At 33.8% G+C, this 71,706-nt stretch overlaps 7 protein-coding genes and 1 non-coding gene across 10 annotated transcripts; 4 read left to right on the forward strand and 4 right to left on the reverse strand.

The window, feature by feature from the left end:
- Positions 1–2,302: 2,302 nt before the first annotated feature.
- Positions 2,303–2,908, reverse strand: LOC145621674 (putative nucleoredoxin 1). The gene has a single exon (XM_081676359.1). The coding sequence runs from the start codon at positions 2,906–2,908 to the stop codon at positions 2,303–2,305; it is 606 nt and encodes a 201-aa protein (XP_081532485.1).
- A 1,068-nt stretch (positions 2,909–3,976) lies between these two features.
- LOC145609759 (uncharacterized) lies at positions 3,977–12,377 on the reverse strand. Its single transcript, XM_081665233.1, has 12 exons — positions 10,285–12,377; positions 10,045–10,179; positions 9,776–9,920; positions 8,703–8,987; positions 8,005–8,251; positions 7,512–7,678; positions 7,310–7,420; positions 7,143–7,194; positions 6,911–7,020; positions 6,544–6,672; positions 5,808–5,897; positions 3,977–4,823 (listed from the first exon to the last, which is right to left on the reverse strand). Exons 1-12 carry the CDS (start codon positions 11,643–11,645, stop codon positions 4,302–4,304), a joined length of 3,354 nt encoding a protein of 1,117 aa, XP_081521359.1. The 5' UTR covers positions 11,646–12,377; the 3' UTR covers positions 3,977–4,301.
- A 2,085-nt stretch (positions 12,378–14,462) lies between these two features.
- Positions 14,463–19,451, reverse strand: LOC145623605 (uncharacterized). Its single transcript, XM_081676495.1, has 6 exons — positions 19,293–19,451; positions 19,052–19,103; positions 16,065–18,441; positions 15,639–15,959; positions 15,453–15,552; positions 14,463–15,359 (listed from the first exon to the last, which is right to left on the reverse strand). The coding sequence occupies exons 3-6, from the start codon at positions 18,428–18,430 to the stop codon at positions 14,655–14,657; spliced, it is 3,492 nt and encodes a 1,163-aa protein (XP_081532621.1). The 5' UTR covers positions 18,431–18,441; positions 19,052–19,103; positions 19,293–19,451; the 3' UTR covers positions 14,463–14,654.
- Positions 19,452–19,648: 197 nt separating this feature from the next.
- LOC145623622 (uncharacterized) lies at positions 19,649–25,032 on the forward strand. Of its 2 annotated transcripts, XM_081676496.1 has the most exons (8): positions 19,649–19,706; positions 20,044–20,871; positions 22,319–22,399; positions 22,845–22,919; positions 23,393–23,437; positions 23,521–23,610; positions 24,018–24,119; positions 24,666–25,032. In XM_081676496.1, the coding sequence occupies exons 2-8, from the start codon at positions 20,149–20,151 to the stop codon at positions 24,846–24,848; spliced, it is 1,299 nt and encodes a 432-aa protein (XP_081532622.1). In that variant the 5' UTR covers positions 19,649–19,706; positions 20,044–20,148; the 3' UTR covers positions 24,849–25,032. The 2 variants fall into 2 exon arrangements, with proteins under 2 accessions (XP_081532622.1, XP_081532623.1); XM_081676497.1 differs by lacking the exon at positions 24,666–25,032 and having other exon boundaries at positions 23,521–23,585.
- Positions 25,033–25,105: 73 nt separating this feature from the next.
- Positions 25,106–25,179, reverse strand: TRNAI-AAU (transfer RNA isoleucine (anticodon AAU)). Its single transcript has one exon. It is a non-coding gene; the product is annotated as a tRNA-Ile (tRNA).
- An 11-nt stretch (positions 25,180–25,190) lies between these two features.
- Positions 25,191–26,646, forward strand: LOC145609775 (uncharacterized). The gene is made up of 3 exons (XM_081665234.1): positions 25,191–26,005; positions 26,112–26,189; positions 26,285–26,646. Exons 1-3 carry the CDS (start codon positions 25,547–25,549, stop codon positions 26,513–26,515), a joined length of 768 nt encoding a protein of 255 aa, XP_081521360.1. The 5' UTR covers positions 25,191–25,546; the 3' UTR covers positions 26,516–26,646.
- A 5,815-nt stretch (positions 26,647–32,461) lies between these two features.
- LOC145623657 (phospholipid-transporting ATPase 1-like) lies at positions 32,462–44,860 on the forward strand. Of its 2 annotated transcripts, XM_081676501.1 has the most exons (10): positions 32,462–33,068; positions 33,437–33,648; positions 33,746–35,448; positions 37,343–37,697; positions 38,875–39,661; positions 40,047–40,170; positions 40,569–40,788; positions 41,744–42,202; positions 42,300–42,601; positions 44,350–44,860. In XM_081676501.1, the coding sequence occupies exons 3-9, from the start codon at positions 34,023–34,025 to the stop codon at positions 42,493–42,495; spliced, it is 3,567 nt and encodes a 1,188-aa protein (XP_081532627.1). In that variant the 5' UTR covers positions 32,462–33,068; positions 33,437–33,648; positions 33,746–34,022; the 3' UTR covers positions 42,496–42,601; positions 44,350–44,860. The 2 variants fall into 2 exon arrangements, with proteins under 2 accessions (XP_081532627.1, XP_081532628.1); XM_081676502.1 differs by having other exon boundaries at positions 32,462–33,648.
- Positions 44,861–57,786: 12,926 nt separating this feature from the next.
- Positions 57,787–60,375, forward strand: LOC145623648 (putative WRKY transcription factor 30). Its single transcript, XM_081676498.1, has 3 exons — positions 57,787–58,289; positions 58,748–58,852; positions 59,616–60,375. The coding sequence occupies exons 1-3, from the start codon at positions 57,910–57,912 to the stop codon at positions 60,175–60,177; spliced, it is 1,047 nt and encodes a 348-aa protein (XP_081532624.1). The 5' UTR covers positions 57,787–57,909; the 3' UTR covers positions 60,178–60,375.
- The last annotated feature ends 11,331 nt before the right edge of the window (positions 60,376–71,706 follow it).

The following is a 71,706-nucleotide window of genomic DNA, read 5'->3' on the forward strand; positions in this document are numbered from 1 at the left end:
CTCTTGAACCATCTTCGAGGTACTCTCCCCACAGACGGCGCCAAATGTTTTGGGTGTTTTTGTCCCTCGGGAGAGTTACAACACGAAGACTGATCCTGGATGAGCTGAACCTGCAAAACAAACGGAGACACCTGTTGGGTGGTGCTCCGCCTCCGACGCACAAGTTAATAACTTGAAACGGAATAAAGAGAACGGAAATTTAGGTGGGTATCTGCTCGGATTCCAAGCTCAGGTGTTTCTCTGATGTAAGAGAATGCAGTTGTAATAAATGGAAAAAGTTGCCCTCGAAATGAGGGACATCGCCCTATTTATAGGGTCATTTGGAATTGCCCCTGATTAGGTCACTGAACCCTAATCATTGGTGGGCTGCGCCGTATTCCGGCTTTCTCGGGATTTGGGCCTGAAGGCCGCCTTTTCCCCTTTATCTCTGGAATGACACGTGTCAAACAGGGATTGGTCCATTTTGGACCAATCTGAGGCTGACACGTGTCACCCTCTGATTGGACCACGTGGCAGGGTAAAAATACCCTAAACAAGTTGCTCCCAGGATTCCTTGATTTCTTTCAAGAGCTTTATCCTGAAGTGACGGCTCAGATATTGATGACCCTTTTTCTTGAATTGACATGACCTAGTTAATCCTAAAACTAACTTTTATACATGACAATAATGCCTATAATCAGCTTGTTTTATACCTTATCTCTACCTAGTCTATTCTTCTAGATTGACAAAAGTAGAAATTTTCCCTAATGGTTTCTGGAAATTTTTTTAATGATGCCTTAAATCAAGTAGCAATTGCCATTCTAAAAGATATGAGATCAAGGAGAGGATGAGATTGAAGTTGCTTTAAGTAAGGCAATGCCCTTTGATCTTATTGAAACAAAGAACATCACAAATTGACCCTGAAAATTGTCTAGCATGATAAAAAAAAACTCCGAGACAAACATCAATGATAATAGAGAAGATATGAAGACGAACAACTCCGCTTAGATAACTTACCATCCAAAAACTGAATCCTTCACCCCCAATAACTGCATTTGGCTAGTATACAGTAGAAAAACTAAGGAGCTATTTGTCTCAAAATTCCAGAAAGCAAGAAGTTTTGCTTCATATACCAAATGTATGCGAAACCAGGGGAAGAGGGTAAAAAAAGGTACATCACAGAACAAAGCTGCTACTTAAATCAAAGCTTTAAAACTATTGCATGAACTTGTCATTATATATTGATATGACAACCTAAAAAAACAACCAGTTTTAGGGGGTATCATTTTTACCCTTCACTTGTTGCTAAATTACTTAAAGTAAAATATTATACCCTTTGATAAGTGTCATGATGGGGCTAGATTTTCTAAGATGTCTAATATACAACAGGGTGTACCATGCATAGGATGCACCCCAAAATCATTTTTAGCTCGTGTCGGTGTATGAAAAACCCATGTATAAAATATGAAATGCTCAAACTTAGCTTGTAGCTTGTGAAACCAGCATATGATAAAAAAAAAAAAAAAAAAAAAAAAAAAAAAAAAAAAAAAAAAAAAAAACTCTAAGAAGGATGTTCTATCATTAAATTAATACACAAATCACTTATCATTCCTACTTTATCATGCAACCAATACACCTTAAACTACCAGAACACATCCCTCCTAAGGAGTATTATATTGGAACAGAGGCATACAATAGCAACAACTTTAAAAAGCACTTTTAGTATATATATCCTAGTCTGGGGACAAATTACTGGATGGTTGGATGTAACTCTGGAATATAAAAGATCTAAATTTTCAGTTATGTATGTCTTCAAAACTGACTGTCCTCACACTATTGTGTTAATCTATCTTTTCTATCCCATAACTTATACAAGTTAACTATACAACCAGCAGCTGTAGTGTGGTGTTTACTTTTATCAAGGACCTCAAAAGATATGTCACAACACTAAAATATTGAGTAATTATATTGGATAGAAAATAGCATAATATATTTCATATCTTTTCTATTCTTCACTCTTTCGTCTTCCTTTTATTCAATTTAATATTCCCACTTTCCCAGCCTTTGTTGTCTCTAACCTTCAATAATGGACAAAGGCATATGATTAAGCCACAACAATATCTAATTCCCAATTGCATATGATGTCAAAGAGAGATTGTGATGAAATGAAAAATAGCCCATCAATAAAGAAACCATTGGGACATCACTCAATTAGAAGATGAGATAAAGAGATGTTCTATAATACTGACAATATTATCTAGTCTTTACCCTTAACTCTCCTCCACACCTCTTCACATTAATCTCCAAGAAATAGTGTAGATGGCTACTGATATAACCCTGAAACTTTTCTATAGTGATCTAAAGTTTTCCATCTCGGTTCTTCATCTGCTTTAAGTTCCTGCAGCTTCTCATCAGTGAAGGGAAAGGCATCGGCTCCATAATCATGCACAAACCTATTTCCATGAAGTAGAATGTTCTTCTTCATATCCGTACCCTTCTTATCCAAAATCAGGCATTGAAGATAATCGAGTTGAAGGTAGTTGCATATAAAATCTCGACGCTTCAAGTCCTCAAACGGTATTACAAAACAAGAAGGGGGGAAAGCCGACAAGAAATGATCGAAAACCTGCTTGTAATCAGCTAGTTTCTTCATCTTTACAACCACTACCATCTCAAAATCCACACCCAAAGCATAAAGTTCGAAATATGTATTTAGTAGAGACTGAACCCCCACTGAATCCCAATCTCTACGGAAGAAAGGAGCATGAAAACAACAAATCATCAAGTATTTGTCCTGAATCGCCTTGCCAATTTCCACTTGCTGACCGTCTTTTCGAACAAGGTAACCAAGCTCATTTGAACCAGCGGACAAGAGCATCTTAACATCCAAACTCTGGCCAATCTGAATAGGAGATAACTGAGAAACCATGGCATTGATATCATGAGAGTATTCGGGTTTGACACATTCAAAAATCGATCCTAGCTATAGGTCATGTCACTGGTGGAAGGCAAGAGTTGACAGGCCACATATTTTTCAACAGCCTTTGATAAGAATGTAAGGCGTCGAATGAGGTATTGTGCACAAGTTCCTTGAGATGAGCTACTAAAAGAGACATGAAATTGGGTTCTCCAACGAGCATTGTTTTATGAGCAACGTCGAGAAAGAGGCATATATATGTGCGACGGTGATAGTCGTGGAATGGTACGACAACGGAGGACATAGGAAAGTGACGGAGTGGGTAAGTGAAAGTATAAGCAAACAAAGAGAAGGTATTGTTTACCCTTGAGATCATTCAAAGCAACTTCGCCAGACATTCGATAGAGATGATCAATCTCATTCATACAACTCAACAACGGTTCAACCCTGCCTTCCCATGCCCCTGATGCTGTCTCATCACCATCCATCTCTCTTCTTTGTAAACAAACAAACAAACAAATATCCAATCAATTTAACCTGTATGTTTTAATATGAACATGGATATCAAAGTATTTTCAAATCAATCAAACCAAATTTCACTGAAATTTATTTGGAATACAAACTCTAACCTCAGATTGTTCGGTTGCTTTTTCTTTGCCTAAGTTTTCAGAGAATTTGTACCCCAAATTGAACTTCACAATGACATTTCTGCAAATCAAACATAGCAATCATCGATCAATTAACTATACTAAAAGCAAACCAAATAGTGAGTGATGAGAATGTACGTGTAAAAAACACTACCTATAATTTCGAGTTCTATTTATTGTCGACTAAAAATACTTGTCGAAAATTGGAATATTGAGAAAGGGGAAGGAATAGAAATTGCTACGTCTTGAAACCTTTATGAGTAAGAAATTAAGAATATTAGCGGACAATGATGCTAGATGATTACGGGGGACATTATTTACATATGTTTAGTGAAAAATGTACGTGTAAAAAACACTACGTATCGTTTCAAGTTCAAGTTGGGGTCATTGAACAACTCCGTCTAATGATTTCTTAAGTTCACGAATAAATCAGTGTGTATATTAGTACCATAAATTAACAATTATGTATATTCCGTACATAAGTTGATACGTCCTCTACATTCTTTCTAAGTGAGAGGTTGGAGGACATGTAACGTCCTTCATAATTAATATACTATCTCCATTTCGTATTACTCGCAACTTTGGGTATTATTGGTGAAATATAAAATATTCCAAAGTTGTAACTAATACGAAACGAAGGAAGTATAAAACTAATATTCCAAAGTTGTAACTAATATGAAACGGAGGTAGTACAAAACTAATCACTTTATAGACTGAAGTACATTTTGTGACAACTTTCTGGCCAATCAAAATAAACTTTAACAACTCTGAGATGAGTCCACCTGGTGCCACAAAAATTCAGCATAGGCTATGTCCTCTTCTACCCCTGATACCAGACAATTCACTGTTGCAACTTCATCGTCTTCATTGGGAACCTCTTCTACCACGTCTTCTACAGCAGTAAGGTCAATTGCTCTTCCCTCCTTGGCAAGTTCGGTTAAGGCCTCACTCATTGCACGCTTCGTTGCCGGCCTATCCCTTGGCCCATATCTTGGGGCAGGTTCCACAAAAGGCAAACAAATATCATCTAAATTTGGGGCGTTATCTTGACTAGTGACCTTAATCTTTGGTGGAGGAAAGACAAATATGATACCAAGTTCATAGTTGCAAACATGAAGACTAGAAACTGAAGGTTGTTCTTCACTTCTTCCACTTTTTAAGTTGCTAGACGGGCTTGAAATTGGTCGTCCCCAAGCAGCAGCACTCATGTTATGTGACCCACAATAAATCCAGCCAAATGAAGATCCATCTTTATTTAATTTGAATCGCCTCCTCGCTACCTGCTTGCAAAATTACTAGTGTTACATTTAAACCATTTTCAGTCCGCATTAAGGGGCGTCAGATTAGAAAATCTTTAATGATTTTTTCAGGTACTACAAAGACATTACATCTTCATGTGATGTTGTTGTATGTTCCAGTCTGATCACTAAAAATTAGAGCCTTGGCATATATCAAATTCAAGACAGAGCTAGGCATAGGAGGGACTTGTTCTCTCTTGCAACCAATAAACAAACTATGGCATATAGAAAATTTTTACATTGACAATCCAAAAGGAATCCCCCTGTTAAATTTCTCCTCCAAGAGCAACAACAACGGTATGAACAGCCAAACAGCATCATTTGTACTCTCTTCTCATCCTAATCTATCACTGCCCTCAATCCCAGTTAAAGTATACTCTACCCCTGCCCCTAAAATTCTTATATCTCCAGCATTAATATGTTCATGCTGCCCACCTTACTTTGGTGTCTAACTGTTCTAGCCTCCAGATTCCAGAGTCAATCACCACTGAGCATCCATCCTTATCTGACCAATCCTCCCTCACTACACCAAATCAAATAACTCTAGTTCCATAGAGTTCTGTTAGTTGTAAATTGAGGCTGTTCAAACTGACCATTACTTTGTCCATTCACAGGCTCACAGCTACTCCTGACTTCTTTTTACACGGAAGATGGGAATAAAAAAAGGGGGGAGGGTGCTGTACAGAGTCATTTCCAAAATAAAATGGTGAAGGCAGATATATTTTGACCGGCATATAAAAGGAATTAAGGATGCTGTACAGAGTCATTTCCAAAATAAGAATGAAAACAACACTGACCAAATGGGGAATCAAAATTAAATAATGGTTCAGTATTCTGGTCTCTGGATGCCCTCTCTTCCCTTATTTTCCTTCTATTTATAGCATTTTTCCTTCTTATATTCTGTCTCTCTTCACTAAGGTTCATGCTCAAGCTACTATTAACAGACTAATGAGAAAGTGTTTTTACCTTGACATGCATAGGATACCCAACTCTTTCACCGGGTTGAGGAATGGCATCATGGAGTATGTTCACCGTCTTCAATCTTTGCCATGTTTTCTGGACAAAATGAAATTTGAAAAGCCCCATTATACGAAAACCTTGGTATATAGCATCCTTTTTGATGTTGTGAGTGGAGCAAGAAAAAACTCCTTAACTCTATATCACATGAACATTCTAATGAGAAAAAAATACATATAAGAAAAACAAAAGGCAAATCCATATTATTTCTTATTTTTCTATTTGGGCAAAAGTCAGAAAGGAACAAGGGATCATACGAAATTTATATGAATTCACAAGCAGCTCAGACTTTACAGACTTGATGATGACAAGAAGAAAATAAGCTATGCACTTTCGATGATAATATGAAATAGTTTCAAACCCTAGTGTTTCTTTAATCACTGAAACAAAGCACTCTGGTTTTTACCAAACCAAATTTGGCGTGTACTGAAACAAAAGCACTCTAGTTCGCAAGGGATGGAGGAGGAAGATTTTTGTCAATGACTACACGGAATAATCACTTTTGGTTCATGTAGCTGGCCCCACTTATGGGATTAAAGCTTTGATTGAGTGTATTGACCCACTTGCAATAAACTAATAATTGGAAATGCCTAGTCAGATTTTGTAGTTACTTCAAACATGCTTAATCAAAATCCAATACACGTTAATGAAGAAAAAAACAGAAGAAAAGTCGCATGTTTCATACCTCTGAAAAGCAAAGGAGGTGTTTTGAAGGTAGTATTCCGCAGTGTGCACTCTTCACTCTGTCAATGGTTGGGAAAATTACTCGTATGGATGGGTTCTTCAATTCATGGGTAGTATTCCAACGACCCCACTGCCAAGGTTATCATAACAAAGCTAAGATATGAACAAGGATTAAAAAAACAGTAGAGATTGCTAGTTTGATACTATAACTATACACACATTATTCTTAAAGTGCTAACATTGGACTGAAAAGCTTAAATGGGGGAGGTGGCTTAAAAACCAAAAGAGGCCTTTCACTTCCAACAGCTAAGTGTATAAAGCAGCATTTCAATTGAACTACCAAGTCCAAAATAGAAAAGATATTTCACCTCTGGATCAGATTCTTCTGAGTCATAAAAATTTTGGGATCTCTTACCAGCAGCTGCGGAAAATGCTGCTAGAAACTGTGCACTGACTGAGGTTCCTATAGACGAAGAACCTGAAAAGTATATAGGAGTCGCCAACAAAATAAATAAATAACAGAATACTTTTAAAATTCACAATAAATTTTGATTCTTACAATCATTCATGAAAAGTTCTAAGGAAATTCTCAAAGCTTACCGTAAATGAAATCAGATTCCAAAGGTTCAGGCCACTTATATCGATGTAGCACCTGAAATGGGCAGCATCTTAGTCAACAAAGGTACGAGAAAATAACAAAATCCATTAGCAGCAACATTAAGCACAAGGAAAGCACAGTTTTTCATTCAAATTCTTTAAAATATTACCTCTTCCAATCGCCTCAGTCCAGTACATCTCTGAAGGGAGGCAACAAGAGAACAAAATGCAACAGCATGTTCAGGATTCACTGTCTTTGGCAAGTCTAAAAAGTTGGGCCCCTGTAGGAGTCAATACGTTTTAAATGACCAGTCCAAAGCTATACATGCAAATATAACCAAAAGATTTTTGATTAACATTAAAATACCATGCCTGAGATACATGAAGAATCAGTTGCACTTTTAGGCTGTTTTCTCCAAAAGCAGCTGCAAGAGCTTCCCTGGAACACAAATGTCCACAAAATCTAAAAAATCCAGAATCCCATAATGGGGAAACCCACTTTGCCACTGCTCGGGGAAGGAATCCGAGTTGTACACAATCTAGGGAAAGAAACAAGAAGAGAATTCATTAGACAACAACAACATATGTTAATAACCTAATGAAATAAGCAATAACACCGTCCTTGAAACAGCGTACTATTAATACATAAACTTTGTTCCAGATTTCCAGATAATATATTATCATCCAAACTCTTGCTCAAACAAAACTGGAAAGAGATATTAATCAAACATATTGACCATATTAAGAGGAAACCCAATCATGCAGATACTTAGCATCTATTGAACTCAATGGAGCCAAGCAGAGACATAGAACTTCACATACATGAGTGCACTCACATTATTAGATTTAAAAGTATGTATCTAACCTCCTTTAGATAGCTCCGTGGAGTTAGAAACAACAACACTCACGGCATTGGGATCCGCAGGTACATTTTTTTCTCTTCTTAGTAGAATCTCTGACACCCCACATACAGTAGAATTGTCAAGATAAGAAGCCAGTTTCCTAAGCTGTATACCATTTGTGTCAACTGCTGTCCGGAAAAGATGACTTAAACCAACAACAGAAGCTTCAACAGAGCCAAGCAACATTTCACTGCATTTAAATTTACAGTACTGCCACAAGAGAAAAATCAAATCAGACTGTCTTATAAAGCACAAACCAGATACGTGAATAAATTAGAAAAGCTGAAAAGGGATCCAACATGAAGCCTGATCGTATACTCATCAAAGCATCAAGCCTGGTTCCAAATATTTCATTACAAATCATTGATCAAGACAAAATTGGAATCATTCTCCAGCAATACAATATGAATAAGATAAGGTAGTATGTAGTATGGAGGGACTATGAGTTGAATCTGACTATTAATATATTGAATCAATATAAAATTAACTAATCAAAATGTAGAAAGTCTACATCTTATCATTGATGCATCTTGACTACATAAAATCAGTCAAATGGTCATTGACTCATTGGGTAATAGTAACAGACTGACAGTGAACACAAACATCAAACCTCATAAGTAGAAACTGTGTGGACACATATTGTAGTTTGAGATGAACTTACTGGTGAAGCTGCAGACAGGGATTTATAAGAATGAATTCCGGGAACTGAAGCAACTAGATAGCCGTTAGCCCCAGAAAAGTCATACTTGGTCAACTCAACAATCCAGTGGGCTTCACTAGGAACATCATTTACAAGAGTTGCCATGAATCCTGCCAACTGAGCAGAAAAATCGGAGCTCAGATCATTATCCGTACTTCGGTTAAGCCGATTGAAAAGGGATGTGCATTCAGGGGATTTTTTGTGTGGGAAGTCTTGCCACCAAATGGTGTTGGTTACACTCTGCCACTGCAGATTCAAAAAGAAAAAGGTATTAAATGAGATTGCAAATACAAGAGCATAAAAAAAATTATAAATTAAGCTAACCACATACTTCCTCCATTTTTTGATAGTTGCAACACACACTTATTCACGGTATTTAAGAAAAGTGGGATTTACATGATTTAATACACTTTGAAATGGGATGAGAGGTTGTTAGGCGTTAATATAGTGGGCCATGAGCTTTAAAGAAGGGAAAGAGTACACCTTTCCCCTAAAATAACTTTCCAATTATAGTGTGTTGCAAGTATTGTGACATTTTCATTTTACTGAAGTGTTGAAAGTATTAAAAAATGGAGTAAGTATGTAGAAGGTGGGAAAAACTGAAAGAATTACAGAAGAAAGAGCTGACAGGGTAGCAGAATTCAATCTGTAATCATCAATTGCTTTACAATTTAAATTGGAACCAGATTTTTGCACAACAATTGAAGTTTCTTGCATAGTGGTGTGTGCAGGCTGCAGGTGTCTAAAATCTGAAAAGCTGTCCTGAGTAGACTGATATTAAAATAGAACTTATAGACTTCAAGTGCTAGGTAGGACATCAGCAGAATTGGTAAACATAATTATACAATGAAACAAGCTCTGATCTTGTTATAATTATCTTAAGTGTTGTTTCCTACTGAAATGAAAAAAGTCTTGAGGTTAGTTAGCCTTAACCAGTGTATACTATTTGATTATGAAGTGAAATCCCAAGGGGTTGTTTAATATGCAATGGCTTCTAAAAGGAAAACAAAATTATATATAAACTTAGTGATTACCTGCTTAGCAACCAGATTGGCAGACGTAATTATGACACGCATACTATCCTCTCTTTGCAAAACCAGCAACTTTGGATGATGACAACCAACGCCCCGATTCTTCCGATCCTTACCAAAGGCTATTACTTCAGGAAAAGGAGGGTAACTATCACAACAAAGAGCCAATACAGTACGTTGACAAATGTACAACATCAAGCAAGCACTTCAGGCTATTAACAAATATTCTCGTAACACTTATTAGAAAAAAAATTTGAAGGAGGTCAACTCACACTACAACTAGATTGGGGAAGTTAGGGTATGGCGCACAAGATCTCTCACTGGGGTCCCCGCTCCAGCATTTCTCAGTATTATGGCATGCCACCGTAACTGGCAGATGTGAAGGAATATCACAATATGACAAAAACCTGCCAGTAATGTAATATTAGACTAGTAATTAGTAAATCACAATATACAGCTATGACAAAGAGAGAAGACTAGCTCCACAGAAAAAGAAGAGCAAGACACTTTACCATTCAATATCACTTGTAAAGGTTGCAATAAACATTCTCAGTATGCTATCAATAGGGTGCAGGATTTCTGGTAAGGAAACAACTTTATTTTGTCTAGATGAACCCTGATGCACGCAATTAAGGTCATTTAAGTAAAAATTCTTCCCGGGTGGTGAAGGAATCTTCTCCTGGCATTCAGTCTTCCTCATAGCTTCACAAAGAGGAGAATTTCTCCCATTTATGCAGATAGGTTCTGAAGAATTATCAGTATTACCAGTACACATGTTTGGATATGAAGTGTGAGCTTTTAACATCGACGATACTAAATTCTCACTCAAAACTGTAGTATCTAAAGTTGACGGTTTCATTGTATCCCTCAAACCTCTTATGTCCTTCACAACAAGAGTCTCAACAGGATGTTGCTTCCCAACTACCACATTCGAAACACTCCTCGTCATGGTTTTGATATTATTATTTGGCTCAATGCCTTTGAATCTATTTCCCTCAATGACGCAATCAAATGACCCGCCAACAGAATAGCAGGAATCTATACATCGTCTAATATAAGATACAGGATCATCACTATGTACAATTTGATTGCAACAAGCAGAAAGAGTCTTTGCTCGTCTGACAACTTCATCACACTCAAAACTCAAGGACTTCAAATCTCTCACTCCCAAGGTGGCAAAAACCCTCTTGTTCACCTTACCCGGCAACAAGGGTCTAATTAACCTCGGCCTCTCAACCCGAAATTCATTAAAACCCGGTGTCACAAGCTCCTCTTGAAAAACAATCCTCCGAACCATAAACCCAATCCAAGAATTCAAGCCACCACAAACACCAATTGTGTTTCCACAAACAAGCATAACCTCATCTCCAACACACAACTCCACAGCCACACCCTCATTAATCTTAACACCATTAACAAACACTCCATTCAAAGAAGCCTTAAAACTATATATACAATTACAAAAAGAAAATTCTTTTTGCTCCATTATATTATTATCCTTAACAATTAATCTATCCCTAAATTGGTTAACAATACAAAATTTATCATTATTGCTACAATTACAAGTAGAAGAAGAAAAAACACCATTAAAGAGGTACAATTTCTTAACCAAAGAATCAAATAAAATCTGACAATGTTGCTTACTTACACGGGAATCATTGAATATGAAATGGGCGACCCGATTACTCCGCCCAATTGTGTAAGGCTTATCGGGTTCAAGCATTGAGGAGAGAGACTCGAAACCCCCAGAAATACTATCATCAATTTTGTGACCTAATTGAATTAGGTCAATCCAAACAGCAGAAATCTTCTTCTTTTTGCTTGAAAAATTGACATCGCCTCTGAAATTGATTCTCTTCTTGTTGGAATTCATTTGATTATTGAATTACAGAAAACCTAATCTAAAAAATTATTGAAGAAAAAGTAATGTTTGTGAAGTGAAAGTAAAAATTAATCAAAAAATGTAAGAAATTTAAATAAGAAAAATCAGGAATAGAGGATCACTGTTTATTCCCAGTTCATCTCTGAAATTTGGGAAATTTATGAAAAGGAAGATGAACAAAAATGGCCAAACAATTTTGGAGGGAAAAATGAAAACGAGACTATAAGAGGAGCCGGTATATAAGCTTCCCTAATACGCAAACAATTGTATTTTGACCGTAATTTCTAGCATAAGACTCTACACGGTACTCCAGTTTTATAAAACTACAGGAGTACCATACACTTATGTTATTTTTTTTTGCTAATTTCGAGTTTAATTTGATCTATCAAAAACTAAAATGGTCCCTAAAACCTTAATCGAAGATTTTTCGACATGTAAATTAATGTAAAAGTTGAATTAGGTTGCAATTTACAATTTTTACGAACTTTTAGGCTGCAATTTGGAAAAAAAAAAAATTTAAATGGCTGCAACTTGCAAAATACGAACTTTAAATGGCTGCAATTTGCAAATTTTTCTTTAATATATTTGCTTAGCTCCGTAATTGGAGTTGTCCATTCCACATTTCCACTTCACAATAGTTAAGATAGCCAATAATGCACTAATCAACACATTAAATAACAACCATCCGAGGTTCAAATTGCCCGAATCATGAAAGAGAGATGGAATTCCCACATCATCTACTTAATTATTACTATTATAACGATCTTTACCAACCAAAGTGTCACATATTATAGCCAACATTCTGGAAATGTTCTGTTAGGCGTTTGCAAAATGTTTACCATCAGCTACAACACGAGATAATTTCTACTACGTAAAAAGTATCCCACACTAATATCAGCTCAAAAAGCATGTGTTCCGCCCTTGATTGTCTACACGACAAGCTAATGAAGTCAAAATAGAGGGTCAGGAAAGGTACAAGACTCAATCAATCGGTAATGCAATGCAAATGATATATGCATCTTTTCTGGAAAACACAATTCAAATAATTTGCTATACCATGCATAAATGCAAAGAATTCTCTATAAGATCATTTATATACTGCGCATAAAAGCAAAAAAAATCTCTATAGAATAGTTGTTGAATCTCTAGGGAAATTATGCGACGAACAAGTGAAGATTCTCTCATACGATTTGTGATAATGTGCTGCATGCTCATATCCATATTATGCTTACTAATGCTAGTACTGCAATAGCAGATTAAAAGGACAGATTTTGGTACCCTATGGTCTTTAGTTTCTTGCCTGTACCTTCTACGACAACACTTGAGGTGAGGCCAACAGCTTTGGGGAGTAAAATACGCCTCGATGTCCTGACCTTGCAGAAATTCAGCGTGCTTCCTGGCAGGGAAGAAAAACGTAGGTGGTTCAAGTTTCTAGACTTCTGGTACAGAAACTACATGCAGAACTGAACCTTCTTTGCCACAACATAAAGCTGTAAATGATATAAGCAGTAAGAAAAAGCCCAGAACACCCTGTGAAACTATCTAATTTAACAAAGACAGTGGTCTTGGTAACAATAAACCAATAGAAAGAGCAAAGCCAACAAAAACTCATAATGCAGCTGCTGAACATGTTAAAGGGCTACAGTAATTCTGAAGAAAGAACCAAGAATATCAAAATTAGCCTATATTTCATAAGAGCTGATATATTAGATAAGTACTTCTATTGGTCAAAATGCAGCAGCAACTACACAATAAGATTGTCTTGTGAAGACTGAAGAGCATGAGCTGCAAAGGCCATTACATCTAAACAAGCGCTACACAACAAAGCTAATGGGAACCATAACAACAAAAGAGTCCCCTACTTCCAATTCAACAATAGCCTAATTTTAAAAGGTAATACCGAATTCGATCTCAATAGACTTCCTATGGTCGAACAGTTTCTAGTCAGCAGGAACTGAAAAGTAAACAGGGACCTCATTCTCAGATGCAGGGATAACAACCAAAATTATGCAGGGCTTGCTTTTCTTTGGAGGAAGTGGACAGAAGTCAATCCTAATTTACCAACCAAAGTAAATCATAAATCAAAAGTATCATAATCAAATTTTAAAGACCAGCCACCACAAAATTACCCAGCAAAAGCAATAAATTTTCCAACCAAAATCATCTAATGATCCTAATTTAACCTTAGATTTGTCTCCCTAAATTCCCGATGGCACCAAATCAAGATCAATCAAATCAAACCAAAGAAACCCAAAACAGAATTAAACACAGGTAATCAAGGAATCAAACTTAGGAATAGAATTTCAAATGAAAAAAAAATCGAGAGGAGCAGATTCAAAGTATTCACAAGGACATATCATGGTTTTGGAACATCTGGAAAGAAACGTGCAAAAATTAGCAGAAACTATAAAGAACAGATGAGTGATTACAATACTAAAAATAAAGACTCTGGGCATGATATACAGAATTACAGATATTACATAGAATATGTCAAACAAAAAGTATTAATATGATGAAGGGATAATTCTTTTGATACATGCAACATCTCAGAACCCAAAACCATCGCTGCTAAAAATTACGGAGTAGAAGGGAAAAACAAACCTGGGGTCCACCTTGGGATAGCAGGTCTTCAACTCACTTCACCTCTTTTTAAGACAGTATCTTTTCCAAAGTAGAGACTCAAGGGGCAGCTTTCCGTTGAAACAGAAACTTTTCTGCATTGTCCCATGTTGGAATTTTCTGAACCTTTACAGTCATTTAATCAAGAAATAGTTCACATGAAAGGGACAAAACTAGGACACAATGGACTCAACTTTGTCCAATACAAGTTCTGCATCCTACTAATTTCTCTCGTCATTTTAAAACAGCATGAGACACAGTGAAGAAACAAGGTTTTCAAGATCATTAATCATGCCAACATACAAAAAAATCAATACATCCTATTTCAAGATCACTAATCATGTCAAAATACAAATTAAGTAATCCAAATCAACACTAAATTCAACAAAACAAATCAGACTCATCATCCTCATCATCATCATCAGCAGCACCGCTGTCATCACTTGAATCACAACTAGACTCGTCGTCATCAGCCTCTTCTTCAGCATCCACTAGCATTCCCTCAACACCATCATCCTCGTCTTGCGAAATACCTTCTTCACCATTATATTCAGGAATCTCATCTGGAGCACATAGAGCTGGTGGAACCTCAATAGTTGCCTCCTGAAAAATGTCTGAGTCAACCTGAGCATCAATCACTGACTTCGCCTTTGTCTTAAACACAGCCCACCATTGAGCACAATCCTTCTTAAGGCTGGGATAAGGTGCAAAGTACACTTGCCTTACTTGGTATGGCAACACAAAAGGATTACAGTTTGGGTTTTTCTTCACATGGTTGACCTCAACAAGCTTGTACTGCTCATGAATATTAATATCCTCCATCCAACTGCACTTGAACAATATTGTCTTATACACTCCAAGATTTCCGGTGTAAACAAGTTCAATCACATCATCCAAAATGCCGAACTCTGATCCATCTTGATGGGACACACAAACTCCATAATTCATGGTCGACTTGTGTTTGCCATACTCATATGTTTGAAAACTGAAACCATTAACAGAAAATTGACTCCATGTCTGAGCTTGTTTGCATGGACCCATCGCCAAAGCACGCATCACATCACTGGTTGTCATTGATCGAAGTACCTAATTTGAAATAGCCAATCAATGGTAACGAATGTGAATACATATAAATTAAAATTATAATAACAATTCAAGAATATTTTGAACTTCACTCACCTGTGACTTGAACCACTCAGAAAACTCAGCTTCGCATTTTTCCCAAACGTCCTCCAATACTACACCCGGTCGAGTACGAACAATGTGCTCCTCAAACCTCCTATATAATTCCAAATTTATCACGTCGTAGTAAGTCTCTGAAAGGCCATATAGATCTCAAACAATGATATGTATTTAGGTACTTACTTCTCGTAGTCACCTAAGATGCCACAGTTTGCTAACACATACATATGTGCATGTTGATACTCAACGTTTTCCAAGAAACGACGACTGCCTTCATTAGGTGCATGACCATAAACCTTAAACAATTCTGGGACATCTTTTTCTTGCAAGTGTCTTTCAACTTTTGAATTCACATTCTTTCCTAAGTCCTGTGCTTTTGTGTCCACTTCTGACTGAAAGTAATGTGAACAAAAGTTTGCAATCTCCTCGTTTAAGTAAGCATTGCATATTGAACTTTTGACACGAGCCTTGTTTCCGACCTTGCGTTTCAGATGGTTAAAAAACCTAGCAAAAAGGTAAATAGTGCCTGAGAAATTTAATGGACCACTTTGAATATGGAAACTAGAATGTAAGGACATTTTAACAATTTAAAACTGAAGTTCCTATTACCTTTCAAATGGGTACATCCACCGATATTGTACAGGACCACCCATCTTGGCCTCGTATGGCAAATGCAACGGTAAGTGTTCCATAGAGTCAAAAAATGCAGGGGGAAAAATCACTTCAAGCTTGCAAAGGATCTCAGCAATGTTGTGTTCCAAGCGCTCCATGTCACTCACTTTGATGGTAGAGGAACACAGGTCTCGAAAGAATTGACTGATCTCTGTAATTGGTTTCCAAACATGCTCTGGGAGCAATTCCTTCAAAGCGACCGGAAGTAGCCTCTCCATAAAGACATGGCAATCATGACTTTTCATGCCGCGAAGCTTACAAGTCTGTAGATCAACAAATCTGGTCAAGTTTGAAGCATATCCATCTGGAAATCGCAGATTTTGAACCCACTCGCACAACGCCTTCTTTTGTGCCTTGTCAAGTGTAAAAGGTGCTTTTGGCATGCTTTCTTTACCTCTGTCATCTACCGTGAGCTCTAGTTGTGTTCGTTTGCAAACACGTGCCATGTCTTTTCTAGCAGCCACCGTGTCCGAGGTATGTTTTTTCACATCCATCACAGTGTTAATCAATTGATTAAAAAAGTTTTTTTCAATGTGCATAACATCTAGGTTGTGACGAATTAGCAAATTCTTCCAGTACGGAAGCTCCCAAAGTATGCTTTGTTTAAACCAACCCTTTTTTGCCTTTTTTATCCTTTTAAGAGCTTCCGGCCCATCAATAGCTTTTGGCATGTCCTTCACACAACGCCACAACTCTTCTCCGGACATGATGTGCGGAGGGGAGTGCTTTTCAACTCTATTCTTACAAAATGCTATTTTATTGTTTCGAAAGGGGTGGTTAGGAGAGAGAAATTGACGATGACAGTCAAACCAAGAAACTTTGCCTCCATGGTCAAGCCAAAAGGCTTTGCTTTTGTCCAAACAGTATGGACATGCCTTTTTCCCCAAAGTAGACCATCCAGATAGTATTCCAAAATCACTAATGGTCCATAAGATGGCTGCCCGGAGATTAAAATTTTGTTTCCTTGAGATGTCATAAGTAGTGGCGCCATTCTCCCACAACTGTTTCAGCTCTTCAACTAGCGGTTGCATGTACACATCTAAGTTTCTTTTCAATTTTTTCGAACCAGGTACAAGCAAAGAAAGGAACATGAAAGGCTTTTTCATACACAATGACGGAGGCAAGTTGTATGGGGTTAGAGTGACAGGCACATATTGCCCTCCAAATTTACCATGTGGTGCAAATCCATTGGTGCACATACCAAGTCGAACATTACGAGGCTCGGAGGCGAAATCAGGAAAAGATCTATCCAAGTGCTTCCAAGATTCACTGTCCCTAGGATGAACCATTTGGTTTTGGACTCGGGGTTTCTTGGCATGCCATGTCATGTCCTTTGAAATGCTCTTAGTTGCAAACAACCTTTGCAACCTTGGTGTGATTGGAAAATATATTAAAACTTTTGAGGGAACCAAGGCACCCTTAGAAGTCTTCTTGTATCTATCACTATCACACAATCTACATTTGTCTAAGTGGGCATCACCTCTCCAAAAAAGCATACAACCCTTAGGGCATGCATGTATCTCCTCATGAGGAAGTTCCAACCCCTTAATAACTTTCTTTGTTTCGAGGAAAGTCCTACCTATGTTGTTGCTGTCCGGAATCGCTTCACTTAGCGATGAAGCAAATCCATCAACACACTTGTGTGGCAAGTTGTATTCACATTTCAGTCTTGTTATTTTAGATGCCATCTCCAACACAGACATGGTACTCCCATCATAAAGTGGTTGCTCTGCTGCCTTCACAAGGTCAAAAAACTGCTTTGCTTCCACATTTGGCTCTTCTTCCACGACACTTGAGTTTCCTTTAGCCAACAGTTCCTGGTTATTCTTATTAACATTAACAACCAGTTTCTGAGAAGAAGAATTCCCAACCTGTTTTTGAGAAGAAGAATTCCCAACCAGTTTCATAGTAGAAGAATTCCCAACCAGGTTCTGAGAAGAAGAATTCACAACCAGGTTCTGAGAAGAAGAATTCCCAACCAGTTTCTGACAAGAAGAATTCCCAACCATTTTCTGACAAGAAGAATTCCCCTGGTCTAGATCTGAAAAACCTTCCCCATGGCAATACCAATCATAGTAGTTAGGAATAAATCCCTTCTTGTGTAAGTGATCTTTGACTGTCTTCGGATCGTAGATACGTAAGTTCTTACATTTAGAACAAGGGCATCTAACTTCATCTATGTTTGAGCCCTCAGGATTTTGTCTGCAATGCTCCATGAAGTCTTCAACCCCTTTCAAGAATCCGGGCTTAAGATTACGCCCACTCAGCCTATCATACATCCAGCTGCGCTCCCTCCGTTTCATGATAACAAATTCTACGCATCACACAAACGATGTCATAAAACACTGTGTGACCGCACTTAAGGAATTCATGTAAGAAATAAACCCAACTAAAGTGACTCTGTGTTTAAGTAATGATATTACACCACTTGTGGCATTGTGGCAACACAGTGAGAGTAATCTGATTATATAATCAGGCTTATTGGGTGAGCAGGAATGAATAACAAATTTAAAATCTAGCATATATAAAACCATTCAATGCAATTACTATTGACTCAAGATGCTCCTACAACGAGTTAAATGTTTCCCATACATTACTATTCAACACAGAATTAAAATACAACTTAATACAATACTACATAATTAACACCCACGTAATTGCAAAACTTAGTCTACTAACACAACTTAGTATAATAACACACATTGTATCTAACACTTAGAATAAATATTAACACAACCTAACCAATTCAAAAGTATAACATAACTTAATTTGTCAACAAACAACCAAATTTTAACACACTACTCCATAACATAAACAAGTAGGAAAAAATCAATTACACAACTACCATGAACATACAAATTACTGCATTTCACATTTCATTGAACAAAATCTGAAAAAATAAAATAAAATTGGAGATTACTTACCTCTAATTAACCTGGATTATTGGCTCCAACCAAGAAATATAATTGCAAAAATCTACCAAAAAAAAAAAGGGTTAGTGAGTTTGGAAAATGCTTGATACAAAAAACTCGAAAAACAGTTGAATTACTACATTAGAAAATCAAAAAATATAGGGTTAGGGTTTAAAAAAATTTGGGTAAATTTACTTAAAAAAAAAAAAAAAAATAATTAAAAATTGTATAGAAAAAGATAAGGATTACATACCATGAGTGAAGAAGGACAGAATCCGGCGGATGAAGACGGCGGAGACGGCGGTTTGGACGGCGACGGCGGTGAATATCTACTTTCTCTCTCCTATCAATTCTTCCCTTTCATTTTTTTTTTTTTTCAGAAGTAAAGTTTGGCTACTGAAGAATTTGCTGAGTCAGTAATTTTTAGTCGCATTTCAGCGATAGTTTCAAAACTGTCGTAAAATCGGTCGTTATTATTTCTGAAAATTAAAAATAAATTGAAAATGCAAAACTTATTAAGCCGTCGCTAATAAGTTTTACCGACGGGACTTTATCAGTCGGTAAAATCCGTTGCTTTTTTTTTTTTTTTTTTTTTTTTTTTTTTGCTGTAAATATACTTTGTCTTCCATCAATTACTTTTGCAACGCTGCAACATTCACTGACTTCGGTATTTTCTCTCTCCTCCCTAATCTCCTATACCTCAATATAAGTTCATTAACCATATTAATTTCCAATTTGTTTTTGGAGTTTATAATTACTCGATTAATATTGTAATGTCCCTTTTTTAATTTATGTATAAGTATACTATTATTGCAATGGTTTTCCAAATTGATGGTTATATAATACAAATTGATGTTAGTTTTGTGTTGTTAGTGGGATTTGATTTCAATTTCATGTATTCTGTGACAATTTATTTTTTCATACTGTAATTGGTACTTTAATTTTTTAGTATAAGTTTGTTCAATTATTGAATGTTTGCTCCTTTGCTTCTTGTTGTTGGCCAGGATTGAGGGTTCAACATGGAGTTGAATTGAAATTGTAAGTCAAAGTTAAAGAATTTTGCATTATATTTCAACTTCCATCTTCACATATTGTCCTGAAGTTTAGTCATGTGTGACTGTGTTCAGTCAGCTGCTATTATAGCAAACCGATTTAGCGGCATTCGATTTCAAATATTAGGTCAAGCTCAATGTGGATGGAATAGCAAGCCAGTGTTTTTGGCACCAGAAATATTAACTGGGTACAAAGATTGTTCTGTTATTAATAAACTGTCAAACAGAAAATGCAGGAGACATGAGAAGGTTATTATGGATAGAAGAGTTGTGACAAATTTGGGTGTGTTTGGTTTAAATGCATTTGATTCTGGTTCTGACTTGAGGCTGAAAGAGGGAGGGGATGAGGATTTTGAATTGGGTTTGCGAAATGGTGAAGAAAAGCTTAAAGACTTAGATTTGTTTGGTGAAGATGAAGCTTCTGATAATATGGGGAATTATGATAGCTTGAACAGTGAGAAAAATCAGAATAGTGAGCTTGGGCAGTTGAATTTCGACGAACTTTTACAGGAGGAAGGTGAAGGGAGAGTTTCTAAAGCTGCAGATTTAATGTCTATTAAAGATGATGGGAAGAATGAGGATTTGGAGTTGAGATTTGACCAATTTGAGGAGCTTCAACAGTCCAACTCAAAGCCAAAACACAAGCTAGAGAGGAAGGTGGAATCTAGGAGTAGAAAGCAGTTGGCAAAGAGATCAAGCATTCTTGCAAAGCAAGTGATAGGGATTGAATCCGCTTGCAGTTTGGGATTTGTTTCACAGCTGTGGGTTGACACTGCAACTGTATGCTCATACTATCCTTTACCTCATGTATTTTAAATCTGAGTACATTCTCCATTTATATATTCAGTATAACTTACATGCACCTTTTGCTTTCTTGAAAGATTGATTAGTATCATCTTGCTGCGAAGATTCGCAAGAACTGTCTCTATTATGCACATTCTTCAATTAAATTGCATTACTTGTGTCAGCTGTGTCACATAAACACTTATTTGATACCTCAAATGGATACTTAGGTTAGATTTGATCCATGAAATATGCAGTAAGAGAGATCATTGGAAGACTGCAAAGAATGTGAGTAACTTAGAATTAACAACAATACATCATAATTTCTTAAATATGCAGTGTGTTTGGCTTTGGTTGAAGAGTTTTGGTGAGGGGAGAGTGAGGAGTTCATTACTCTATATTCACTTGTTTGGATGAAGAGTTGATGGAGGGAAGAGGATTAGAGAGATCTATTTTCTTTCCCGGTCTAATTAATTAAATTTTTCTAATGTTTTTAGCAGGAAAATGCAAGTCCCCTCTTTCTCCCCTCCCATCCCTTTTCCTTCCCTCTCTTCCCCTCACCTCCTCTTCCAGCCTTCTCTCTTTGATTGTTAACCAAAAACTTTCTTAGTAAAGCTAAACTAGCACTTTCCATTCTCATAGTGTCAGTCATGGTTCTTTTTTTTTTTTTACACTACACAATTAGTGGTTAAGCCTCATTAGTGGTTCTCTTTGCACTTTGGTCTGTTCTTTGACTAGTATTTTGCAAGGAATCAATATTTAGGGGAGGGTATGTTAGGAGGGATTTTCTATGAATAGGCCTCATTAGAAAGAAGAAGGATATGTTGAATATTGTGTGGTTTGGGAGAGTGAGCCTCTCGAAAGCTCATATTTAGAGAGAATCCACCTCTTGAAAATGGAATTATCATCCAATTTATTGTAATTCTCATCTTATCAATATAATCATCTTCTTATTAATTTTCTGCCATTGTTAGAGCTGTTAGCTATGTCAGTTCCTAGCATATTTTTTCCTCCAGAGATTTCATGCTCGATGACTGTTATCTTTAAAATGTTGGTCGTTGATACTTAAATAATATTGAATAAGGTGCTTGTTTAAATTTCAGGTTTTTTCTTTATAAGGAAGTGGTGCGGTACAAGTCAATAAGATATGATGAATTTATCATCTTAAGCTAAATGACCAAGCAATTATTTGTTTAGCATATAAGTATACTCTGTTTGTTTTATTGACTATGGATTTTATCAATGGGGTGCCACTCCTGTATCTTGACTTTGTGTATGAATCGAAAGTCTGAATTCAGTTCTAGCAGATTTTATTCGGTATTTCTGTGACTAAATACACAAATTTTCTTTTTTTTTTTTTTTTTTTTTTTTTTTGTTTTTTGTTTTATGACATGTACTTTGGCCTGTTATAATCCCCTTTGCTCTTGTTGCTTATGTTTTTCAGTGGGCAGTAATGGAGGTTGAAGTCAGGCCAAACTTGCTTTCTTCAGAATCAGTAAAATTTCTTCTTGAAGATATTAAAAAGGTATATAGCTTTACTCTTTTGTAAGTTTTGGCTTTAATATGTCTAGCTAAAATAGCATACAAATTTGAACAATTCAGCTGCCTATTGTTGCATGCACCTATACCACCATAACAGTTCTCTTTTTTCGTCTGCCCACTTCAGATTGTGTAATTTATTCACGTTTATAGCTGGACTTATGCTTGGATCATGATCGTGGTTTTGGTTTATTGTTACATTGGTGGGAGACAAATTGTGTGGCTGACCACAAGTATTGTCATGCTGAATAGACTTCAATTATGTCTCCCTTGTTATGAGATTCACCTATTTCACCCACAGGCCATTTTGTACCATGTTTATGACATTAATGGAAGTAATTGTTGAAGCAACACAAGTAATACTTTTTTTTATTAATTGTAATAGTAATTGTGCTCTTGTCATTTAAGTATGAATTTTTAAATGTCTACAGGTTGGTGATGTGGTGCTTGTACAGGAGGAAAACTATATACAAAATGAATTTAGTACAGTTGGACTGGAAACCTTGGTATGTTCTGTGATTTCTCTTCCAACTACATTTGAAGTGTAAACTAGCTGGTAATTATAGTAAAAAAGGTAGATGCGGCTGACAAACAATGATGTTATGGTCAAAAACATGCCCTGCAATACATGGAAGTGTGGTCATATAAAAAGCTGCTCCTAAATTCATGAACTCACACATTGAGTACATGTGGTGGATAGATTAGAGCTAAAGTGACTAATTTATTGTTAACTTGTGGGGTTCATACACAGTATTTGTAGGAATATACCATTTACTCTTCATAAAAAACTTTGCTGTGAGAATACTGCTTGCTAATACAATATTACGGCAAAATAACTTTTTGCAGAATATAAGTTTGATCTGTTGCATAAATATATTTGTGTGATTTGGTAGGACTGTGGGAGGTTTGTTACTTATACATTTGAATTCTTGTAATATTCGTATCCAGTTATGAGATCTGACTTTTGCCTTTCTGTTAGGTAGGGTACAGTGTTGTAACACCTAGACAAAGAAATTTGGGAAAGGTGAGTGTGTCTGATCCATGCTTGATTTAGAGGACAAATTTACTCATGATTCAATTGCAATTAATTTCTGCTCATTCTTGTAGGTTCGTGGCTACACTTTCAACATCAACTCTGGTACTGTGGAGTCTCTTGAGCTCGATGCATTCGGGTATTCAGTTATTCCTTCAAGTCTGGTAGGTCATTTGTGCTTCTATAGTCATAGTTTGAACTTGCACACCATTGGTTAGTATAGGCTTAATTGGAACTTGACAAATCCGGCTTTGATTATTAGACAAGGCCTACCACACTTATGAACATGCACTTCAATAATGAAGAGACAAAAAAGCTGACAAACCCCTTGAATATCATTTTATGGGTGACAATGACTTTTTATGACATATGGTTGATCAATTATCATCTCTTCCTTTCATTGATTTGCATAAAGGTTTCCATTTTTGAGCGAGAGTGAGGGACCACATTTAATGTCTACCATTTATTATGTAAAATGGAACTTTCATAAGCTTTTGTTATGATTTTCTTATATAAATCAAATATAGTCTATCCTATTTAATGTGTTATTGACTCATCTTGATGATTTCAGGTAAGTACTTATGCCTTGTTCAGTGATGATGTACTTGAGGTAGTCTCAGATCTCATCATAGTGCATGAAGCAGCAGTCTCACGCATCCAAAGGTTGACCAAGGTAATGACTCTTTGAGTTTTTCTTAATGCAATGAACAAAATTATAATCATTCATTTGAGGAGTTGGTAACGTTATTCAGATCACTGCATTGCCTCAACTTTTAGGCTCATGTCCAACATATTAGGGTTCAAGGCTGTGATATGTCTTGCCTAGGATTCAGGTTCAATTCGCCGTCCATTATTTTAGGCTGTGAAGCGGCAAATTAGCAATGCTCATTGATAATTGGCTAGTTGTTTTGATGGAGAAAATTACTGCAGCAAACTTTATTCAAACCTTTAGGATTTTTTATTACTCCTCCCGCCCCTTTTTCTTTCTAGGGATGATAGAGAATGCTCCCTATCTGTTCCAGAACACTCTACAGTACTAATGCTAATAAGTAATATCAGTAAATCACATGTGCATAAACAAAAGACGCTATAGTTTAGAATTGAAGGAATAATTTCCCTGGAAAGCTCTTCCTAAACTTTTAAACTGCGATCAAAAGTGAATATGCATAGTTTTTACACATCCATGTTGGTTGAATATCTTATCTTGTTCGCTTGCCAGGGATTGTTAGGCACGAAGATCGCTGAGACATCAAGCATTAATCTCAAAAACCGTGACATGGAATTAGATTCTACACAATCTGTTAAAGATCGTAAGCCAAGAAGGAAACCAAGTAAGCGAAAATTCTATCCAGGAACTAGGGATCTGGACAATGACTTTGATCTCCCTATGGATTACATGTAGTAAATACTACAGTAAATGTTAATTTTTTTTTAAAAAAAAAATATATACTCCTCCTACCCTCCCTTTGTAATTAATTTCATATACTCCATAAGTTTGTAAAATTTCGTTCTCACTACCTAATTTATTTGAACAAAATTATGTATTCAATAGTGAAATAAAATCAATTTAATTTCTTTTCTTTGAAGTATTTGGTCTACAAATAAGATTGTAATTCAATTTTTTTGGTTTTTTACACAACTTTGAAACTAAATTAAAAATGGCCTATGCAGGTCTCGAACCTGCGACCTTCGCGTTATTAGCACGACGCTCTAACCAGCTGAGCTAATAGGCCTTGATGTTGAGATACTCTAGTGCAACTTAATACAGTAAATCAAATCACAAATTGTTCAGATTCTCTCATTTCTAAAAACTGTACAGTACAAAATTCTGATACTCCTTAATAATGTGTTTTTTGTCGTAACATTGGGACACTAATTATCGTTTCACGGAAAAGACATACATTTGCACCTAATCCCCTAATAGCCGTTACCCGCCCCTCTCAATTCAAATTCAAATTAGCAATCATACTTTATTTTTATACATTAAAATAATCATATATAAATTGTCTATCAAAATTTTCATAATCACCACCTTCATTTCTTTGACCATCATCTCCTCACTCCTTACACACATCCTTTCTCTCCTGTCTTCCATTCTCGATGCTCGCCGCCGAGCCCCCCTCCGCATCTCCCCACTTCCGCCACCCAAAACCCGGTAGCCGAAAACCTTTACAACCCAAAAACAGCATTGTCATCAACAACAATCACTATGATCCTTCTCCAAAACAAAAATCAAACCCACCAAAAACAAATCAACTTTTCATCCCAACATTATCACCCATTATCATCGTCAATGATTCTAATAAGGAGAACTGGGATCCGACCATCCCTCTCATTGAATCCATGGATGCTTCCTTAGCTGATGAGCTGACCGCGGTCAAGCAGAAGCTAGAACGACTCAAGTTTGAGAAAGATAAGACTGATAAAATGCTTCAAGAGCGAGACCGTATTCTTGAGATTCAAATGACTGAGCTTAATCACCGTGGAGAGTTTCAGAAGGAGCTCGAAATCGAAGTCGATCGACTTTATCGATTGAAGCATCTCAAGCTCGCTTGCACGGTATGTAATTAACTTATGCAAATTAATACAACCCCAGATAATTTAAATATTGCTGGATTTATTTTTTAAATTTTGCTGATTATTAAATTGAATTGAATCGAAGCAGAGGATGTCTCCAATTCGGTCATTGAGGGAAAAAGAAATGGAGAAGAAGAACAAGGATTCACAACCTGAGCTCACTATTGTAAGTGTTGTTTCATTCTTGTATACATTTGGTTATTGACATTTTATTTATTTTGAGACTGATTGATTTTGTAAAATTATTTATGAATTTTATAGAGTGAATCGTCTGAGAAATCAGGGGAAAATAAGGAGGAAATGGTGGATGAAAACAGCACTTCAGAGAGTCCAGCCCCGAGTTTTTCGAGCTCGAAATCATCCACATCAATTACTTCCACATCCAATTCCAATTCTAATTCCAATTCCAAGTCGACAGCGAGTTCAAAATTGTTGCCAATTCGGTTAAGGTTGGGGTTGGGATTGGAAAGTGCATTGGATGATGATAAGTAACAATGTATAAAGAAATGGAGGAAAACACATACAAGTAGTATATTTTCAACCATGGTTGATTGATTGATTGATATAAGATAATGTTCCAATTGCTAATTAATTTTCAGGCAAACGTATGTAATGTCTTGTTATATATGCTGCAATTTATGGTGATATCAATTTGCTCTTTAAGATTATGTTTGATTTGTTATGTGTAGTTGTTCGTGTACACAGGCAACTTGTTTTCCTGTTATTTATGCTATCATTCTTAATAGCCTTTAGGCAGAAGACTACGTACTAGTGGTAGTACTCGAACTTGTGACCTCCTAGCCATAACCGTACATAGGAGATTAACATCTAGACCAAGGCACCAAGCAATCAAGCATGCATGTTCCTGTAGCAACAAGCCAACAAGTACCTCAGCTAATAAAAGGGTGGGTCAGTGGATGTAGTGGGGAAGTCACAGTAGTGCATTTAGTGTCTGGCTGATACCTCGTTAATAAATAAAAAAATTATTCCCTATAATATATACTACTGCCGTTTCTTTTTAGGAAGTTTTTTTTAGTTGACACGTATTCCTTTTTAGGAAGTTTTTTTAGTTGACACGTTTTATTTTGGGGTAAATTTTTTACCTTGCATTTACAAGCTACCCCACTTGCTTTTTATTCTCTCTCACTATCACTCTCTCTCTGTCCTCTTTCACTCTCTCTCCTCTCTCACTCTCTCTTCTCTCCTTAATAGGCGGAGGAACTAAATAAAAACGGAGGAAGTATATGTTTCACAAAGATATACTTGTATGGAGTAATTTACAGTCTTTGACACTTCATGAACAAAACATTGACACTCTTCTCTGCCTTTAATATTCTTGTTGTGCCAAATCAGCCAATAGGATATGGATTCATAATTTTGCTGGTATTGTATTCATGAAATCAAATACTAGAAGTAAATATCAAGTTTAAAATAGGATTGCAAAAAGTTATTTTACATTAGAAACTTGTAGGCAACAACATAAAACCATACGAAATATCTTTTAGTAACATTCCTAAGCATATTCGTCTCGCTTTTAATTTAAGGGAATAAGGCAACTAATGTTGGAAGATTTCCCTAAAAATTGTTGAATTGTAAATTAATTCCCGATTTGCGTTGGTTTAAAAACTTATTCCCACAATATTGTCCACGTAGGTTTGGTAGATTTTTTTTTTTTTTTTTTTTTTTTTTTTTTTTTTTTGCAAAGAACCGCTAACGGTGATAGCGGTTCTATACTTATAAAACCGCTAATGTCGTTAGCGGGTTCTTGTATTAGGCTCTTGTATAAGAAAACTTCACAAGTTAAACTTAATATAAAAACCGCTAACAATGTTAGCGGTTTTATAATAACTATAAAACCGCTATCACCGTTAGCGGTTCTTTGTAAATAAAAAAAATAACACCAAACCTTTTTCCAATCCTACGTGGACAATATTATGGGAATAAGTTTTTAAACCGACGCAAATAGGGAATTAATTTACAATTCAACAATTTTTATGGAAATCGTTCAACTAATGTTCTTTTCATCCAATTAATAAGTATCAAGTAACTTATCTTATAAAGCCTAAAGTTATATTATTACAATTTTATTATTAGTTTTTATCTTATCTTATATAAACACATTTGAACGTATGTACATTATCTTATAATTACGTTTTCCCCTCAATGAAAAATCTTATAATTACGTTAACTTATTAATCGGAAAGAAGTCCATACAAGGTGAAGAGATTAAATAGAAAGATTAAACTCAAATCACAAAATAATTAAGTGAAGGTTAGATTTGTTCAAACTAGTAGAATTAATTTGGTGAAGAGATTAAATTTTTGTTCACAAAACTCAATCAAATATTCACCTAATCAAATCTAAAACGTGTCCAAATATATTTTAAATGGTAACGTGACCTCAAAAGGTATAATTCAAAATTAAAAGGAGTATTAATTCAAAATAATACTAAAATCATCCATCCTACAAAAAAAAAAAAATAGTGGTATATATACGCAATGTAGTCATTGTTCTTCTACAAGCTTCTTAGTTGCATATTTGGGAGATTTAAAGATTGATTTTTTAAGCCACATAAACCGCAACAAAGAACGATAATACAAAATAAAAAAAGGCATAATAACAAAGAAACAGGCTAAGGTTGTGATTGTTGCGCATAATTTAAATCACATCAGGCGAGCCGCAACCAAAAGCTTTCGGCACTACAAATCAAACTTGTTTTATGCGTCTGCCATTTTGCTACTTTGCTTATAATGTTAGTGAATGAAAAAGACTCTCTTTTTTTCTTTGTTATTGGGGAAGTAGTGGACTAGTGGGAATGTGGGATTGCCTTCATCAATCTTCTACATAACTTGTAAAGGAGGCCACATATATAATGGTAACAAGATGATCATGTATGCTTTTACTAGAACTACATGCACACGTAAAATTCATATATATATATATATATATATATATATATATATATATATATATATATATATATATATATATATATATATATATATATATATATATATATGACATCTCGTATTATATTTATTTATTTATTTATTTATTTTGGTGTTTAGAGAGCCACAAGCCCGTAACTCACAAGGGTAGGGGTGAGAATTGATCATAGGATCACTTGGGATAATGAGGGAAGCTCAAACCACTTGAACTATCTTTCACTCTCACATCTCGTATTATATTAACATTGTCTTAAAATTAAAACAAAATTGCATTATGTATGGGGTTATTTAACTATTCTAGGCTATTTACTTGTTTTATGTGTGGATATCAAACTATTAAAGATTTGGTTGGCTTAAATAATAGAGATATTAATTAGTAGCCAACATCTTTTTAATTTTGATTACTTTGTCTCATTTTTTGCTCTTTGCTCCTGTTAAATAAAAAAAGTGGATATATAAACAAATTCCATTATTTTATACTACTTTCATTTTTATAAATGATTGTAATTAACGCTCGCTGTTTGTTTTCTTCTGTTTAAAAAATTTGCTTGTGTTTTCTATTTTTAGTAAAAAAATTGCCTTGTTCAATTTGCTCTAATACCATGATAAACGGGCCTGGGCCGCACCCGACATAACTATTCACTTTATACAACCTAGGTAGTTTCACCTCAAAACCATATGACAATAAGGAGAGTAGCCCCTTAATCTTGTAAAGTGGACACAACTTTCTTATTTCTTCAATGTGGGATACACTTCCCAATACAAACTCTTACTTATAAACTAAACCAATGTGGGATAAACTAAACCAATGTGGGATAACACACCACTCACATGTGGGTAATCTCATGGGCTTAACGCTCCCCCTCACATGTGAATTGTCTATAATATTGGCTCAGATCACAACGCAACTTAACCTAGCTCTGATACCATGATAAACGGGTCTGGGCCACACCCAATACAACTATCCACTTTATACGACTTAGAAGATTCCACCTCAAAAGATTGAAATAAATCAGTTAGTGTATAACCTAGTACTAATGTATTCCAATAAAATAAATAATGTGAAATAGTTTTATTGGGAGTATAAAATATAATTATCTCCTTCATAAACATTGGTGGCAAACATGTAATGGAAGTTAGTTTTAATATAAAATCGCTAATGGAGGGCTTGTTTGGCATCATTTTTGGTTTTCAGTTTTCTGTTTTTTTGAAAACCAAAAACCAAAAACTGGAAACAAGAAAAAGGTGTTACCACTTTTCTGTTGTCAGTTTTCAAAATTATCAAGATTTTAATAAGTCTATATATTTTTTGATTCATTATGTGACATATATAATACACTTTTAAAAAACAAAAAACCAAAAAACAAAAAACCACAGCGATGCCAAACGAACCCGGAGTTAGCAGTTTTAATTTCCCAAATATTACGGAGTACTATTTTTCTTATTTGATCTAAACAAAACTTTTTCTTTTTCTTTTTTATCAGATAAAACTTTAAATAATAAGGTATTGAACATGGTGAATTAAACTTTTTTTTTTTTTTTTTTTTGAGGGATGGTGAATTAAACGTAGTATTATGACTAATCACACATTCACAGTTCTGCTTTTACACGTCAAACATATAAATAGGAGAATAATTCTACTGCATGGGCTTATCCATTTTGCCATACATGGTACGTATTCCCTTCTTAGTGGATTAGCTTTCTTCTTTAATTCTAGACCCCTACATTTGGATCAAAGCTTTGAGACCTATTCACCTATTGCACTCAAAATTCGTTAGTTAAAGATATACACAAAATTTCTTATGGAGATTGGAGAATAAATCTTAAGGAAGAAAAAAGAAAGAAAAAGGGTAGATTTATTAAGTTGAATACAATTCTACTTTCTAGTGTAATTATAAGATTAAAAATACAGAGTATTGGGCATATGTGTGATTCCATTTAAGCGTGTATCCATCCATCCAATTCCAAATATGGATATGTCTAATAAGTTATAGTATACAATCCCAATTTCATAATATTTGCAACAAATGTTGAGTTTGTACGAGTTTTTAGCTAGGTAAAATTTATTTGTGAGTATAAATAAAGAGACATAGAGATACATATGACATATCATGTGGAGAGAATAGAAAGAAATGACAGATTAAAAAAGAAATTAAAATACTGATATATTTGTTGTACATATATAATGTGTAACATCCATATTCAGTAATGTTGCATCGATATAATATGAAACAATGGGAGTATAAAATTTTAAAAAGCCTATATAATTCTAAAAACTTTTATTTAAATTTTAAAAGTTGATAGGTTTAAAATTTCATATGAAATTTTCCTTAAAAAAAAATAATAATAATAATAATAAATATATATATGAAACATCCAATAAGTTAAGTTTGGTCACCTTGAGCCTAGACTCCTACAATATTTTTGTCAAAATAATGTAAACAAATGGCCTTATATTATTCCAATTCAATTGGTTTCTTTTTACTTTTCTTGATTTCATTCATAATTTCATATTGATGTAAAGGATAATCTTTTATTAATATATATCTTTAAGTTGAGTTAAAAATAAAGTTTCTTTTCACTTTAATTTTATTTTATCTTGTCTTATTAGCCTAAAGTCCTTCAACTTATTAACTCTTGTTAGGACGAAGGGAGTGATTTATATTGATACATACCAATAACACATGTCAATGATATTGCATACAAAAGTATTGTATTATTTTCGAAAGACAAAATCACAAAAGTATTGTATATCTATTAAAAGATGAAGAGCTTCCTTAACCCTTAAGAGTACAATAATCTCTTTCAAAATTTCAATTATGTATACATAAAAATCTTTTAATATTGATATGATGAAGAGCTACTCCATACCACTCTAGCAATGCAATACACCATTATTATTATTTTTTTTTAAAGAAAATCCTATCAATCTAATACACATGCATGTTCTAAATTTGAGTAACTTTTGCGCATAACATATATATGGATTACTTTCCCGTCTAAAAAAAGAGGTTACTTTAAATGAGTCTCAATCAATTACCAAAAAAAGAGTTTAATTAATGAGTGAATTAGAAACTCATATGGAGCGGTGACCTAATCTTTACTAATCAAACAAATTGAATTATTAATAATAAAGCCTAAAAAAAAATAGCAACAATTGAATATCAATTAACAAAGTGATGGAAAAAAAAGACGCAACCTCTCTACAATATCCTTCATTATTATTATTTCTGTGCCTCATTTGATATTTCACAATCTTTAAGACACTGTTATTTTTCTTTTTAAAAAAGAACAAGTCTATAAATGCATATATATATATATATATATATATATATATATTAAAATTTTGACTCAAATATATATGCAATGAGACATAAACATAAGGAACGGATGAAGTATATAAATAAAGTCATAAATGTATCTTCTTCTTTTGAACAAGAGTAGTGAAAGTGTGAAGTGGACCATAATATCTGAGGGGGCAAAATAGTAATTTGACAAAGACACAATAAATACACCCAAATTTACCTTTAATTTTTTAATTAACATCTAACAGAGGCGCGATTTGTGTTCCTCCATCCATTTTTTCTCTCTCCTCTCTCTTCGTGCAATCCACTCCACCTTCATCATCCATCACCTACATTCTGGAAATTCGATCCCAATTTTTTTGATCAAATTTTCTCTAAACCCTAATTTTCTTAATTTCGTTCCCAAATTTTTTTTGTTTTTTCGAGGTACAATTTGATTGATTTGATATTTTTTTGTCTTATACACTGCACACAAAATTACACCTAAGTGCCAAAAATCTCAAAAAATAATAATGAAAATTAAAATTTGATCTGAAACTTCGCGATCAGATCTGGTGTCATTGAATCAGAGAAATTGTTTGATTAAAGTCTGCAATTTTTTTTGCTCGATTGATTGAAATTTGTTATCGTGTTCAGTGCCACAAATTGAATTTCAAGGACAAATCTTTCTGTTTTTTTGGCTGATTTAACGCAATTATCGAAGCGAATTGTTTAGGGTTTATCGCCCTCTCAAATTTGTGATTGTTTTTTACCTTTTTGGATCGACGCTTTGATCTTTACCTCACAACACCGGTTAGTCACTTTCTCTCTCCTCCTTCTTCTCTTACTTAGCTTTCAGTAGCTGTTGTGAGCTTCTCTTTTTGTATTTTCTTTTTTCTGCAATTCATTGTTTTAGTAGCTTGATATATAATGTACATTGGATGAAATTAGGGTTCTTGCTCAACCGCATTTCGTTTTTTTTTTATATCTGGAATTTCTGATTTGGCAATTTGGAGGTGAAAAGAGGAAATAATTGAGTCATTAACTAATTTTGGTGGAAATGCAATTACTGTAATCGAGAGAAATATATAATTCTGATCAGCATTTTAAATTTTAATATAATTGTTTGTTAATAATTATATCTGTCCGTTACATTGATTTGAGCTTTACTGTTGTTGCAGATGTAGTTTGAGGATGGTGGATACTTCGTAACGAATCGGTTGAACTTTGGGGAATTAGTTGTGAAATGATTGCTACTAAAATTGAGGGATGCTTGAAACAATCAGCTCTTTCTAATTCTTGAATGAGGGAGAAGAAGAAAAAGAGAAATTGATCAAATTATGCTTTGGAGCTTCTAAATTCTGTAGCCTTTTAGATTGGTGGAAGTTATTTTGTGAGTGTTCTTTCTTTAATGTGCACTTTAAAATTCTGTATGATTTCTGTTGTTGAGCTTTTTACTTAGGTAAGCTGAACCTTCTTTTTGAATTCAGTGTGTAGGCATTGGTCTATAGCTAGTAAACGGGTTATCTTTGAGCACATGCCTCATTTTCGTTTTCAACGTTTGAGGCTGAGACTGACCTATTTGACGTGGAAGAGTACACAAGACCAATTTCATTATTGACAATAGTTTTGTTAAGAGGGTGTTTGAGAGGCCTCCTACTCCTGGCTCTAGAAAATAAATAATCTTATTCTGTTGGCTCTCTCCTTGAGCTATCTTCTCTGTAACACCCCACACGAGACCGCAAGCGCCTCGTGCCGTGGGGTGGAATGGAGCAAGCAAGTCGTCCTGCTAGTTTTGAGATTTCTGGTACTGCATCTAGGGTGCAGGAAAAATTAAGGAAGTCTCAGGCTGTATTCTATAAGAGTGGGCAGTTGGATGATAATATTTTCTGTGATCAAAGTCCGAGGTTAGTCTATATTGATGATCCACAAAGGACAAATAGTAAGTATGAATTTTCAAGTAATGAGATCCGTACTAGCAAATATACATTGTTCAATTTCTTGCCCAAGAATCTCTTCATCCAATTCCACCGGGTTGCTTATCTGTATTTCTTAGCCATAGCTGCTCTCAACCAACTTCCTCCACTTGCAGTCTTCGGAAGGACAGTGTCTCTCTTTCCTCTCCTGTTTGTGCTTAGTGTAACTGCCATAAAAGATGGTTATGAAGACTGGCGGAGACACAGGTCAGACAAGAAAGAGAATAACAGGGAAGCTCTTGTGCTTCAATCAGGATTTTATGAGATGAAGAAGTGGAAGGATATCCAGGCTGGTGAGATTGTGAAGATATTTGCTAATGAGACAATTCCTTGTGACATAGTATTGCTGGGAACGAGTGATGCTAGTGGTATTGCCTACATTCAAACAATGAATTTAGATGGTGAGTCTAATTTGAAGACCAGGTACGCAAGACAAGAAACTGCATCAGTTGTTGCGGAAGGAGGGACAGTTTCAGGGCTGGTCAGATGTGAACAACCAAATCGGAATATCTACGAGTTCACTGCCAATTTGGACTATAGAGGGAATAAGTTTCCCCTCAGTCAATCAAATATTATCTTGCGCGGTTGTCAGGTGAAAAACACAGAATGGGTGATCGGTGTTGTGGTTTATACTGGTCAGGAAACTAAAGCAATGTTGAATAGTGCAGCTTCCCCTGCTAAAAGAAGCAAATTGGAAAGTCACATGAATCGGGAAACCCTATGGTTGTCGGTTTTTCTTCTTATCATGTGCTCTGTTGTGGCCCTTGGAATGGGCCTATGGCTTCAACGCCATAAGGAGCAACTTGACACTTTACCTTACTATCGGAAAAGATATTTTACTGGCGGAAGAAGGGAAGGAAAAAATTACAAGTTTTATGGGATTGCTATGGAGACTTTCTTTGCGTTCTTGAGTTCCATTATAGTCTTTCAGATAATGATACCAATCTCACTTTATATCACAATGGAGTTGGTTAGGCTTGGACAATCCTATTTCATGATAGGAGATAAGCATATGTATGATAGCAGTAGTGACTCAAGGTTCCAATGTAGATCATTGAACATAAATGAGGACTTGGGTCAGATACGTTACATATTCTCAGATAAGACTGGAACACTTACACAAAATAAAATGGAATTTAGGACAGCTAGTATTCATGGAAAGATGTATGGGACTTTATCTTTTTCTGCTGCATCTTCATCAGGCCAGAGTCTTTCAGGTAAGCAGTGGTCTGTTTCTATGATGCGTGTTCTTGAGTTTCTAGGTGTATTTCCAATTGATATTTGTAATTTGTATATACTGATAATTGTATTATTAGTGGTCTCCTGATAGTTTATCACTTTTTTTTTTTCCCTCCATACTACTCGTCACATTTCTTCTCTGATTATATTCACATAGTTATTGCATAAAAAATTTCTTGTTTATTATTTTAGCTTAAGTGTTTCTTCTTCTTCTTCTTCTTATTATTATTTAATAAAGCTGATGTAAATCCTCAATCTCGTCTTTTCTGTTTGATTCTTTTCATATATGACTATATTTTGACCACATATGCAGCTTTTTTAGTTGCAATCTCCAGTTTACACCAAGGTCCTGTGATTTGTTTGGAGCGTGTCTAAGTGTCTTGAGTTTTTAGCAAATTTAACTACTTATTCTTTATTAAAATTTGTATGTGACTGCTTGAAAAGATTATTTAGGCCAAAAATTTGCAGTAACAAAAATTGAATTTTCAATTATGTATCCCAGCCTGTAACCGAAGAGAAAAATCTTGATTACTGTGCTAGTGTTGGGAATTGAAACTAATTTTAATGTGTGAATATTAATTATGGATCCATGCCTGTGTGAAGAAGCTATGTTGTTTTTCTGGCAGAGATGTGATTTATGCCAAAATATTTTCATAGAGGTTTATGCGTGCAAGGATTTAAGCTATTGAAGTTGCATATATTTGATTAATTGATAAAGTCACAGTTCAAATTTTATATGTCATGAGCTGAGAACTATATATGATGCACTGAAGCATGCATTTCAACAAAGGGCTTTGAAGATGCATAGGTTGTATGTATATTAATCAGTACAATCCCTTTGCTCCATAGAGTTTGAATGCTTACGGTAGGCCTTTAGCTCCACATACCTAGGGAAGTGATTAAATTGGTACTTGTGATTTTTTTAAGAGAGAGAGAGTGAAAGAAGAATAATAGGCTAATAGCCCAACAAAGTGGGAGAAGTTGGGGTTTAGATTATAGTATATTTTTGTTAGAGGGAGAGAGATAATACTTCCTCCGTTTTCTTTTACTTGCAACACTTCCCTAAAAAGGAAATGTCACAATACTTGCAACACACTATAGAAGGAAAGTTACTTTAGGGAAAAACTATACTATTTCCCTTATTTAAAGCACATGGCCCACTAAATTACACTCCTAACAACCACTCATCCCATTTTAAAGTGTATTATATTATGTGAACCCCACATTTCTTAAATACCGTGAAAAAGTGTGTGTTGCATCTAAATGAAAACGGAGGAAGTATATAATAGGCTATTAGCCCAACAAAGTGGGTGAGAAGAGAGAGAGAGAGAGAGAGAGGGGGGGGGTGTTAAGGGGAGTAAGATTGTAGAATGGGGAGTAAGATGGTAGAAGGCGTCGTTTGCCAATTATAGTGGGAGGGAGGGTTAAGGGGAGTAACATGGTAGAAGGGGGAGTAACATGGCAGAAGGTGTTTGCCAATTATAGTGGGTAGATATAAAATGGTAACATGGTAGCAGAGGGAGTAAGATGGTAGAAGGTGTTTGCCATTTATAGTGGGTAGAGATAATTTAACACCTCAAAACGGAAAGTGGGTTGAAAAAGAACCGGAGGCAATAGAAGTTTATAAACTTTTGGAACACAAGCCGAGTTATTGTGCTATACGTTCACATGTATGACAATTATATTCTTGTAATTGAACTTGTATGTCTTGAGCTACTGCATATTTTTGTTGATTAGTATCTAGTTGGTTAGTTGATCAGTCATATAATCCTGTAGATTTAGATCAGTAGGGGAATTTTAATTCCCTCAACTTTAGAAGTTTTAATGGTTGGTATCTAAGTCTCTTAATAATTCCTCTTCGTATATTTGCAGGAGTCAGTGGTGTAACTTATGTGCCTAAAAAAAAGTGGAAACTGAAATCTGAAGTTGATGTTGATTTTGAACTTTTGGAATTGTTGCATAAAGAATTGGAAGGAGCTGACCGAAATGCAGCCCATGAGTTCTTCTTGACATTGGCTGCATGTAACACTGTCATTCCTATTTTCAATCAAAGTGCTGCTCTGGAGCATGTAGCAAATGGTGTTGAAGTAGATGCTGAGGCAATTGATTACCAGGGTGAATCTCCTGATGAGCAAGCCCTTGTTGCTGCTGCTTCTGCGTATGGATATACCCTTTTTGAGCGCACTTCTGGTCACATTGTGATTGATGTCAATGGGGAGAAGCTCAGGTAAAAGTTTATATTCAGTTTAATTTACAATTGTAAGACTCAGCAATCAGTATGCTGGAGAGTGGAGACAGAAGAAAGACACCTAGTTTCTCTCTCCTCTCCTCCATTAGCATTTCAGTTGTCTGTCTCTAGTCAGTTTTTTTGGGTATTTGACCATATCATGGTATACAGTGCTACTAATCTTTATGAACCGGTACTATGTAATTGTATTCCGTTGTTCACTGCAGAAGTTTTATGCTTTCTTCATTATTATTGTGTTTGTATGTGTAGTCAGTGAGAACTTACATGATGTGTGAAGATCCACCTTCAAACATGCCCTTTTTAATGTCACTATTAACTGTTCATTGGATTTACTATATTCCAATGGGGAAGAGGGTGAGGAGTTTGTCTTTTTTTCCCCACATTTAAAAGGTGAGGTGCTTTAACTATTATTTAATGCCTTCATAATACTTAACAAATGTTATTGGATAAAGTTAGTCGAGATAATGGTGCAATGTAAATTTTGATTTATTGGTCTTTTGCATGGAATTGTCAAACAAAGAAGGGGTAGTATACAAAATTTTCCATACGTAAATCTTTACATTCTTCCCAACATATAACGTTCTCCATTTTTCCTGAATAAACAGAACTATTGAAAGTTTAGTTTCTAATGAAATTTGGAATGGTCATATGAATTCTATTCAAAATGAACTATCTATATAATTAATTCCCATCTTTACTAGCCAATTTTCCTGATTCCAGATGACCTTGGTGATGGACTGATGGTAATGTCACTTATCTCAACTTTATGCTCTGTCTTTATTGATGTATATGAATCATCAAACACAAGGGTTTTTTTTTTTTTTTTTTTTTGGGGGGGGGGGGGGGGGGGGGTCTAAAGTCGCTTGTTGGATGCTTTATTATCTTTGATTATGTATATGTAAAAACTATACAAGTCTGAGTTTTTAAAATCAGTCATTGAGACAATCAAACAATACCCCACATGATAATATTTTGATGTTTGTTTGAGTAGAAATACTTGGTCAAATATATAACCTTGACCTCAAAATGTAAAGTGTGACCTTTTTTCCTATTTTTCCTACTACTCTTCTATCTAAATCTACGCAACATAGTTTCATATTTCAGATTACATACATCATTTTTCTTACCAACACTAATCAGGTTTTCAATTTTGCAGGTTGGATGTGTTGGGTCTGCATGAATTTGATAGTGTTCGGAAAAGAATGTCTGTTGTGATTAGATTCCCTGATAATTCTGTCAAAGTATTAGTAAAAGGGGCTGATACTTCGATGTACTCTATTTTGGCCAAAGGAATGGACAGGGATGATCAAGTAGAAACTGCTACTCATGCTCATCTTCTCGAATATTCTTCGTTTGGTTTACGAACATTAGTTGTGGCTGCACGAGATCTAACAGATGGAGAACTCGAGGAGTGGCAGAAAAAGTACGAGGATGCTAGTACATCTTTGACTGATAGATCTGCAAAGCTACGTCAAACAGCAGCTTTGATTGAGCGTGACTTGAGATTACTTGGGGCTACTGGTATTGAGGATAAATTACAAGTAGGTGTACCTGAAGCTATTGAGTCACTTCGTCAGGCGGGCATTAAAGTTTGGGTTTTAACTGGTGATAAGCAAGAGACTGCAATTTCCATTGGACTTTCCTGCAAACTCTTGACCTCTGATATGCAGCAGATCATCATCAATGGCACTTCAGAACAAGAGTGCAGAAGCCTCTTAGCTGAGGCACAGTCTAAATACTTTGTCACATCAGAATGTTCTGGGGAACAGAGATTGATACGGAAAAAGGGCGCTGCTAATGTTTATGTTGAGATCCCAGATGATTCAGAGAATGTAGTGTCATGGAACCCAGGAAATGAGGAAGAACTACCAAATTCTTCACTGGCACTAATTATTGATGGGAATAGTTTGGTTTACATTCTTGAAAAAGATCTTGAGTCACAGGTGTGTAAATATTTTTGGCAAAGCTGTCTTATGGTAGTACGTTTTTTTAGTTCATTACCTTTTGGTGTTGGATATTTCATATCTGTCATACGGTTTTGATTCTATAGTTACCACTTTTGCTGCACTGGTGCTTTTTCATACTATATAGGCTAAAATCTCTTTTTGTGTAAATATTTTTGGCAAAGCTGTCTTATGGTTGTACGTTTTTTTAGTTCATTACCTTTTGGTGTTGGATATTTCATATTTGTCATACGGTTTTAATTCTATAGTTACCACTTTTGCTGCACTGACACTTTTTCATACTATATAGGCTAAAATCTCTTTATAATTTGTATGAGAGAATCTCATAATTTTTATAATTGATAGTCTATTTTGCTTGTTACAGCTTTTTTATCTTGCAACTTCGTGTCAAGTTGTGGTTTGCTGTCGTGTTGCACCCTTGCAAAAGGCTGGGATTGTTGATTTAATCAAGGGTCGCACTGATGATTTGACACTGGCTATTGGTGATGGTAAGTTAAGTTTTTTTATTATTACTAAAGTACCTTTGTTTAGGCTTTTATTTCATGATCTCATGAAAAAGAAGTATTGCAAAATAAGCTACATAGCTGGCTAATTCTCCATGTTTTGATGGAAGTTTGTTATGGATTTAAAAACTGTATGTCTGTATGATTTAATTTGCAAGTGACTGTCTTTACACGAGACTTGAAATATATTTTCATTTTGTTGCCTACTTAAATACTTGTAAAAGACTCAGTTTAAAGGTACTGGAGCATGTTTGGTTTTGATTTGGGCTTTTGTACAAAACCTATTCTGTGTAAAATATATTCCTTGAATCCTTGTTTGTTTAAAAGGAATATATGAACTTAAGCATCAGCTTTCTTATGCAAAATGAACTTTATGAACCTAGGTGCAAACGATGTTTCAATGATTCAAATGGCGGATGTTGGGGTTGGAATCTGTGGTCAGGAAGGACGCCAGGCGGTTATGGCATCTGATTTTGCTATGGGACAATTTCGATTTCTGAAAAGACTTCTCTTGGTGCATGGACATTGGAACTATCTTCGTGTTGGCTATCTGGTTCTCTACAATTTCTACAGAAATGCAGTTTTTGTACTCATGCTTTTCTGGTATGTGCAACCTGGTTTGGGTCCTAGTATATCAGTGATCAATCTAACCATCGAGTATATCTTTGCTTTTATCAATGAGTTTGAATGTTCAGTAAGCATAGTTGCATATATCATCTCACCTTCCTTTTTTTTTTTTTTTTTTTTTTTTTTTTTTTTTTTTTTTTTTTTTTTTTTTTTTTTTAATAATAAATGCAAGCATTTTGGTCTGTATTTATTTTTTCTTATAATCCTATCAGTAGGAGTGTAGGACATCTACCATGAAGTTTTTTTGTTATGGGTTTTACAAATTTTGTGATTCAGTATTAGCATGTCTTGGAGAAGACGTATTCTATGATTAGATATTTTATTTCTTTATGTAAAAGTTAGTTGTCATATGGTTATAATGTTTTGTTTCTTTGAGGGGCATCATATTCTGCTGCTGGTGATTAAATGTAAAATTTAGTAATTTGATCTGGATATGTTGTTCCATTTTGTATCTATATGCTAAACAAGGGAATTATAGTGGGCTGTCATTTTGATGTAGTGTAGAATGATGCTATTTAATCTTCCCACTACACAAGGATAATTGCAGTGTCCCTATGTTATTCTTAGTTCTTTGATGCTCTAGGGTCTTGTCATACATATTTTAAGCAACTCTAGCTAGCTATTATGAGTAGCCCATGCTAGAAGTTTTGATTCAGGTTTATGAAATTTGGGCGACAAATTGTCTTCTTTGTTAACATCCTTGAGTCAAATTACACAAGTTATATTGTTTGAACATTGTGTGAGCACAAGAGAATTCTTCTGTAATATCCTTCAGATGTTCGGTGATTGGAATGTATAACTTTTGGCCTATTCGTTGTTGAATGATCATTATTGCCTATGACATGATCTGTTTTGAAGTCTCAAGCAATCAGATATAGGCTTTGCTCCAACCAATTATATTAGTTCTAACATTCACCTTTGGTTGTCTCAGGTATATATTGTGCACTGCTTTTTCAACAACTCAAGCGTTGACTGATTGGAGCAGTGTCTTTTATTCTGTTATATACACTTCTGTGCCTACTATTGTTGTTGGAATTTTGGACAAGGACCTGAGTCATAAGACATTGCTCGAGCACCCAAAGCTCTACGGTGCTGGGCACAGACAAGAGAGCTATAATTTGCAGCTATTTTGGATAACAATGCTTGACACCTTATGGCAGAGTCTTGTTCTCTTTTATGTTCCCCTGTATACGTACTTTGAAAGCACTCTTGATATCTGGAGTTTGGGCAGTTTGTGGACTATTTCTGTTGTGCTCCTTGTTAATATGCACTTGGCGATGGACATTCAGCGTTGGGTAATTATCACTCATGCTGCTGTATGGGGCTCAATTATTATTACTTGTGTATGTATGGTGGTTTTGGATTCAATACCTGTTTTTCCGAACTACTGGTCAGTTCTCAATTTTGCTGTTTAAAATTCATCATAATTCATTTTTAATTGTGCGGACTATTTATGTAAAGTCTTATCCATCAACTTTGCATTACAGGACCATTTATCATCTTGCAGTTACACCTACCTATTGGCTAACAATTGCATTGATATTAATCGTGGCATTGCTTCCCCGCTTTCTTTGCAAAGCTGTGTATCAAATGTTTTGGCCTTCAGATATTCAAATAGCCAGGGAAGCTGAGATAATGAGCAGACGGAAAAAGTTGGATGCAAAAGCAGAGCATGCCAGTTGACGTGTATAATGCACAAACATACAGGCTTAGTTGTTGAGTCCACTACAGCATTACTTCAGATTCTGCACTAATTTAATACATTTCCCATGGCCCTCAGTATCCACCAGTAAGCATCTGTTTTTTTTATTTTTTTTATATTTTTGTGAATTTCTTTAGTATTCAATATTCATTATTGGTATGATGGTTTATTTGTTATATTTTTGAATGGCTAGGTGTGTACACACATTATCTTAAAACTTGGTTGTATGATTATTCACCCTTTAATCAGAAAAAAACTAACAAGAGTTCAGAGCCATGGATAGATGCAACCTGTATGAAATCAATCAACCTTTTGTTTTCTGAATGCAACATTGTCCATAGAGGAATACCTATCTTAATTTTCCTTATATTTTAATGAAATCAATTGCTGTTGAATATCATGATGCCTTGTTCACTTGCTTCAAATACTCAGTCTTGAAAAATTTACAAAAGAGTAACCAAATATTTGAGTTGTATAATCTATTCCCCAGCTAGTTCTATTACTGTAGCTGAAGACCTAGAGCCAATCTGCTGCATATCAGATTATTCCTAGTTCGGAGATACCTTTATGATCATGGAATGACTAAGATGTAAATATTCAAATTAGCTAGTACTTTATGTTTCATACAATATTGATAGGCTTGTTGGGCTGACTATTCATATAAATATGCACTGGGAGCTCTGGTATGCAATGACATTGTTCCTTCCTTCTCCTTGCTGAGTCAATTCTTAAGGCCTACAGTTATCAAAGGGCAATAGCAAGTCCCTAGATATTATGGATCCAAATGGGCACCAAAAGTTTGCTTTTGGAAATTGGGTCGACAAAATTTTAGATTAGTACAAATTAATAAAGTCAACATATGACAATTTTTGTCGATGACTACACGGAATAATCACTTTTGGTTCATTTAGCCAACCCCACTTATGGGATTAAGGCTTTTATTGATTGATTGAACAGATGACAATTTTTGGTTGATATGTGTTTGCAAAGTCAACTGTTGGATGATTAGGGCTAGAGTCTTTACCAGACTAGTGCATATGTTGTTCAGTAATCCAGCTCTTGCTAGCTTATACAAGTCTGTCAGAACTTTGAGATTTTTATCTGTTATTATTAAGCATTGATATAAGTAGAAAACTTCAAGCTGAGAAACTGAGGTAGTGACAGAAGTAGGCATATTATCACTTCCATTTTGCAAGAGAAAAGCATCAGACAAAGCAAGAGTTGAGAAAGATAAACTTAGTATCAAATTTAAGTGCATCAAATTTTGTCATGGCCTTCAATGATCTTTAAGGAAAAAGTCAGCGAGGAATCAAATCTCATCTCGATTCAACTATTGTTTGCTTGTTATTTGGAGACGCTACTGACAGTCCAATCCGGACTGAATAGTTGTGTGTTTTGTTTGATTCAGTCTTGTTTATCTGGTTGTCGCTCATGAACATATTACAGTGAATTTTGGAGCAAAATATTATGAAAGTGTAATTTTCTTTTCTGTGAAGCACAAAAGGAGCACTATGCATAAGGTTATAAGCTTGTAAACACTGTATTTTAGAAATTCTCTACCACTCTGATGTGGTTAAAAATACTGCATACAGTCTGGCTAGAGGCGGGCTCTAATGCTGGTGCTCGTATTGCAATCAAGTTTGATACAGTAGTTGCTTTTGCAACAGAGATCATTGCTTCAGTCATCTTCTGGTAATCTGGCTGGGTTTTAGAACTATTCTGATGCTGTACATTTTTAGTTGAAGACATTCTAAGCATGGATGCAATTATTTATCAGAAAGATTATTTTGATCCTCCGTTTCCTTTTATTTCTTATTATTCTTCTTCTTTTCCAGGTCGTGCTATGGATCAATGTCCTGATACGGCGGTCATTTCAATTTTACACAGAGCGGAAAACAAGAATGTCGGAGAATCCAAGGGGATGTGCATTTAATAACAATCCCATCTCTGGAGAGTTTTTTCTGGACGAGTCAAGACTCGAGGCATGGTTGTAAAATGTGTTTCGAGGAAGCAGAAAATATTATATGTATCTGCATCGACACAATTCTCAGTACAGGATTATTTGGCAAGAATTTGTTGCCCAGGGGTTTGTTCATACGGAATACCCGTAGATAGAAAGAAAAAAAATTAGTATAGTACATAATATAGCTAGCTTCATGTAAAGATTAGGTCTGTCAATTTAGACTGTCACGAATGAAATGAAAAGAGCACTTTTGTAATCAAAGTTGCTTGTTGATTGTTGTCATTCGGTAACATCAAAAGGGCACGAAAATTCTCATATTGATTTGACATTGAAAGAACAATGTATATGAAAGTTGAGTTTAAATACTTTTCGCCAAAATAAAATGTCATTGATAAAAAATAAAAAAAAAGGAAAATGTGTATAAACATCCAAATATATTATCTATACTAATGTATAAAGTGGGAGGGGGTTTTGGGTGATAAATTTTACTTTTCCAAAATATCCTTTTCACCTTTTATTTTCTTTTTTTTTTTTTAAAAAAAAAATAACTACAATTAATTTTTGTAATATAACTACCATTGTTTAAAAACTACCACCTTTTTAGTCAAAAATTTAAAATTACCCATTCTTTATAAAAACAAAAAAAACTACGGAGTACCATTTTTTTTAAAGTCATATTACTAGTATTAACCTCTACGATTTCATCAATTTCAATCCCAAATAAGGTAAATAACATTTTAGGAAAAAAATAAAGAGAATTGAGCTGTCTAGATTCTTGTTATATTTAAAAAACGAAGAAAGTACATTTTTATCCTATTTCCAACATTTACTAATTCTTTTATTAGGGAGAGGGATGGTGAGTAGCATTGTCAAAACGGTCTGATAGTTCGGTTTCGGTTCGGTTTGAAATCGGTTCGGCATTTAATCGGGTCGGTTTGGAATCGGTTTAATTGTCTCACGGGTCGGTTTTGGTTCGGTTTAAATAGTTATCTGTTCGATTCGGTTTCGGTTTATTCTTAAGCGGTTTTAATTCGGTTCGGGTTGTAAACAGTCCGGGTAGTAAACGGTTCGGTGCAGACAGGTTGCGGTTTGTTAACGGTGCGGTGTAAACGGTTTTTAACCCGGTTCAAACAGTTTCGGGTTGGAAACGGTTTCGGGTTAGAAACAGTTCGGTTCTTTTTTGGTTCAGTTTATAACTGGTTCGGTTCTTTTTCGGTTCAGTTTATAACTGGTTCGTTTCTTCGATTGTTTAACCACTTTAACGTTATTCATATCGGTTCCATTTCAAGTTTACTAAATTATAGTTGAATCTGAATTAAAACATAGCCTAATAGTATATTCATGTCACTAGCACACTCCCATCTTTATTTCATTATTACTCACAAAATCAATGTAATCATATGCTTAATAGTCTTTGTGAATTAATTTTATTTATTACGCCTTCAGCCAAGTCTTGGTACTTAATATTACAAGCTTTTTGTTCATTTGGTTTCATCACCTCAAATGTATACATGACTAGAGGCAGTAGTGTTGCTAATAGTTTGAGGCAGGGCCTGAGCTTGCTTGTTTTGCTCTTGTTTGTGAACACTGATTATCCTTAAGACCTTAATGAATGATTTGCCTTGCCATTTTAAAAAAAATATTCTAAGATTTCTAATATTTAATCCATTTAATTAATCCCCGTAAAAAAAAAAAAAAAAAAAAAATCCATTTAATTATATAAAAAAGTTTGTAAACGGTTCGATTTAGAAGCGGTTTGGTTCATAAACGGTTCGGTTTATAACCAGTTCGGTTTACAATCAGTTCGGTTTTTAAATGGTTTGGTGCAAACGGGTAGCATTTTGCTAACGGTTCGGTGTAAGCGGTTTTTTTGCCAGTTTAAACGGTTTCGGGTTGGAACCGGTTTCGGGTTAGATACGGTTCTGTTCTTTTTCGATTCGGTTTTCTTTCAGTTCGGTTTATATTCGGTTCGGTTTGTTAACGGGTTCGGTTCTTATACGGTTTAACATTATTCGGGTCGATTCGGTTTCGGGTTTACTAAAATACGGTTCGGGTCGGTTTTCGGTTTCAAAAAAATCGGTTTTTAATCGGTTTGGTTCTCATTTAGATCGGTCGGTTTCGGGCAGTTAAACGGTTTCGGTTTGGAATTTGACAGCACTAATGGTGAGGGTATAGCACAATCTTACCAAATTCAGTGGAATGAGAATGGGTCTACTTTCTATATAATCTATTGTAATCAATTAAATTAAATAAGATTGTTTAGTCCACTTGAAAGTATTTGGTGGATATTAGTACGGTATTAGTAACTAGTATGTGCCAAAGAGTTCGAATATGGAAAGTCTAATCATACCTTTGGTACGACTTCAATTTGGAGGCTTTATTTCCTCCCAGATAGTTTGGTGGACTAATCAGGAATTTTATAGAAAACGATCTACGTAAACATTATCTCTAGTTTGCATACTTGAATTGTATTCACGCATGATGAATTGGGAGAATGAATGTTTTTGGAATACAAGTTTGGAGAGTACAAATTATGTACATTATGTACGAAAAATGACATTGATTGTTAGTCTCCTTTTAATGTATAATGATTATGAATGATTGATCAATTCGTTAATTGTTTCATATAGGATTGTGATAGAAGTCAATTTTCTAATAAACTCATGATTATGAATAAGATTAAAGACATTTAAACAACTACTAGTATAACAAATTATTAAAACCTCGTGTCCCAATGCTATGCATGTACAAAAGAAAAACTACATTGAAAGTTCTATTTAGTTTTGATTTTTTAAAAAAATTCTCAATTTAATCAAATTAGTTACGCATATGCTAGATTCAAATTTACCTTTTTTTTTTTTTGTTTTTTTTATTGTCAACAAATTAAATTTACTACAGAGTATAAATGATTGATAGCTGCCACTTATAAACTCACCCCAAGTTTTCTACGTAGTATTTGGCTTAGACAAAATATTTAGAATAATTCTGTGGTTGTGCCTAACGGCTGTATGCGTGACCCAAAAGATTACACAATTCATCTTTCTTTAGCTAGGACGCTAGGTAGCACAATACTTCGTATATTTCATGAATTCATCTCGATATGGCTCAAAAATTCAAAATACCATCTTTTACGAGTATTGCATAGATTATTTGAAAATTATTGGTCATTATGAAGTTGGATGGAAAAATTAAGAATAGACCAACTTCATCATAACTCCTATATTCCTATATGAAGACTTGAACGTGGGATGTCAAAGTTCAAAGACAAGTTAATACCAACTCTCCCACCAACACACCTCGGACTTTACTTTTTGACTCTACCTTTTCTTTTACAAATTGTGTTTGCACCATATTAATTAGTAACCATATACTTGGATCATCATTTGCATAGATTCTGTTAGATAAGCGTTCTATTAATTATTAATGGGGTCGTTAGGAGGTTACACTACAACTTGGCAATCTTGACCCGACTTGAATGATCCATCTCGTACCAAAAGTTGACTTGAATTTAAAACACATCTGATCCGAAGTGGAGTTGACCTGAACAGCTGAACCTGATCTAATAATTGAATTTGACTTGACCCACTCAACCCAATACTTGAAGTGACCTGGCCCGAAATTAACCTGATACCCGAAGAGACCCAATCAGATTTTCCCGAATTGATTGAACTAAATAGACCCACTAGAACCAAAAATAATAGGTACCTAATATGATCTAATTGATTATTATTTAGATATGCAAGTATGCTAAGACTTAAGAATGATGAAAATAATATAAATTTACCAATTTGAGCTTGACCCAAAGTATCGACCCAAATATGAATCGACTCAAAAATGATCTGACCTGAACTTGATCCAAGAATTGGGTCTGATAATTGATTCAACTTAAAATGACTCGATCCGAACCTAATCCAATCCAAACTCAATCTGAAGTGTTGACCCGATAGTCTGATACCCAGCCCGCCCGATTATCTGTTCGCTCGAATTTGATCCGAAAGTCGAATTGACTTGACCTGATTCGAAATTGACAAATTTCTTTAATAACTTAAAATTAAGCTGACCCAACTCGAACGACCCTTACTTTTGCCAATTCGAGTTACACTTAAGGTACTTATGAGACTTTTGGCTTTGTATTGGTTTGGATCAAGAGGTGTTACCGTGTTATTTATCTCTTGGATAAGAATCATCAAATTTGAGCAAATCATTAATGTCACACGAGAATTATATGTGAATAATGTGATTAGATAGTGGTCAGAGAATTATATTTCCAATTATTACTTGTAATTTGAGACTATTTATTTTCTTAAAGCAAATTATTAACTTATATACCTTTTTTAAAAAAAATAAATTTGTATAGATTAAATATTATTTTTATCACAATTTATGTCAAATAATTTGAAATGTAGGTAGTATTTTACAAAAATATCGTCTCTCAATGCCTTGCCTCAAACTCTCAAAGCAAATCTTGTTACACTAGCTAGCTAAGACAAATAATTCTGAATTCTTTCTTTAGTCAAACTATAACATTATTTAAAAGGTTGCATTATACGTATTATATCATATGTGTGGTCAATCTTAGATTTAATTCTTCACAGTTTTCTTCTCTTATATTTTTGTCCTTTATAATTGAAATTAAATAAGCAGTTTCTGTTATTATTGACTAGCTAGACTAGAAACCGTGTGAATATACGTAGGACAATACAAGTACAATGCATGGTGTTGCTAACTTGCTATATGTACACTGATATGATGGTTATGGCTTAATTATTTTCAATGTTTTATCATCAATTACATCACTCCATAGTCAATGAAAATATAGTATGTATATAGATCGAGACTTAGCTAGCTAGTCATTAAACTAAACGAGAGGAATTAACCTATTCTATTCGACACCATATAACGAAAGAAGCTCAAATAAATGATGCTATGTAATTAAAAAATATTTTCTCCGTTCTTTAATGATTGTGTCGTTCTTTAACGATAATCAATAGAATTTGTTGATGTGAGGCATAATCTCGACCGGCCATTCGGCCTATACAATGTTTTGAATTGGTCCTTGTATTGGTGTAAAAATTATTAATAACACTATCTTTGGCTTATAAAAGCCACCTTATTCACTGAACTTGAAATACTGTATTGGTTAAGGAAGTCTAAAACATTTGGTTAGTGCGTTTAGCTATAATAAAGAAAAGACAAAAGATAAAGTGGGCCTCTTGATTGAACTTGAATTTGCTAGGATTTTCATACAACAATTCCTACTAACTTCCCTTTTGCCCCTTTTTTATTCTATAAAACTTTCAGCCTAAGAGATCAATAGAATTTCTTTCAACGTGCTTTGAAATCCTTAACATTATAGTCTAACAAATTTCGGCCTAAAATACCACTTAACAACATGTGTATATAAGCTCAAAGAAAACTTTTTTATATACTATTATGAACTTTCGATTAAAACTGTCACAAGTATAAGTGTACTCCATATATATTTAAAAAAAAAAAAAAAAAAAAAAAAAAAAAAGAGAAGAAGAAGAAGAAGAAATTAAATAAATGAATAGTTTCTCTTTAACTTCTTAAGCACGTATGTCAATGCAATACTTTGATTAATAATATTTTTTAATTATCAATCAGTTAAAAATTATAACAATTAAAAAATATTCATTGAGACGATTTTAACAGTCGAAATGAATTAGATAAATATTGTAAAAAGTTACAAGTATTACAACGTTTTAATTCATTTATTTAACACTTAGGGAGTAGAGAATAATAGTTATTCCTTATGTTTTGAAACATATTATACCTCAATTGATTGGATAGCAAATGACAAATATTTCAAAGAATATCTTAAGATAATGATATCTTCTTCTTATAATTATAAAAGTTTATAACAAATACACTGATAATGGAGAAGAAATATACAAGTATTATTCTCAATTCATCTCTCTTTTCCATTGATTGAACAACCTTTTCTTTCATTGACCAAACCGTGTGCGTTACTTAAATAATTAACTGACTTAGTTGTATGCTTTTGACACTTAGCTTTTCATCATATGCAATCCTACAGTACAATACCTATTACGGATTAATTTGTAACAAACATAATACTATTATTATAACTATATTAGGTTCATCAATCCTTGTCATCACTTTGGTTTTGTATTAATTCCTAATTATTAAGTTTATGAATTAACAATACCTTTTGACCAACGTGACCTAATTGTAATTTTAAAATTTATTAATTATTTTCCATCAAGATAAGCTGTCTTATCCTTGTCTAAAACTACTCCTAACTGAAAGATACCGATATATTACTTTTTTTTAGTATTATGTAAGACATAAAATCCTATTACGACATAACTCCATTTTTTTTTTCCTCACAGTTTTTTCGCCTTTTAACCATAACACTCCAAAACCGTTTTATACCATAACAGCTTGCGTAGTGACTTTTATCTACAAAGATTATATTGTCCCGGCCCATGAATTAGCATTGATACATTTGAGTCATAAAAAAGTACAATTAAATATTCCTTAATCATGATGTGAACCCCTTTACTTTTAATTGCCCATATCAATAGTACTTCATGGGAAGATTCTTCCACATATTATGGTGTGAACTTAAGTAGGAGCATTATTCCTAGATCCAAATCTAGTCTTAAATGGTAGTTCAAAGAAAATCTTTGCATTCACACTCTTTTTAATAAAATACTACACCTTTAGCCTTTGAGAGTATGGCAATTGGCGTAATTACATTACAAAGGGCCCAAATTAGATAATAACACAATAAAATAATAAAATGATGAGGGCTATTATGTGATGTCATTGATTAATGTCATGCCAAATAGTTCATCCGTGAAGATAAGAGGAGTCACGTCTCACATGGGATAATACTATTAGCTGTGTGTCATGTGTTATAATGTCAAAATGTCCCTTTTAATTTGTTCATTTTATTACTATACAATTATACAAATACAAGTATGCAATTTCAATATCCTTGAATCTATCACTTGATCGATTCATATGTTACTCAATACAAAATGAGTAATTAATACTTTATCAATTGTCCTTTATATATGTTCGCGATAATTTCTATCTTACTACTCAGTATTATTTTATGTGATTTATATGATTACATGTTTAAATAATATTATTTATCTCTCTTCTTTATGTTTATCTTATTATTTAAAATATTTTATTTAAAGAGAGAAACTTTAATTTGAATATGAATATGTTTATCAATCTACAGAGTGTATAATCTAAAAAACGCTCATATTTTGAAAATTATAGATATTTAAAACGAGACAACCATTAAAAGATGAAGAGTCGAAAAGGGTGTTTTATATGACACTCGTTAATGATAACTCGTATATAATTAAACCGGTATATGATAAGATAGGAATAAGGGGGCGCCGGGGGGTAGAAAATGGGACATGGCGACAATAGCGAGCGTTACTTGCGCAGGTTTTTTTGATCAGTCTGTCACCATCTATTTGCAATAAACAACAAGTTGTACAACACCAAATTAATAAAGGAAGCCAAAGTTCATGCATTTGCCATTTACCCTTTGATTAAATTAAACTTTGGGTTTTTTTGTTTGGTAGTTGATGAATGGCAATTTCAGTGGCCACCATTCATTATTTATCACTTATTTTTCTACATTATATTGATGCATGGAAATTCCCAGGGTTTCATACTACGTGTCTTTAAATATTACACACTTCATTTTTAAATATCCTTATTAGGATAAATTTATTTATTTTTTATTTATTTTTTGTGTTATACTCCAACGTGTCCAGCCTATGTAATGCATAACTTTGTACATGACATCCCTATCGTAGTTAGTAGTTAAAGTTATATGAAAGTCGGATTAATATTATAATTCATTTTATATGAATGTAAATACTTTATTTTACGGCAGCATTTATATAAAGGAAAGATCAATGTTAATTTAGATCATGCAAATTAACTAAACCAAATTAAAATACTATCTCCAGGAAGAAAATAACTTAGGCAATTGTACACTAACAATCTTAACGAATTTAATTACCAATCTTATATAAATTAAAAAATCGATACACTATTTGTCATTTGTTAAAATAGCAATGCACTACTAGCCTTTTGTTTGTTTTATTTGATTTTTTTCGGAGTAAACAGTTTTACATATATATAATTGATCATTTATATTTCAACTAAAAAAAATTATTATTAATATGCTTTTTGTTATATAAATCTATATATTAAAGGAAAATAAAAAAAAATTCCTTCCAAATGGAATATTCTAGTGTATGATACAACAATTTGTTAGTTAATATTAGAATAAATTTTCTGCCTCCCTTACCATACAATTTAAGATAAAACAATTAATTAAACTATTGCATTCTAATATCTAGTGTGCAGCCATAGAAGACAATTAATATAAAAACGCATGATAAGGATACACTAATACTTGAAATTTAGGTCAGAGAAAACGACAAGATATATATAGTTGCCGTAAAGTGTATTATTATTAATAATCAATTTAATTAATTATACCTTCTCAGGAGAGGATTAGATGGAAACCATATATAGGGTTTCAATAACTAGTCTTGAAAAACATAATGAGAAAAAAAATATATAATTATATAATTAAATCATAATCAACTATACTAATTGTCCTTTCAAGCTTCAAAACAGTCAAGACCAAGTGATCCCCACATCGATAATCAAATAGCGCGGTGACTAATAAGCTAATTAATTAAGCCTCTCTAATTACTATCAATCTTAATTTGGACCCCTTAATTTTTTCACTTGTAGACTCATTCCACACAATGACACAATCAAATATAGAATATTTTTTTTCAGTGTATATGAGAGGCCGACTTAGCTTTAACTACTTTGAACCCCTTAATCGTTTCAAAAGGAAAAAAAAAAAAAAAAAAAAATTTGAAGCCCTTACCAATTCATAAGTACGTACGTAATTGAATATCAATTGCTAATAGATGGAGCAAGTTAGTTCTACTTTAAATTCTTTACTTCATTTCTCATTGTGCCACATCATCACTACTCAATCAACTAGAATATTATTGCTTCATATAAAAACGGGATTCGAACACCCAACCTTTTATAAGAAAAATAATTACTTAACCATCTAAGCCAATCATAAGCTATGTTATAAATATATATGAAAATAAATGTATATAATTGATGATCACAAGGTCTAATTAGAGTAGCAACCGGTGCAACGTCCGGGCTACACACTAGTTAATATTAAAATAGCGCCTATAATTTATAGCGCTTCATAAACGCTATGCATATATTATTGAAAAAGCGATATGTTTTACAGTATTGAAAAAAAAGCGTTATTAATAACCTATTTTGGTATAGTGTATTAGTGTATAAGGCTCAAATTAGTTCACCTTTAAAAAAAATCAATTCAATAAAAATAAGTTCAATTTAGTAAATATAATTTTAATTCGGTAAAAATAAGTCCAATTAAATAAAAATGATTACCTTTAAAAAAGAAATATAGTAAGGAATCAGTAAAATAAATTTTAATTCAATAAATATAATTTCATTTCACCAAAAATAAGGTGAATTGAGCATGCAAGGCCTTATTTTAATTTATAAAATTAACAATTTGCTACCTTTTGAAATTTTTTACAAGCTACGGAGTAGTTTGCTTAGCCATTTAATCTAATTGTATATTTTAGTTCCAATGATCAAGCTAAGTTTAGAGTTAAAAACTTTTGAAAATTACAAGCAAGTTGTTAGCTAAAACTTCCCCAGTGTATTTGAATAACATGCTTGCAAATAATGAAGACTTGTAGGAGTTGTAGCTACATGCATGCTAGCCATTATTTACAGTTTGTAGCTATCTAATGAAGAGGATTACTTACAGTTTGGAATTGGAAATCTTGACGTGACACATACGTTACAAGGATTGATGCTTTTAGCTTCATCCCAAATTTAATAATTGCAGCAGTGATCTCGAGTAACCCGGTCAATTTTCGACCCGACTCAAGAACTCGACTCAAATTCGACTTGGGACTTGAATAAAGGTTTTTGACCCGTAATACGATATAACCCGAACCCGTTAATTTGTGGGTCAAACTCGGTCCGAACCCAAACTTGACCCAACGACTCAATTTTATGGTTTTCTTTATTTACTTGTATACTACCTTCGTTACATATTATTAACAACGATTAGACATTTTTTCTTTCTACTTTATGTCAAATCGTTACAAATAATATGAAATGGAGGCAGTAAATACATTTATTTGAAAATTAATATTAGGTAATTAATTAAGTTTTATTGTTTGTCTACGATCGGACATTCATTTTATCTCTTTCTCATTTATCTCTGATATAACTTTTGCTCAAATCCACACCAATCAGGCAATCACCTCCTACACCAATTATCGACCCACACTAGCTAATTGCATCTGTATAACCCACATCACTGTTATACCACCGATCGACATGTTTACTTATATTATGTCAAGAGATATTATACTCCACAAATATAATTATATTGGGGAAAATTTGTCAGGAACAACACGTTTAATAGGGGTGTTTAGAAACAACTACCCACTAAAAAATTTTATCCAAAAAACTACCCCCTAAATTTAAAAAATTAGAGTAGCACTACCCATTTGCATTTTTCGGCGAGAATGACCGGCGCATGGGCCCACTTTTTCAATTTTTCTCTGAAAAGACACGATGCAATGACAAATTGGACCTTAATTCGTAACCCTAAGATAACCAATTTGAATTAAAAGCAACAAATTCAACCAATTTCAAATTATCCCCAATTTCTAAGAACCCTAATTTTTCTAATTGTTACACCCTAACATTAAAATTCATAATTAATGGATTAAAAGAGAAGAATTACCTATGAATTGCATACCCTACTTAGTTTTTACTTCTTCAATTAGGAATTTTTAGAAGAAAAATTGAAAAAGTGGGCCCCACACGCCGGACTTTCTCGCCGGAAAATGCAAATGGGTAGTGCAAATTTAGGGGGTAGTTTTTTTGATAAATTTTTTTAGTGGGTAGTTGTTTCCAAATACCCCTATTAAGCATGTAGTTTCTGACAATTTTTCCTTATATTGGTCTCTTCCTTAATTAAATTTTAGAATGTTTAAAAGTTTTATTTTAAAGTTTAGTACGAAGTATCACTTTTTATTAGTTAGGAATTCAGAATATTTAAATCATGTAGTATGTAATTCGATTTAAAAAATTGGAAAAAAAAAAAAGCTTAAAGTGATGGTTGAGGCCCACGAATATATTTTTATACTCTATCAATAACAAAGTAAGCTTGAAAATTCAGAATATTTTTAAAAGAAGTCCAAAAAAAAAAAAAAAAATATTGTTCTATACTCGTTGGGTTAATCCGAACCTAAAACTTTGGGTTATGGTTGAACAGTTCTCCACCTGTAGCCTGAAGTGTCCTGACACAAAATAACCCGTAATCCGAAGCAACCCAACCCAATCCAAAACCAACTTGATTGACAGGTCCAATATCGAGCCATGATGCAAATTTCTACGGAGTACTCATTTAGACAGGCGTAAATGTGTTTGAATGTTTAATTGGTATTATCTCCGGAACTTTAGGAATAGTATTATTTAATTCTACTCCGTAGTATTTTGTACTCAATTATTCATGTTCAGTTTTGTCACGATGGTTAGATCTTAGATAAATATTTCCCTTAATACAATTGCTGAAAAAAAAAAACCAGAAACAAATAATATGCATAAAAAAATGGAAAATGTTAAGTTTTGTCAGACGGAAAATGGTGCTATTAGGTGAATAATGTAATTAATTGCCTAAAGAGTACAAAAAAAATAAATAGTATATTATTTATAAAAAATTTTAAAAAAAATTAACGAAGTTCAGCCTACGCGAAATGACGTTGTAAAGATGACATCAAGCAACGTTTCGTCATAAAGATGATCAAATAATTACATTTACAAGTCTCACCTTCTTCTGTATGGCGCGTGAATCTTACTCTCCAAAGCAAAAGCTAGTTAGAAAATTGGAACTTACCTTTGCCTTTTTATTTTACTGATGTGAATTAACTCTCTTTAATCTTTAGATTTTTTACTATAGGAATTAGTCCGTAGGATAGACATAACGAAAGTTTTTTTTTTTAAAAAAAAAAAAGGCCAAAATCAATTCATTAATAAACTTTTTAAAAACATGGTTTAACTATTTGTTTTAGCAAAGTTGTGGGATTTAAACCCCTTACCTTGGGGTTCAAGGAAGGATACTATGAGTCTATGACTAGCTGTTGGAAACCCACTCATCTAGCTATCTATTGCTTAATAAACATATCAATTTTATACTATTATAAAAATCTGGACAGGCATGGAGCGGGCCATGACCTGGACAGGACAGGCCTACTCCTAAGTCCGCCTTTGACTTTTTTTTTTTATTGACCCTAATTAACAAATATAAAAACCCTAAGAAAACAAACAACTAAACTAACAATAACGAACAAACGACTCCACCATAAGGAGTAGGGCACTTAACGACGCAAAAGGTTGAATGTAACTTTTACCTATTCACTAAACGTTAGATTAAATACGAAATATTCTAATTACACAATATTTCATATCAGTAGGAAATAACACTTTAGGGTACGAAAACTATATTTTTAAAATTGGAGTGAATGCGTGGGGGTGTCCCCCTCCCCTAGGTCATATAAGTTGGTTTGGAGATATAATAGATCAATCAATAAGTTTATAAAGTCCCGATAATTAGTTTGATTTGCTTATGTGGGTATTTCAAAATTATATTTCATTAACAGTAAAGAGTTGCAAGTAGAGCTGTTAACTCCAAACCCCCGATATGAAGTTATTGAGAGAGAGCTCGAACTCGTCCCGGCCTAACCCGACGACCTAGACTCAACCCGTTTTGACCCATTTATCAAATTTCGCAATGATATTATGTTTTTGCAAAATTTGAAATAGTTTTTTTTAAGCACGATCTGAAATTTAACCCGAACCCGACTTATCGACCCAAATTGACATATCTAGCCGGTGTTAAATCATCTTATCATGGGAGAAAAGTTGAACAACCCAAAGGTACGGTAGACAACACAATATCTAGAAAAAACAGTTAAACACAACAAGAAACAAGTGTAGTAGGGCGCGTGGTGCTTGCAAAAATATAAATTTAAAGAAAGGCCTTACAAGTTGGAGGACTAAATTTCTTTCAAGGTTCCTTCCCCTTTCCCTCGAATTTGCTTTGCCTACAATTAATTATTTAATTTAATTTCATCACCCTTTATTTAAATTTTCTCTCTCCACCTCTATTCATATATAAGAACAAAGACCCACTCTTCTCTTCTTATCTTCTTACCACTTCACTTGAGAAAATACAGAGAAAACAAAGAACTACATTAGAACTTTCAAGCAAAAAAAATCTTACCAAAAAAAAAAAAAAAAAAAAAAAAAAAAAATGCAAGTAGTCAGCAAAATTGAGCAACCCAATTCATCTTCTTCATCACCCATTTCGCCCAAAAATGATTTGATGGAAAATATCACAACTTTTTTGGAAAAAGGCAAAGAATCTGCTCATCAGATTCGAAGCTTCATTAATGAACGGCTAGGATTGAAAGCTGAAGATCGTGAGGCTTTAGATCATCATTCCTGGGTGACTTTGAATTCTTTTGAAGCTGTTCTTTCTATTTTGAACGCTTCTGATTTTGATCAGGATGATCAAGGTTTGATCAAGAAGCGTAAATTTGAATTGGAATGTCCTGATCAGTCTAAGTCTGAGGATAACATTGGTGGTGGAAATGTTGTTTCTAAAGAAAGAAGAGGATGCTACAAAAGGAGGTATATCTTCAATCCTCTCTTATCTATCCTTTTTTCATTTAAGACCCGGACCCGGACCTAATCAGACCGTTTTGTCGTTGTAGGATCGGGTTTGGGTCTGTGGGTCCGTTAAGTTATTGTGAATCAAGTTACACCCAATTAATTCCGACCTACCCTGAGTTAATGAGTTGTTCTTTCTAATCTAATTCATCATGTGGGGGAATTTGGTTATTTTTTTTTCACTAGGAATTTAAAAATTTTATTTGTCAATTTCAAGGGTGTTTTGGTCTAAATGATTGTATGGATACTTATTGGCTAGTAATGAATATCTAAGGACAATTTGACATTTTATAGTTGGAGGGTTTCAATGTTTTATTATTCTTAAAAACAAATTAATGTACCAATAATTTTTATGAAATAAGAAACAAAATTATTATTTGAAAAGGGAATAATAAGTTTGTCAATGATATAATTTGCAGGAAGACTGGCCAATCAATCATTTTGGAGGTTAACAATCTAACTGATGATGGTCATGCTTGGAGGAAATATGGGCAAAAAGGAATCCTCAACACAATTTACCCAAGGTATTATTCTTATCATCTTTCAACTTATTGTGCACATTTGATCACTATAAATCTATGATTAGTGATAATCTATGATTAGTGATAATGATCATTATCTTAATTGGTTGTTAAAGTCATGAAAGTCGAGTTCAAGATGTAGATCATATTCCGTATAATTTCCTTATAATTTCCTGAAATGTTTATACCATTACAAGAAAAAAAGAATTACTCTTTTTAGCAATTATTATTGCACATACCTTTCTTGACTCTGTTTTTATGTGGATTGCTGGTCCAATATTGATAATAAGACACCACTTCTCCAATGTTTATGTGTGCATTTGTGCAAGTGATACCACATTCCACATAAGGAGCTTATTAATCTATTCTTATTTAATTGGAACCATAGGAATCTATTTATTACTTTTATACTACAAATAGCAATTTGAATCATTATATCAATTATACATTTTTCTCAAAAAAAAAAATATACCACCTAACTTTTAAGTTGAATAATCTCGCTGGCTCATTAATCGAGTTTTAGCTAGTTGTATAAACTGATTAAATAATGGACGGCCTATGTATAGACTGTTTATTATTTATAAAACAGGCTGTAAACTATGATTTGTAAAACCACATAATTGTCAAACTCTTAATTAGCACTCCACATTTATCAAATTGATTGATTATTCTTTACCTATTGAAGTTTTTTATAGGCGATAACATGGAGAAAACTTGAATATAATTTATGTTATACTAATAAATTTTATATGTTTTATTTATACAGGAATTATTACAGATGCACCCACAAAATTGATCAAAATTGCCAAGCACTTAAACAAGTCCAACAAATTTCAGAAAACCCCACAAAATACAAGATCATCTACCAAGGTCAACACACATGCAAAAACCCCCACAAAACCCCTTCAATCATAATAGATGATTCCCTTGAACAAAACTCCTCCTTTTTTTTGAGCTTTGAGACAAACAACCACCTAGTAGCCAAACATGCCCTTAACCCTACCTTATTCCCCAAATCAACCTTCCATGCTAATACTACCATGGTTAAACAGGAGTACACTCCCATCAAGGTAGAGTCACCGCCCTCGCTTATCACCCATGATCCTCATTCAGGGGCAACGACCATCAACCAGAACTCACCAACCTCTGACATAACAAGCATAGGTTTTCCATCAACCCCTGTTTCCGAGCAGGGCGATGTGAACTCGTCTTTGGCGCCCGAGGTTCACGCCTCTACGGCTGAATCCTACGACGATATGGATTGGATCAACGAGATATACGCCATGGATCAATATACTTCTCTTGATGGATTGTTGGATAACTTATGAGCATAAATAAACCTTAAGTTTTTTTTTTTTTTTTTTTTGTAGTAGATTTTATGTAGACATGATGTAAGTTAAAGTCCACAAATTTCATCTAGCTAGAATTATTTACCTAGCTATATATTTTAATTTTTCCTTTTTTTTCTTACCATGTATATTATCTAAGAATAGTCTATAAGATTAAGGAGTGGAGGACAATAAGTACTTTGCACTTATTGTGCTAACTAGTGTAAGATAGTTTCATCTCAATATGTATGTTGGTAGAATGTGCCAAGTTTTGTGAGGTGCTATGTTTCCTAGTGTTTTTCATTAATTGATAGCGTAAAATTAATTAATTTTTGTGTGATATTTTCTCAATATGTTGCACTTAGCTTGTTAAAATTCAAGATTCTGCAATCTATACTAAATGACATGGATATTAGATCTCCACAAATCTTCAGTGGTCCTACATACAAAAGATTCGGAAGAATGTCTTATAATCACATACAAGTTTAAAGATTTTCATCTTAAATTTAAGATCATATAATTAAGGTAAAGATTTACACAATTGAGTTATGTATATTTTATCAACAAAAAGTTTAGAAAATAACAGCTCGGAGAAAAGAAATGTCACAGTGCTTTTCATAAAGCAATTAGATTAAAATAGTGAAAAGTATATGAAATTTTCATGCAATTTGAGATTATAAAGTCCAACTTTTAACTTGCAACCCCATAATATCGTTCTTAATTAATTTCCCACCTTAACTCACACGGTATGCAAGAGACTAAATTTACATCACAAAAATGCATATACGTTATATTTTAACTAGCTAGCTAATATCATCTAACACATACTATGGATAATAGGACGCGTCCTTTACAAAATAAACGCCATACTAGATCAATGGGTATCAACACCAGTCAACTGTTAGCCCAATTGTAAGGAAAGAATATTCAACTAACCTTAAGGTTAGAGGTTCAATTCTCATTAAGAATACTTTATGTGGGTGGGAAATTGAAAATTCTCTTACTGAATCCCTCACTCTCAAAATGGCTAACCCTCAAACTTGAGTCAAACACTAAAAGATAGATTAATTAGTAATTTGCTAATAAACTTACAAGCCCAAAGCATGCAAATACTACATCCGTTTCATATTATTTGCAACAATTTGACATAAAGTATAGAGGAAAAATATTCAATCGTTATAGATAATATGAAACGGAGGTAGTACTATGAATTATAAATTCATATAAACTAGTATCATTTCCTCAATATGTATTATGTATGGATTATGTTTTTTTAATAAAGTGAGAGGAAAAAAAAAAGGGCAAGCACGTCCGCCGTATCCTTAGCAGTTGTTTCAAGTAAGGCCTTGTTTAGTTCACCTTATTTTTACTTATTTCAGAAAAAATAAGTTCAGATCAGATCAGATCAGAAAAAATAAGTTCAGATCAGATCAGATCAGGAAAAATAAGTTTAGATCAGGTCAGATCAGAAAAAATAAGTTCAGATCAGATCATATCAGAAAAAATAAGTTCAGATCAGATCAGAAAAAATAAGTCCAGATCAGATCAGTTAAGTTCAAATTAAATACATATTATTATTATTATTATTATTATTATTATTATTATTATTATTATTATTATTATTACTATTATTATTATTATTATTATAATTATTATTATTACTATAATAATAATAATTATTATTATTATTGTTGTTGTTGTTGTTCAAACAATAAACGATAATAATTAAATTTTCATTATAAGCTCCAAATTATAAACGTTTACAAATATAATTTTCATCATAAGAAGTTCCAAATTTCCTTCGCTATATTAAGTTGTACTTCGTTCATTACAGCCTTACGATTCTCGTTAAACAAATCATAATATGCTCTTGGTTCGATTTCTATACCACTATCAATGGGTATATCCAACTCATGTAATCGAATAAAATTGTGAAGTGTGAATGCAGCAACCATAATCGCCAATTGATGTTTAGTGTCTATATTTGGCATCATTGTGAGTATTTTCCATTGAGATTTGAATTGTCCAAAACATCTCAAATCATTCCAATGATTTGTTACTAGTTTGATATTGAATTGCTTTCCACATTTAACGATCAAAGTACTCACTATTCTATCCCAATTAAGCTTTAAATATCTAAATTCTTTCATCTCCAAGCATATGTCCAACAATATCTCCGTACATTCTTCAGACCATGCTACCCTACCAGCCATTACACTATGATAAAGAGCACTTTGGAATCAATATTTCATGCATAAATTATAGACATTAATGTTGAACTGGCACCAGGATTATAATCAAAAGGATTCTTTTGAAATAAATGAATTGAACTGAAGATACAATATTAATTGTGCTTTACATTTTCATTGATATTACTTGCATTAGGTCAAATGTAAAATTCATGAAATCAAATAAATGTATATTTTCCTACATTATAAAAAAACAATAGACAAATGATAAAATTAATGACATAGAGTGTTGAAGTATTTACCTATGATGGAGATAAAAGACAAACAACCTATTGAACAAATGAATGGAAAAATATTTTAGGAGATTGATTTAGAGTGTGAAAATTATGACACTAAGATGTTGTTTTAAATAGGAAAATAGAGGTGTTACCCATAGTTGTTCGGAATATTGAAATATGAAATGATAATTTTCAATTCAATTTAGTCAACCATTTACATTACCAAAAAATTTGTAAAATTCCCTATAAAGCTATGACAAATTTAATATGCAATTTAGGTTTTTTAGGATCCCATTTTAATAATTTCTTATAAACAAATTCATTTATGATGTTGGATATTGTAAATAATAAAATTATCAAATATTACAAGTATATTACCTTGTACTATCTGATAATATTAATACTTTTAGGTTTCTTTTAAAATATTTGTAAGGGATCTAAAATATTTTATAATAATAATAATAATAATTTTCCTAACAATAATACTTCCTCCGTTTTGTTAATATTGCAACAAGGAGGAAATTACGCATCCCAAAACACATTTTATATGCTAAATATCTATAATTGTGTAAGAGTAAAAATTATAAAAAGTTGATATTGTGAAAGTATTAAATGAGACAAATCCAACAAGATCCCATTTGACTATATTTTGCTTAACATATAACTCATATTATATGGTCAAACAAGAGTGATGAATAGTGCAAAAAGTCCATAGTTGCAATATTAATAGAACGGAGGAAGTAATAATAATAATAATAATAATAATAATAATAATAATAATAATAATAATAAAACATTAATATGTTTTAAAAAAAAACATTAATATTGATTAAAATAAAAGTAGAATATTGAAATAATTAAAATAAGTTCAGATTCCCTCAAAAAAAAAAAAAAAAAGTTCAGATCAGAAAAAATAAGTTTAGATCAGATCAGATCAGAAAGATAAGTTCAGATCAGAAAAAATAAGTTCAATTCATATCAGATCAGATCAGAAAATATAAGTTCAGATCAGATCATATAAGATAAGATAAGATAAGATAAGATAAGATCAGACCAGACCAGATCAGCTAAAATTAGGTGAACTAAACAGGGCCTAAGTCAGTTGTCAGGACAACGTTGTTGCACTAAAAACCTGACCACCAAGCAAGACATACAAGTGATACAACGATTACATGGACCAACGATCCTTTTAATTTTGTTATCAATAAATAAATTGATAGCCCATCCGACCTTATTATAGTGGGCGGCTGTTAATAATAATAATAATAATAATAATAATAATAATAATAATAATAAAAACTAGAGACAAACAGTAACTGACAAAAACAATTCCCAAATATATCCGTCATAGTGCTGTCAAATTTCAAACCGAAACCGTTTAACTGTCCGAAACCGACCGACCCAAATGAGAACCGAACCGATTAAAAACCGAATTTTTTGGAACCGAAAACCGACCCGAACCGTATTTTAGTAAACCCGAAACCGAATCGACCCGAGTAATGGTAAACTGTTTAAGAACCGAACCCGTTAACAAACCGAACCAAATATAAACCGAACTGAAAGAAAACCGAACCGAAAGAGAACCGAACCGTATCTAAACCGAAACCGGTTCCAACCCGAAACCGTTTAAACTGGCATAAAAACCGTTTACACCGAACCGTTAGCAACTTGCTACCCGTTTGCACCGAACCATTTAAAAACCGAACTGATTGTAAACCGAACTGGTTATAAACCGAATCGTCTATGAACCAAACCGCTTATAAATCGAACCGTTTACAAACTTATTTATTTTTTTTTAATTTTGAATAGTACAAACTTTTTATATAATTAAATGGATTGAATATTAGAAATCTTAGAATATATTTAGCATATATTCCAAATTTATCAATTTTTCTAAAGAGCCACACACAATATTCCAAACTTATCATTAAATCTGCAGACTACCGGATTCTCTAGAACAGTCAAAGATGGAAATTTTGGAACTTGGACAGGACAAATTCAAGTGTCTCAAACTGTTAGACATGGATTCAATGGAAAAAAAAGCTTTTCATTAAATCAATAGGAAGATTCTAACTCCATAGGCCATTGAATATCACAGTTAATTGCATATCCTGAATAGTTTGAAAAATCATAAAGGTTAGGATCCCTTAGAGTCAATTCAAAGGCTTGCTATATTTTTCTCAATTGTTTTGAATGAACTTCAAATGTAAGAGGAGAGCTACCTTCAAAATACCAAGGTTTTATACTTCCAACTTCTAAATTCATCAAGTTTTCATCTACATGAAACACAGTAACAATGTACTCAAATTTACCCCAAGCAAATAATACAATCACAAAGTGCATTGACCAACAGCAACAGCAGAGACAAGCAGCAAGTCAGCAGAACAGCAGCAGCAGAACAGCAGAACAGTCAGTAGACACAGCAGAGACAGCAGAACAGCAGCAGCAGAACAGCAGAGACAAGCAGAACAGCAGCAGCAGAACAGCAGAGACACAGCAGCAGGGCCAGCAGCAGACATGGCAGAACAGCAGACAAGCAGAACAGCAGCAGCAGAACAGCAGAACAGCAGACAAGCAGAACAGCAGAACAGCAGACAAGCAGAACAGCAGCAGCATAACAGAATAGCAGCAGACATGGCAGAATTCACCCCAAAGCATCGCCTAGGCTTGAGGAAAAAGAAGAGCTATATGTGAGCAGAATTCAGGAGGCAGGCAGGAGGAAAATAAGCTATTTAAAAAAAAAAAAAAAAGATTAAAGAACGTCAATACCTTCCGAATTAGATGCAAAACTTTCATCTATCACTTCTTTACCAATTTCAAGGACGTCTTCTTCAATATCACAATCATAACCACGTAACCAATTTTGTGTGGTAACCAACGCCTCAACATTCTTAGGCAAAAGCGCACTCCTATACTTGTTTAAAATACGACCACCCATGCTAAAAGAAGACTCAGAGGCTACCGATGTTATAGGAATGGCCAAAACATCCCTAGCCATAGCAGCTAATATAGGGTACACCCTAACTTGAGATTCCCAATACTTGAGAACATCATAATTCTCCCCTTCAATATATGGGACACGAGTAGTAGTCAAATAATTATCAATCTCCATCGATGGTCGGTTTAATGGGCCGTCATCATCATCATCATCAATATTCTAGAAAAGTTCAAACAAAATGCTTTTATTAAATAATAAAATTAAAACATACAATTATTATTATGTAATTTTTTTAAAAAAGAAATTAATTACCTTGAATATGTCATCATCGTCACCATTTGATTTATCGGTCACAATTGGGATGGAGGGGGGAACAAATGTACTTGAGTTAAAACCGGAAGACATAGATGAATAAAAGTTATACAACTCCAAAAGAGCATCTTTAATCACCTTTGCCTTTTCATCACATGCCTCCTCAACATAAAGCACTTTCAACATCTTTCTCACTCTAATAAGCTTACAGCGAGGATCAAGAACGACAGCAATTGAAAGGATCAAACTATAATCATCCCAATAGCTCTCAAACTTTTCAAGCATCAGTTTTGCCATGGGTGCAAGTTTAGGGTCTATATGAGCTTTAGTTATCGTGTGCTCAATTTTCAAGACACTAGCAAAATACAAATTTGCAGTAGGATATTCTGAACCAGAAAATAACACAGTGATTTCATAAAATGGCTTTAGGAAATTACATATTTTTGCAATTGTATCCCATTCATCATCCGAAAGTTTGAATTCATAACCCATAAACTTATCGATAACCACTTTCAAGGCTTCCTTTGCTTCTAAAGCTTTTCGGAGCATCGTATAGGTGGCATTCCAACGAGTCACAACATCAAGACGTAACTTACCATTAAACACACAATTAGCCTCAAAAAGAGCATGCTCAAATTGAGTAAGCCTAGAGTCCGAAGAATCAATATATTTACAAACTTCACGCAATTTTTGAACACTACTATCGACTTCTTTCAAACCTCTTTGAACAATAATGTTCAACACATGAGCTGAACATCGAATATGAAAAAATTTACCATTACAAGGAAGAGGAGAAGTCAACATTAAATCTTTCTTCAAAAGATCAACCATAAGATCCATGGATCGAGCATTATCAACAGTAATTGCAAAAGCTTTACCCTGAAGCTTCCACTCCCCAATAAGTTTAAACACAAATTTTTCTATCTCAACACCAGTATGAGGAGGACCACAATACCTAAAATTCAGAATTTTAGACCTTAGACACCAATTTTTGTCAACATAATGTGCAGTTAAAGTGAGATAACCTCGATTAGTGCATGCTGTCCACAAGTCACAAGTGAAGCTAACTCTACCTTCAATTCCAGAAAAATTTTGCAACAACAAGGACTTAAACTTATCATGCTCAACAATACAATATTTCAAAATAGTGTTTCTACACACATGCTTCACATTAGGGTTCAAATTCGTAAAAACTTCCCTAAGGCCATGATGCTCCACAATACTTAAAGGATAGGAATGCAAAATTATAGCTTTAGCAAGCAATTGTAAATGACGAGTTTGATTAAACAAAGGCTGAACACCACTTTCTTTATGTCCAGGATGATGTGGATGTTTTTTCATGCATGAGGTAGTATGAGCTTTACAAGTGGAGGTACCAGCCGTACCTGGTGCTTTATATTCATTACTGCAAACATTGCATCGGGCATATCTTATCAGAGCAACACCAACCAACTTATCAAAAAAGGTGTAATGCCTCCACACATCTGATATACGTTGACGCTTACTACCACTAGTGTTAGTGACTTGTTGTTGAGAAGAATCTTGATTCTGAACAGTGTCTTGAGAATCTATAGTGTGCTCATCATAATTTCCAAACTCTTGCTCCATTACTAAAAAAATAGAAACAAAACCACAATAAGATTACTCGCTATAGAATATATCCTATAGATCAACTTTCTTTCGAAGAGGAAACCCTATCTTGCGAGGGGGAGCATACAATTTTTTTTTTTTTTTTTTTTTTTTTTGTTATCGACGTAAATAATTAGAATAGTTACTTCCACCCTATTTTTATAACAACTGTAAATCAGCCACCATTTTTTAAGAAATAAAAAGTAATAAAAAGACTAATAAGTTTAGGTAAAATGACTAAGTTATCCCTTATTTAGTAGCTAAAATGACCATACTACCCCATGATTTACATATTTTGTGTATCAAACTTGATATAAACTTGATTTTTCTCGAATTAGAATGAGGTGAGCAGTAGAATATATCCTTTACATTCAATAAGCAAAATAGGGGGCAAAACAAGCTGCATTCACAGAAAAAATGTACAACAATTGATATAATGCAAGATTACTCGCTATAGAATATATCCTCTATAGTGTGCTCATCCAGATGATTACCACAATAAGATTACTCGCTATAATGATAATCAATATGCTAAGATGCTTAGAATGAATTGTCAATCCACATGGTTATCATAGCTTTATTTATTTGACACAAAATGAATCAAATTCCAACTTTATCTGTATTAGTTTTAAACTGCACTCTTTTTTATGCTCTGTTCTAAGCCTAATATAATCCAATTCAATTTGGAACAAGTAAAACATAATGCAAGATAAATGGAACACAATCTATGTTTACGTCATCTCCATTACTCAGAAAACAGAAACTCAATTTCATTAAAACTACACATACTCTTAGGTCTCAGAAAGTCCTCCTATGCAGCTACGCTACCACTATCCCAAATCCACCAAAACACAGAGAGAATACAAGAAAGCAAGATGAATAAGTAGTATCATTTCTCAAAATTTATTCAGACAAAACAAGATTCAATTTTTGTATTCAGATATATAATTGAGTTATAATTATACAAGAAAAAACAATTTAAACTATATACAGTAACAAATTAAAAAAAAACAACGCCAATTCATACCTGAATTTGGAGCAATTAGGGCAGCAAACACCAATGACTCCGTGAATGAGAGGCGCCGTGAGGATGAGAAGGAGAGGCGCCGTGAGAGGCGCCGTGAGGATGACGGAGAGGCGCTTAGCCGTGAGAAGAAGAGGCGCCGTGAGGACTGAGGATGAGTGGTAAGGTGAGAGTGGTAAAGTGAGAGTGAGAGTGAAAGGGTTTCAAAAGGGTGAGAGTGGTTTCATGTAAATCTAACCATTGATTTTTTTAATCTATGGTTCAGATTGGTGATCCATGTGTGTTGTGGGAGAAAGAATCTAACCATTGATTTTTTTAATCTATGGTTCAGATTGGTGATCCATGTGTGTTGTGGGAGAAAGAATCTAACCATTGATTTTTTTAATCTATGGTTCAGATTGGTGATCCATGTGTGTTGTGGGAGAAAGAATCTAACCATTGATTTTTTTAATCTATGGTTGAGAATGGTGATCCATGTGTGTTGTGGGAGAAAGAATCTAACCATTGATTTTTTAATCTACGGTTGAGAGTAGTGATCCGTGTGTGTTTGTGTGTTGTACATTCATCTACAAAAATATTATTCCTTCAATTCTTTAGGTTTTTTTTGCCCCATTTGATCGGGATCAGTGTCCAAGACACGTATTAAAATATCTACTAGTATATCTTTATTTTCATACACGTAAAAATTATAAAAACGTTATATTAATAAAATGTATAAATAGATTAATTTAAAAAGATCACTAATGAGCTACTTCGTATAACTTTGTAGTTTGTACTAATACATACGAATAACGATGATACGAATATTTATCTATGAGATATTGAGATGGTTAGATACCACGTGTTAATAATGTGTAGTACATATGATCGATTGAACTGATCAATATGACCTTGTTAATTAGTCATTAGTGTCTTCTTTCATTATACAAATCAAATCACTTTGTAATATCTTCATAATTTCATGAAAATATATAATGATAAACGAGTCATAATTATCAGTCTTGTTGACTAATCAAGTATTGAATTACCAAATTGTAAATTTCCATTTCACAAGAAGTCAATAACTCATCAAGTCATGATTATGATTGTATGCGTAGTATATGCGTAGTATATAAATGATTAAATAAGAAGCATATAATAACCTAATTGTATAACAATAATACATTAATACACTAACTCTTATAATCTACTTCGTAATAAACTAGTAAAATCAGTATGACTAAACTTGAAACAGAACATAATATGTATTTATAAAATAAATGAGAATTTGTTTATAATATGTTGCCTAAATATGAAATGATTCGCGACTTGCCGACTTTATTTAAAACTTGTGAACGCAAAAGGTTAGCAAGTACTATCAAATTTCAAACCAAAGCCATTTAACTGCCCGAATCCAAACAACTCGATAAACAATTTATTTTTTGAAACCGAAAACCGACCCGAACCGTAATTTAGTAAACTTGAAATGGAACCGATATGAATAACGTTAAAGTGGTTAAACCATCGAAGAACCGAACCAATTATAAATTGAACCGAAAAAGAACTGAACCAGTAAAAAACCGAACCGAAAAAGATCTGAACCAGTTATAAACCGAACCAAAAAAGAACCGAACTGTTTCTAACCCGAAACCGTTTCCAACCCGAAACTGTTTGAACCGGGATAAAAACCGTTTACACCGCACCGTTAACAAACCGCAACCCGCCTGCACCGAACCGTTTACTACCCGGACTGTTTACAACCCGAACCGAATTAAAACCGCTTAAGAATAAACCGAAACCGAATCGAACCGATAACTATTTAAACCGAACCAAAACCGACCCGCGAGACAATTAAACCGATTCCAAACCGACCCGATTAACTACCGAACCGATTTCAAACCGAACCGAAACCGAACTGTCAAACCGTTTTGACAGTGCTAATCCGTCATGTTATGTTACAACTTTACAAGTAGGTCATGACGTGCACATATTTGAGCTACATGCTACATATAACGTAAACATTAAACACCCATCAATTAATTTATGGTTATGCATGCATACCCCAAAATTTCCTACATAATCTCGAGGAGATTACTCGAATTTTAAACACTCAATAATGAAACATCAGAATACCAGATAGTTAATAAAATTGTCATGTGCACCTACCGCGATTTATATGTATGTATGTTAGGATGTATGTAACTATATACAATGTTAACTCGATCGAGTCCATCTATTGATTTTAGATTGACTCGTGACGGGTTGGTACTTATCAGATCAAGTTGAAATAATGTCAACGTACCTAGCAAGGTCACATGTGGAAGCTAAGCCAAGTCTATATCCTTAAATACCATGGTTTGTTCTACCATTAGATTGTTTTCATATGATGATTGAAAAGAGATATAATCTCAAAATAGTTTAATTTATTTCTTATATAATATGCTCAATTTGAACACCTATTACACAAATGGTAAAAGCTTTAATTTCACTTTAATGAAAGATGCTAAATAATAAATCACTATATTCACAACAAGAATATTGAAGTTGTAACATAGAGTAGTACAATCTGAAGAATTTTATTTGAATGCAAAAATTGTCTCAATATTCTACGTTTATGTTATGCACATTATTAATTTTAATAAATTTCAGTACATATCATCTTATCTTTAACAAATATAACATGCATGACATTTTAACTGTTACACAAAATATACTTTCAAACTCTTATCTATATGGTCGCGATCGTCCATTTTTCTTTATCATGTGACTTTTGTAAATAAAGCAAGATATGCTCAAATTCTTTGTTTTGCTTTTTGCATTGTACACCATTTATAATTTACTTCACCTGCCTCATGTAGAAACTTACACCCACCATATACAAGAATGATGGCACTTCAATTCAATTCAATTGTGACAATGCATCTCGTTCCCAATTTAAACCTTTTTCCTCCAATGTTGAAGCATGATTTTGACCCTTAACGAATAATTTCACCATTAGGCTAGTGATGTTCCATTAATTAAAGCAAACTAAAAATTAAATACATATTCTTTTTACCTTACCATATACTTTATGTGTTAACAAGTAGTGGGATCAAGTAATCAATTATGATTATAAAAAAAAAGAGTAATCAATTATATTATTTTATTGCTAAATTAGGCTTAATCGTTCGCTTTATGATA

The sequence above is a fragment of the Chenopodium album genome, chromosome 3, assembly GCF_948465745.1.
Source record: "Chenopodium album chromosome 3, dcCheAlbu1.1, whole genome shotgun sequence".
NCBI classification, from domain to species: domain Eukaryota; kingdom Viridiplantae; phylum Streptophyta; class Magnoliopsida; order Caryophyllales; family Amaranthaceae; genus Chenopodium; species Chenopodium album.

Coding starts and splice junctions, on each gene's coding strand:
- LOC145621674 (XM_081676359.1), bottom strand. CDS start 2,908: ATGGTTTCTCAGTTATCTCCTATTCAGATTGGCCAGAGTTTGGATGTT.
- LOC145609759 (XM_081665233.1), bottom strand. CDS start 11,645: ATGAATTCCAACAAGAAGAGAATCAATTTCAGAGGCGATGTCAATTTT. Junction 9,921..10,044: donor TTCCCCAATCTAGTTGTAGT/GTGAGTTGACCT, acceptor TTGTTGTGATAG/TTACCCTCCTTTTCCTGAAG. Junction 7,421..7,511: donor TGATTCTTCATGTATCTCAG/GCATGGTATTTT, acceptor TGACTCCTACAG/GGGCCCAACTTTTTAGACTT.
- LOC145623605 (XM_081676495.1), bottom strand. CDS start 18,430: ATGAAACGGAGGGAGCGCAGCTGGATGTATGATAGGCTGAGTGGGCGT. Junction 15,553..15,638: donor ATCTTAGGTGACTACGAGAA/GTAAGTACCTAA, acceptor GGAATTATATAG/GAGGTTTGAGGAGCACATTG. Junction 15,360..15,452: donor CTGAGTGGTTCAAGTCACAG/GTGAGTGAAGTT, acceptor ATTTCAAATTAG/GTACTTCGATCAATGACAAC.
- LOC145623622 (XM_081676496.1), top strand. CDS start 20,149: ATGTGTGACTGTGTTCAGTCAGCTGCTATTATAGCAAACCGATTTAGC. Junction 23,438..23,520: donor GACAAAGAAATTTGGGAAAG/GTGAGTGTGTCT, acceptor TCATTCTTGTAG/GTTCGTGGCTACACTTTCAA. Junction 23,611..24,017: donor CAGTTATTCCTTCAAGTCTG/GTAGGTCATTTG, acceptor TGATGATTTCAG/GTAAGTACTTATGCCTTGTT.
- LOC145609775 (XM_081665234.1), top strand. CDS start 25,547: ATGCTCGCCGCCGAGCCCCCCTCCGCATCTCCCCACTTCCGCCACCCA. Junction 26,006..26,111: donor ATCTCAAGCTCGCTTGCACG/GTATGTAATTAA, acceptor GAATCGAAGCAG/AGGATGTCTCCAATTCGGTC. Junction 26,190..26,284: donor CACAACCTGAGCTCACTATT/GTAAGTGTTGTT, acceptor TGAATTTTATAG/AGTGAATCGTCTGAGAAATC.
- LOC145623657 (XM_081676502.1), top strand. CDS start 34,023: ATGGAGCAAGCAAGTCGTCCTGCTAGTTTTGAGATTTCTGGTACTGCA. Junction 40,789..41,743: donor TTTGTACTCATGCTTTTCTG/GTATGTGCAACC, acceptor TGGTTGTCTCAG/GTATATATTGTGCACTGCTT. Junction 42,203..42,299: donor CCTGTTTTTCCGAACTACTG/GTCAGTTCTCAA, acceptor TTTGCATTACAG/GACCATTTATCATCTTGCAG.
- LOC145623648 (XM_081676498.1), top strand. CDS start 57,910: ATGCAAGTAGTCAGCAAAATTGAGCAACCCAATTCATCTTCTTCATCA. Junction 58,290..58,747: donor AGAGGATGCTACAAAAGGAG/GTATATCTTCAA, acceptor TATAATTTGCAG/GAAGACTGGCCAATCAATCA. Junction 58,853..59,615: donor CTCAACACAATTTACCCAAG/GTATTATTCTTA, acceptor TTATTTATACAG/GAATTATTACAGATGCACCC.